Genomic DNA, 60,948 nt, shown 5'->3' on the forward strand with positions numbered 1-60,948 from the left:
AACAAAGAGAATCAAAATGCACAATAACTCTCCAATTATCAAGTAAAAGCACTTGAAAAAACTGCCAACCTGTGCCAAATCAATGGCATATTTTCAAAAATCAAATAGCAAGCCTTCAAACTTTAATCACCAATCGTTTCAAACTATATTATCCATCAAATTTCTCCAAACGATTGGGTTAGTTTGAATTCTTGAAAGATAAGGGTGGAGTTCACACATCTTTAAATTCTTCTTTTCTCTTCAAGAGTATTATCCAATAAATAACATTAAGCTTGATCATATCTAGCTTCCTAAATTACCTACATTTATTGCCTAAATATACTTTATAAAATAATTACTTAAATTATAATACCAACAAAAATATAAATAATTTAATTGTCACAAACTGGTCTATAATATTACCATGAAACATAGTCCACGTATCATTATAATTTTTAAATTAAAAGAGAAAAAAAATGATAGCTTTGACCACAGGTTTGGGGATAACCATCACTAATGTGTTGAATTATGAGGATAATGCGGTTGAAATCAAAATGTAAAGCAAGTCCAGGGAATCTTTGCCTTTTTTGCAGTCAAATGAGCTTTTTCTAATGTCCTTTTTTAGTTTCCCATTTGAGATTTCTTACATCTTCCTCAACAAAGTCTCACTCACGGACTCAAAAACTGTGCTTCCTAATGAGTCTCAACTCATATTGCATTTATTAAGTTAAATATTAGCTATGATATCTATAATAAAATAATATATATAACATTAAATAAATTGAGATCGATAGAGCTTTCAACAGAACATCGACAACTCTTGATACAATGTTGTACCATTCTAAAATGAGATATTTGATGTGGATAAGGATGGTGCATGAGAATTTTCAATTTTTGGAGGGATGTTAGTGGTGTTGGCCTGCGAAATGTAGTTTCTCGAGCAACATGGCAAACAAGATTGCTTTCCATTGGGAACCACCTCCTCCCGGGTGGATAAGTTCAATGTGGCCGGTGTAGCTTTGGAAGACGAATCGGGTTATGGTGGGGTCTTGAGTGATGATAAAGGAGTGGCTTGTGCTTTGTTCTCGGGACCGATTTGTGGCTAGGGGATCGGAAACGTTGAGGTAATAGTCATTAAAACAGTCGTGGAACTGTATACTGGGTTGAGACGGTAGGTGAAAATCCCATTAATTATTGAAATTAGTTTGTGTGTTGCTTTGGAGTGGCTGATGAATAGGAATTATAAATTGTGGTCATTACGAAATCTATTTAGTGATATTGACTGCGGCATTAACTAGCTGGATTGATTTCCATTCGCAGTTATTCACCGGCAAGGTAAATGTATGGCTGATGCTTTGACGAAAGCAGATATATTGAGACCTTCGTTTTTTAAGGCCCTGGTGGTGAATTTTGCTTACTGTCTTTTAATACTGTTTGAGTGGAGGGTATTTGTCTTAGGTCGAGTGTTGTAATCTTGTTGTCCTTGAAAGAGGTTGCTTTTATCCAACGTTTTTCTCGGTTTGCTACTTTTTCAAGAAAAAGAAGAAGAAATAAAACAAGTTGACTAATATAAGTTTTTTCATATCCATTGGAAATACAATAAACCCTCGTAGAAAAGTACTTAAAAAAGTATTAGACTTATTTTATATCAATCTCCATAAGAAAATTTAAACAACAAAGTAACTAATGATAACATTGATGTACCGTAAATACTGAATCATAATTTTTAAAATCCAAACACAAACACAAATACAAACACAAACACCATAAGAAAGATGAGAAAGAATGTAGGAACAATGTTGACTTAGCATTGGAAACCAGTAGGAACATTCCTTGAGCAAACGTTGAGAAGCAAGCTAAGGGAAACTGGGATGTTAAGGTTGATGCCTAAGATGTTAGCTCTGATAGCGGTGCAAAGGCAAGCAGCGGCTTCGAGGTCCACAAGACCATTAAGAAGGGAACAACATGGCATCACCGGGGGTGAACCAACGGTGACATTGACTAAGTTAAGCACATTGGCACATACACCTAATTTGAGGGCATCCCTAGGGCACCTACCTCGTGCTGATGGAGTAGGGGTGGGAGTTGGCCTTGGGTTAGAGCCAGAAGAAGAACAAGATCCACAATTAGCACTGACTAGGGAGAAGAAGAGAATGTTGAGTGCCAAAAGGAGGGCTATGGAAGCTGATCTTTTTGAATCCATTTTGATCTTTTCTCAAAACCTTAATGGCTTGCTTTCTTGGCTTTAGAGTTAAAAGGTAGAAACGTTTGAGGATGAGGAGCTTGTAGTGAAGGAAGGGGGGTTTTATAGTGCTTCCAGCAAGGCTAGTGGGTTATTTTTTAATGTTAGGCTAATTGATCAAATTGTAGATTAAAATCAATTTGAAATCTGGCTGGTGAAGTTTGGTTGTTTATGATCTGTGAGGTGGAAATTAGCACAGTGCCATGTTAGAATGCTCCTATAGGATCAATATGTGAATCTATCATTCACTAAATTACATTATTTGCAACAGTATTTCATTTAAGTAACAATTCAAAAACATCAAATTATGTTAAGTTTGTTCCTTTTATGATAATTAATTATATTTCAATTTCAACTTATTTTTTTATACATAAATCTAATGAATCATGAATAAAATCTGTACATATAATCAAGTGTAAAAGACTCGATGAATAACTATTAAGAGAAAAAAGTATCATAAAAAATGATAAAGAAACAAGATAACTATTACATTTAAATTTCAATGTGATTGCCTTTCCCAATAATATTGTTCTCAAAATTTAAATCCATATTTTATTCTTAAAAATGCAATGTATATATCTTACAACAACGCCCGATACTTATTATTGATGATATCAATTTCGCTAAGTCTTCTAAACAACTGTAGTTAATAATATTATCATTTTGTTTACTTAAAGTTTAAATGAATATCTCCATAATATTCCATGTTCTTCCAAAATATAAGGATAACAGTGACAACTTACAAACCGCTAAGTAGAGACAAAATGGATTACACTCTTTGTCAAACCTTTCATGTTCTTCTTCAGCCATTAGTACCCTCTAAACAGATTTACTGAACTTCATTCACATTAAACTCGTAATTTATTCAAAGTTCCCAATGTTCAACTTAATTGCACTAATAAACTTTCAATAAGGAGCTAATGGATCCAAAACCGACATTAAACAGTGGTTTCTACTTTAGCTCATTTAATGGAACTCAAAAGAGTTTTTGTTTTCCTTAAAAAGCATCTTCGATGGTACTGCAATTTCGTTGTAAAATAAGGTATGGAATCTGAAGCGTATGAGAAAACAAGATTTAATGGAAACACAGATCAGTTTGAGATGCTCCCTTATTAATATTCAATAATATTATGAGATTATTAATAATTACAGCCAACCAACCTTTTTTTTTTCTTTCGGTTCAGAAATGGCGTATTGTAGGTGCAAAGTGTTGGAGATATTGGCATGTTGTCAATGGATGTTTTGTAGCTGGATTCGACTGGGAGTGTCACGGGCGAGCTTTAGAACCTAGCGTGGATTCCACGCAATTACCCCTATTTCTAATTAAAAATGAGCTTAGGTTTTATGCTTTTAAATCCAAACTGATATTTTAAATACTAATTACTTATGATTAACAAATATATTTATTAATTGTCACATCAAAAGTTAATTACGTGTCTCATGTGATATGACTCAAGACACATTATAAGATCAATTTACCAAAACTTATGATACTAGGTCATTTGTCCTTGACTCGTCAATAATAACTCAATATGTGGAACCTAAAGATAGGGGACGACAAATGTATAAGGCCTGGGACATAAGGACGAGGCCAAATAACTTAAAACTCCTCTCTTCCCAATTTATCTCCAGCATCATCTTCTTCTCTCTTTCTACTCCGACCACTCTATTCAATAACTCATCCCTTTGTCCTAAACAAGATCAATCACCTATTTCCGCTACCTACTTATCCTTATATCAACATATTAAATAAAAGAATTAATAAATTAAACTCATAATACTCAAATTTGATTATCTCAATAATTTAATTTCCAAAAAAGATTTAATTTAATAATTTCTATCCACTAAGACATTGTTCCACTGCTTTGTTAAGTAAGAAAATCAACCTCGTTTATGAGAGAATGAAAAGTAACCTCGATCCAATTTTCGCCAGCTTTGACATATTTTGATAAATGGGAGCAAGTGAGAGCAAAAAAAGTCATTCTAGGGAATTAAAATTAAATTATAAATATTGATGATTGAAATTTTATTTTATTATAATTTTAAACCCAATCTTTTAAGTTTATTTCCTTTTGGCAAATTCCATCCAATGAGGAAGATCTTTGAAATTGATTGCTTAAACAAAAGGAATAATTCCAATGAATCTACAATATTTATTAAAGAAATTTAGGCTTATAAAATTATACATACAAAGTAAATTGGTTAGTTCATAAATAAAAATATTGTGATTAAACTAGTAGATTATCACCACATTAGAAAGAACAAAAATAAATGTAACACCTCCAACCCGTATCACTCGTCGGAACTGGGTTATAGAGCATTACTGAAGTTTACAAATTAAATAGACAGAAATTTTATCATTTCATATAACATAACATTCATGTCAGAAACTAATCAAACTCATACATACTGTCCCTTATTCGAGCTCTCGAGGCCCAAAATATGCGTTAGAAATAAGTTGGGACTAATTCAAAAACTCAGGAAATTTTTCGAAATACGTTAAAAATTTTCAAAGCTGCAGGGGTCACACAGCCAAACCACAAGCCCGTGTGCTAGGTCATGTGAACATACTGACTTGCAAACCTTTACAAGCCACAAGGGACACATAGTCGAGTCACCTGACCGTGTGTTACACACGACTGAGACACATGCCCGTGTCTCTGACCGTGTGGATGAAAATAGGCTATTTTATAAGCCATTTTTTTCACCGAATTTGGTGTCAACCTACAATCAATATTGTGTATATAAACAAGTCATATTATAGCATCTAAAATCAATCCCTAAACATGTATTATATTCACATAAAATTAATATGCCCTTAGGCATCTTAAATGACCAATACAATTATGTTTAACCATATATATCATGTAACCAAGTAATCAACTAACTTATGTCTAATCGCATTAATACACAACATGTAAATCATTTATTAAAACTTGCCATTTGATACCAATTGTACCACTTATTCAATAGCATAAAATACATATACACTTACTATAACATAGTACCAAATCACACCAAATTATAAAACATACCTCATATGGATTTTCAACTACTATTTTGTCTGTCATTATTTCACACATCAACATTATAAGGCAAATTAAGCACATACTGAAATACCAAAACACAAACCAAATATATGACTAATCTCAACAAAACACATATAGACCAACATTTAACGAAAATAACCTATACATGCCATTATAACCAAAATCAAAACATTTAAAAGTACCGATAGAGCCGATAGATAGTGTGATATAACTCTAACAAGCTTCCAATCCAATCGAGCTTTCGATGTGAAATAAAGGATAAACAACTACGTAAGCAATGAATGTTTAGTAAGCTCGTATGAACTTTAAACATAATATTCCAATTCAATAATAAATTTTATATATTAAATATAAAGTTATACCAATGCCTCAAGATTTATCAACTACATAACCACCAGCTCATAAATGAGTAAGTCTATCAACATCACATATATATTCATTTCTAATTTAATAGGATTTTATAAACATTAAACACCATCATTAACCTTTTCAGAAGACTAAGAATAACTTCCTTTACTTATTTTTCATTCTATTTATTAAACATTAGCTTAAATAACAACATCAATTAACTAATTAATATATTTATTCATAACATAGGTAAGCTCAACCATAACATACGAAATTTCTCATATATATAAGTTCATTAATCAACTCATCAATCTTTTTTTCACCATATCACATTTCAATTATGAACTTACCGTTTCATTTGTATATACATCAATCATAATCTTAAGCTTGACATAAGCCTAATCACCATCATTAATACACAAGTAGTACATTTATGTATATAACTTATTTTCATGTTTCAAATCACTATCCCATTTTCAATTCTTATACAATATCATCCAATATCAATCATAGTACCAGTTTGGCACGCAGTGCCTCATCGGATAATTCGAAGTAGTAAATTGACACCCAGTGTCTCATCGGTTAAACCAAAGTAAGTTGGCACCCAGTGCCTCATTGAATAAATCTGAAGTAGTAAATTGACACCTAGTGTCTCATCGACTCAAAGTCGAAGAAATCCTTGAACTCTGCCAATCCTATGGCATGCCATCTATATCTGACTCATCCCGATACAGTTAATAGGGTTTAATTTCACTTTCCAAATACAACCAAAATTCAATTATCATATTTGCACACATAGATATATTTATTTCATTTTAATTCAATAATCAATATATTCATATTATATATATCATTTCAATCCATTCAATCAACTTTAATTCAATTCAATGTCAAAATGTCAAATACTCACCTCAACCACTTACCATAAGCATTAAATCAAAATACAACATTTAATAACTAGATTCGGATTATAGAAATACAAATCAGGAATTTCGAGCTATTCTACGTCAACTTTATCTTTCCCCTTTTTAGTCGAAGATTCCGGTACGACGTTAGCTACGGAATTAAAACAATTAAAATTCATCAATACAATACAATTTAATTTCATATCATCAAAACAAGTCATCAAAGCATCAATTTAATCCAAATTATAAACATACCAAATTCAAATCAATTTGCCTAGCTCATGAGCACTTAAACATAGAATTAAATTCACATGCACCTATCTAGATTAGTTCAATATATCATGTCATAATATGACTTCAAAAACAAACACATATTTATATGTATAAAACCAACCAAAATTAAACTTATAACCTCATTTACAATCAAACCACAAAATAATTATTGTCGAAACTATTTTTTTGTCAAAGGGGGTCGACTTTGATTTTGAAAACGAAAACGAACTTGGGTGTCGCCACCAATCCTTTTTGATGAGGTGGGATTGGGTCACCTCGAAAAATGGTTATTTTTAATAAATGGTTTGATTTATTAAAATAACGATTTCGGTCTACGAAATTAAAAAAAGGGGTTTTGGAGTCAGTTAAGTACGAGGAAGGATTAGCACCCTCGTAACGCCCAAAATTGGTACCTAGTTGATTAATTAGTGTCTTAGTGTCGAAAATTAAAAATTTTGAAAAGATTTAAAATACGATCCTTTGTTAAAATACCGCTTAATTGAAATTTTTTTAGAAAAGGGTGTATTTTACGTTAATCGAGAAAAGAACTATATCTCGTAAGTTAGGATACAATGTCTTAAAATCCTTGAAACGAGAACAAACACCAAAGGTTTTATTTATTTTAAAAGATATTCAATTATCTCAATTTTATAAAGAAACCATATCCCATAAGTTGGAACACAATCTCTTTAATTCCCGAGATTATTAAAAAACTTATGTTTAAAAAAAGTTCGTGTATTCAGATTTATCGAGAAAATCGAAACCCCGTAAGTTAGAGAACGACTTTTCGGATTCCCAAAATACGAACCATTGCTTATTTAGATCAACATTTTTAATGTATCGAGCAAAATGTGACACGATTTTGTAATAAAACGTGAAATGAATTAGGGTGCCGATATGCATAGCAGAATAACAATAAATGCATTAATGTGAACGACAATATGAAGAATAAAATAAAATAAACAAGTAAAAAAAACAAATAATAAGGATAACGAACTAAAAATTTAAAGCTAAAGACCTAATATTATAGAAATAAATAAATATTGTATAAAATAATTTAAGAATAATAATAATGGTATTAATAATAATCTAAAAATTAAAAATTATATGAAAGGATATAAATAAATAAAATGACATGATAAAATAAATGTATTTAAAATATTTAGATAAATAAATAAGAAATATAGTAATGCAAAACTAATTAATATAATAATATGGTAATAATAATAAGTAAATAAATAAAGGAAAATAATAATAATGATAATAATTAATTAATTAATTAATTAATTTAATAATAACATAGCAAAAGTAACAAAAATGATTAAATTGAACTTTAAAACAAAAATTCGGGGGAAAATCATAAATAAATAAAAAGGGAAGGATTAAGCTGAACACGCGAATAACAAGGAGGGACTAAATGGGGAATTCTCCCTTCTCCTCCAAAACAGCGTCATTTCATGAGGGACTAAAATGAAATAAAACCAAAATTAAATGGTAAAATTTAAAAAAGAAAAAGAAACGAAATAGGACTTGATTGAAATAACATTAAAAACGGAAGGACCGAAAGCATAAATAAACCACCAGTTCAAAAACGCACGGATCCTAAAGCTAGATCGGGTCAGGCCACGGGTCGTACCAAAACGACGTCGTTTTGGGCGTCTAAGGCTAGTCCCAAAACGGCGTCATTTTGGGCCCCTATATAAGTCAAAAATCCCCCAAAAAAATTCATTTCACCACCCTTAAAAAAAAAGAAGAAAAACCTCTCCATTTTTCTCCAAAAAAGCCTCTCCCCTTTTTCTAGAATCTAGCCATCCTCCGGCGGCGCCGTCGCCACAAAATCCGGCCATCCTTCGGCGGACCGTCGCTGCATCGGCCATCGACCGCTGGCGATGGCGCCGCCGCCCACGACGGTCGGAAGGCCAAAATCGCCTCTTTTTTTATTTTATATATATAGTTTTTTAAAAAAAACAAAGGAAAATAAAGAAAAATAAAAACAGTTTTGAAAATAGGAAAATAAAGAGAATAAAAACCTTTGCACGTTTCTAGTTTTTTTTTCGATCTGCTTTGCCTTTTACTTCTATTTCTTTGCTTGAATCTATTTTTTTATTCAAAAAACCATCCCCTTTTACATTGATTCATCGTAGCTTATATAGCCATTTTTACACATTTTAATCTATTTTTATGCTGTCACTTCTTCTTTTGCAGGTGCAAGTGGGCGGTGGCAGGTGGAGTTGGTGGCTGTGGCAGTGCTGATAGGCAGCGGCAACTAGGGGCAGGCCTAGGTGTAGCGCACCTAGGGTTAGGGGTTCCAGTTTTTGTTTTTTTTTTGGAAAATGGTTTAGGGTGTTTTGGGCAACTGGGCCTCTTTTTCATTTGGGCTTGTAATATTTTATTTGTAAATTTGGCCCAGGCTAATTGGGCCTACTACAACTATTATTTAGACAGCCTAGGTACATGCCAACACAAAGGATAAACATCACCACATTAGAGTACGGGATCATTGTTGGATGCTGAATCGGCGATCAAAAGTTAAGTACCAAACCTGCGCACGAGAAACAAAACCGTATGCTGAGTAAAACTTAGTGGTATTTCTATAATCTAAATATTTAAAGATAAAATAATATAATTAATAGGCACAAATAAACATTAAGCACAATTGAATATTTAAAATTCACATTTATTTATACAATAGCATTAACAATTCAATACTCAAATCATAAATACATCATTTTGAAAAAAAAATTACAAAATTTCGAATCGAATCGAATGAAAAAATTTCGAGTTAATCGAGTTGACGAATCTTATTTTGTCATCTTAACTCAATTTGAAATTTTCTCAAATCGAGTCAAGTGAGATGAAATTTAAATCGAATCGAATATATTTGTTCGAGTTAAAGTAAAAAATGTGAAATTGATACCAACAGAAAAGTTTAACACGAATATCTTATAGCATCATCAATAATTTAATTTTAACAAAAAGTGATAAAGATTCAGCATGATTGAACAATTCAATAATATAAATAGTAAAAAATGTGAAATTTAATTTAATAATATAAATAGTAGACATAAATTTTAAAAAAAAAAGTTTTCGGTGTGTGAGGAAAAGTAAAAATTTAAGAGGAAAAGCAAAAGGAAAAAAAGTTTATGGGGTTTGGAGGAAGTAAAAGTTTTGGGAAAAAAATAAAAGGAAAAAAGTTTTGGGGATTTGGGGGAAAGTAAAATTTTTGGGGAGAAAGTAAAAGGGTTTAGTATTTGGTTTATTCGAGTTATTCGAATTATTCGAATTCAATAATTTAACTTCATTCAAACTCGAAATTTGAAAAAAAAATCAAGTTGATTCGATTAACTCGATTAGAATAATTCAAAATTCAATTTTTTTTTGAGTTGAATAGAATTTTGCTCACCCCTAGCTAGAACTATACTAAAACAGTCACCCTAAAATTAGAAATTTATTTGTTACCCTTTAAAATGTAGAAAATTATAAATTAATAATAGTAAAATTACACTTTTGTTCCCAAAGTGATAAGGTTTTAAATGTTAGGTTAGAACTGTACTAAGTTTGTTTTAGAATTGAAACGATGCATTAATGCATTAAGTTTGCATTCAGTGATCATAAATTAAGGTTATGACCTTTTTGAAACCGCATTTAGTTATGTTTTCGTAGTGTATTTACGTGCAATATCATAATAAATTTTACAACCATTATAATATCATAAATGAATATTAAAAAAATCAAGAATTCATATATATATATATAAATTATATTTTGACCCCTAACTTTTTAAAATTATATTTTGACTCCTAAAATTTTTAAAATTATATTTTAACCCCTAAACTTTCCTAAAATTATATTTTAACCCCTAAACTATCCTAAATTTACATTTTCACCCTAAATTTTCATAAAGTTACACTTTGACCCTAAAATTTTTGCACCCTTTGCAATTTGGTCTTTTTGGCAGCCGCCAGGCACGATTTGCTCACCTGCTCTCCTCAATTTTCTGCCGCCGGCCTGGGGCATGGCCCCCTCCTCCTTAGCTACCTGCCCCTAGAAAAAATTCAGAAATAAAAGGGGTTTTTCCTTCCAAAATCAGCGAATGACCAAACAAGAAAAAAGAGAAAACCAAGCTAGAAAAAAAAAGGCAAGAAAGAAATCGAAAAAAACAGTAGCCTACCGCCGCCACCTGGCCCACCGCCGCGCCACCGTGCCCACCACCGCACCACCACCATCGCCAAAACCTAACAAAGTCATAAAATAACTATTATTTAGACACCCTAGGCACACAAAGGATAAACATCACCACATTTGAGTATGGGATCATTGTTGGATGTTGAATCAGCGATCAAAAGTTAAGTACCAAACCTGCGCACGAGAAACAAAACCGTACACTGAGTAAAACTTAATGGTATTTCTATAATCTAAATAATTAAAGATAAAATAATATAATAGGCACAAATAAATATTAAGCACAATTGAATATTTAAAATTCACATTTATTTATACAATAATAGGCACATTTATTTATACAATATAATACACATTTCACTTAAACAACAATAATGTTGATTCCATATCCAATTGATGAATACACAATTCATGTGTCTCAATCCATATTTATATTGATTGAATTGATATATATATAATATTCATGACCAAATAACATTCACTTTAATCAAAATTATACAGAATATAGCTCATACGAACTTACCAAGCTAAATTGCGGAAATACCAAGATTTAAGGACATTTTGATAATTTTCCACTTCCCTCGATTTTCCACTCGATCTTGATATGAAGCAAAATTGAAGAACCAGCTCAAGGAGCTCTCCCATGTCTGTTTTTGAACCGAAAATTGGGAGAAGAATAAAGAATTGCCTAGAAACTTTCTAAGTTCACTTTTATTTTATTTTAATTTCAATTTTGTCAGCTTTTTTTCATTATTTTTTTCCATGTTATGCGGCATCATCTTTTCATTTAGGCATAACTGCTATTTAAGTCATTCTTTATTTATTAATCAAGCCATTTAGTCACTTTATTATTATAATTAGCAAGTTTTGCACCTTTTTTGGTTTAGTCCTTTTTAATTAATAAACTGTCGAAACGTAAAATTTTTTAACAAAACTTTAATACCACCTTAATGACACTTTGTAACTATTTATAAAATTATTTACGGCTCCGTTTATAGAAACGATGTCCCAATATCTCATTTTCTAAAACCACTTGAACTAGAGTTTTATCACTTGAATCTAATAATTCATTATAAGACATAAATTAATAATTCAAAAAAAATTAAACCATATTTGGCTCGTAAATATTAAATAATAAAATTTATGAGCTTACTCGCCGGATTTGGTGGCCTCGAACCATTGTTTCCGACATCACTGAAAATCGGGCTGTTACAATATAAGGACAAAAAGGTAACACCAAATTCACCGTGTCAATTTTACAGTTCATGTATGAGGTTTGTGGTTATTTCTTTTAACAAAGTTGCATTTAAAATTTTAGTTTATGTTTTTTCTTTAAAATTATATGTACTCAATATTTATTGTTGAGACCAATAATATTTTATCGTTCTCATAGAATTTAAATATGGTACATAATAAATGAATAAATTCAAAAGGTGAAATAAATAAGATAATAAGCATATGTTGTGGACCAAAACGTAAAAGAAAAGAAGACCAATGAAAGAATGTACCAAAAAGAGAGACTAGATCTGATCTATCAAACTACTACGGTTGCTAACAAATTCTAAATAGGCTGACTCTTACTTACTCTAATAACCAAATTTATTTATATATTTATATACTCTCTCTTTTTTCCTCTTAAAGTTTGACAAAATTACTTAATACGCACAAAATGTTGTAATATTGTGCATTCCAAAGGAAGCAATATCCAGAAAATACTAAGATAATGAAATAATCCCTTTCATAGTATCAAATGAATTTTTCATCTCATTAGCTTACTCAAACAATTTTATATATTTATAAAATTAATTCAAAATAAAATCTTATTTTTGTTAAAATAGTAATTCAAATCCATGAGACTAGAACCATGCCGACAAACAGAAGCATAAGATGTTAATGATAAGTGCAAGGGTGGTTCGGTTCTTGCATAATCGCAATAATTGTCAAATTTATGTATAAACTTTGTTCCAATTTATAATTTGATACATGAACTTTAATTTAATGTAATTACACATATGAAATTTGAATTGTGATTCATATGTATGTATGAAATTTTGAATTTGATTCAATTGTGCACATTTAAACAAATGAATACAATAATTTATATTCGTATTGGATTGAGATAGTTGTTTGTGTATATAATATATCAACATACAATTATAACATATCAACATAAAATGATTCTAACTCGATGATGTTGTTAGCGATTTGTAAAAACTGAATCAAATAAAATTTTCATGTAGAAAATAGCACATAATCAAAGTTCATGTATATATTTGATATTCATCTCATTCTATTATTAATATTTTTCAAATTCGTTAAAATTCTATTATGTCATTAATATTTTTCTATTGTTTCAAGTTATTGTTTTGTTAGTTGTTCGAACAAAAGTTAGAAAAAGTATATAAAACAAAGACAATTTTGCAAGGACAAAGCTCGACACAAAATATTTATTAACGTTGTTCAGATTTATCAATTTTATTTTACGAAACCTCTCTCAAAGAATGATTTTACTCAACAATTAACCTGGTACAATATACCTTCCTACAATAGATAATTATAATCCTAATTCAAATTACAATCACTTTTCTAAATAACATTACGTACAATCAAAGAATATATCCAATAAATACCTAAATAAAGAGTGTCGAATTGCACAATTCAGCTCTCGAATTATCAAATTCAAAACACTGTCTACTTGTGTAAATCGACAACATATTTGTAGGCTTTGAAAAGCCTTATCTTGCTTCAGAAAATCAAATAAAATTTCGAAATAGGCTCCTTCAACAACCAATTTGATTAGTTTTAATTCTTCAAAGTGGTGTTATCCACTAGATAAGATAAAATATGGGTTTGGATAGACGGTATGGTATGGTATGGTGTGGTGCGGTGCGTTTAGTTTACTTTTCGCTACAGTTTTACTATAGTATCTAATCTCATCACCACCATTATTTTTACACTAATTACATGTAACGCACCGCCTTCACCCTTAACTTCAAGAGAAAAAAAAAACCTTCATCATATCTAGCTAGCTTTACCTACAAAATTACCTATACTTATTGCTTAAATGCACCTTATATAATGACTTAGACAAGTCATACAAGTAAAAAAAAACAATAAAAATATAAATATTTTATTTGTCTCAAACTATTATTTTAATTGTCATTCAAATAAGGAATAAAATAAATTTATTAAATGGACACAGTTTAACAGTTATATTTCATAGTCTATTCATGGAAATCATACATGTCACAATTGATATGAATTTAAAAATTTTAACTACTTTTTATGTAAAAAAAATTCAGCCGTTGAATACATATTAATGTATTGAGTATTTTAGATCAATATGATAAAGATACCAGTTTAATTTAAAAATTTACATGCATGACAAATATAATTATATTGATATTCAAAGATTAAATTATTAAAATATTAATCATATAAATAATTATAGAAATATGTAAAATTACTTTAAATTTTACACTTTATAAGTAAATCCCACCCACGATTATATAAAGCATTAAATAAATTGATAAGGAAACAAGAAGAAAGGAAATAAAACAAGTTGAATAATACAAGTCTTTTAATGTCCTTTAAAGATACAATAACCTCTCAAAAGAAAACACTTGATAGAAAAGTATTAGATTTATTATTTTGTTTCAATCTCCCTTAAGGAAATTAAAACAACAAAGCTACAGATGAAAACACTGATTTATTGCAAATACGAGAAATTATAACTTTCTAATAAGTTTTTTTACCCACATTCTTTTATTGATATCTTTTTCATCCTATTAAAATCAAACACAAACACCATAAGAAAGATGAGAAAGAAGGTAGAGAACAATGATGACTTAATTAGCGCATTGGAAGCCAGAAGGAACGTTGAATGAGCAAACATTGAGAAGCAAACTAAGGGAAATTGGGATATTAAGGTTGATGCCTAAGACGTTAGCTCTCAAAGCAGTGCAAAGGCATGTAGCAGCTTCGGTTTCGTTAAGGCCACCGAGATGGGAACAACATGGTGTCGCTTGGGGTGAGCCAACGGTGACATTGACTAAGTCAAGTAGATTAGCACATACATCTAATTTGAGGATATCTATAGGGCAACTGCCTTGTGCAGATGGAGAGGAGGCGAGGTTAGAGCCGGAGGAATGGCAGAATGGACAAGCACTGACTAGGGAAAATAAGAGAATGATAAGTGCCAAAAGGAGGGTCATGGAAGCTGATCGTTTTGAAGCCATTTTAAGCTGGCAATTGGTTTCTTTGCTTTAGAGTTAAAAAGTAGAAGTGTTTGAGGATGGAGAACTTGGGGGAAGGAAAGGGGTTTTATAATGTTTCCAACAAGGCTATACTACACCAAAACAGGCTTTTAGCGGCGTTTGGACAAAAAACGCCGCTAAAAATTGAGCATTAGCGGCGCTTTCTTAAAAATGAGCATTAGTGGGTTGTTTTTTAAATGTTAGGTTAATTGATCAAATTATGAAAAAAGAATGAATTTAATTTTTTCTCTTACCCAATATTTAACATTTATTGGTAATAATATTATTTTGTTTAATTTAAATTTAGATAAATATCCCCACTATTCTATTTTCTTGCAAAATATAAGGATAATAATGACAACTTGCGAACGGCTTAGTACAGGAAAAATGGATTGTAGATTCAAAACAACATAATTAATCTCTCATCGTCAAACCTTTCTTGTTCTTCTTCTTTAGCCTTTACCCTCTACAGAGGTTTATTGAACTTCATTCACATTAAACTCGTAATGTATTGAACTACCCAATGCAGTAATAAACTTACTACAATGAGCTAATGGATCCAAAACCACATTAAATAATGGTTTATATTTTCGAACATTTAGGCTTGGCTTGTTTACATGTAAAAAGTTTTACGAAAAATATTTTATACATTTTTCTGTATTTGTTTTATAGAAAACAGCTTGATCAACATAAAATGACTTACAAATCAATGTAAAACAAGCTTATTTTTCCTCTAAAATAACTTATCATTTTTTCATTTCTTAAGGTATCTACCAGAGCGAACTCAATAACTAATAATCCTCCAAATTTTGTAAGGGCCCATTAAGGAGTAGATGTTGGCCACGAGTTTTAAAGTTGCTCCATACTCAGGGCAAGATTCAAACCTTCAACTATTGGTTAAAGTATGAGAGACCCTTGCCATCTCACCTAACTCCCATTGTTATATTTTTCAATATTATTAAATATTATTCTCAACATAGTTGTTTTCAATGTAGAGGTTTTTCCAAAAACAATTGTTTGTGGTGATGATTTTCTTGGTAGAGTTTGTTCTAAATAATGACTCTTCTAAAAAAGCACAATTGTTCTAAATACAATATATTTCAAACAATGGTTGTTCTAAACATAGTTATTCCTTAAACAATATTATTCTAAACAATAGCTTTTTTGAACTTTAGTTGTACTCGACAGGAGTTGTTCTCAAATAGCAACTACATTAGATGACAGCTATTCTGAACAAAAAACCTGTTCTGAACATAGTTGTTCTCAACGTAGCTATTCTCAAACAACGGTTGCTTAGAAGAACAACGATTAAGAAAATTTATTGTTTTCCTGGAAGAGATAATAAATTAAGTAACGCTGTTATTTGTTCCAAGTTTGGTAACTAAGTATCTACACTTTCTTATCAATATTCTAAGATTATTAATAATTACTGCCAACGAGCCTTTTTTATTTGGTTATAAAATGGCATTTTGTAAGTGCAAAATGTTGAAGATAGACGGAGAGTGTCACAGGCAAGCTTTACAACCTACTTTGTGTTCCACGCAAGTAGCGCCATTTCTAATTAAAAATAAGCTTAGCTTTTTATGGTTATCTGATTAGTTATGTTTAAGTCCAATTTGATATTTTGAATATCAGTTAATTATGTAACATTTTGTTATGATAGTTCAGGTCGTCAAGTGCTCAAGCAAATCTCAATTATCGTGTCTCATTTGAGATGACCCAAGACACATCATGAACTATCACATTATATCTAAATTATCGTATTTCATCTCAAATGATCCAAGACACATCATGATGTCATTCTACCAAGTCTATGGCGCTAGGCTACTTTCCCCTGACTTGTTAATAGCAACCTGACATATGGCACTTTGGAACAGGGGACATGTATATAAAGCCTAAGGCCTAAGAACAAGAGCAATCAACCCAAACCTCATCTCTTCCCAACTTATCTCCTGCATCATATCTCATTTTCTCTTTCTACTCCAACCACCTTATCTAGTGGCTCTCTGTCTTATTATAGACAAGGCGAACCGTCCATCTCTATTGCCTACTTATCCTTGTATCAACAAACTAAAATAAAAAAAATAAATTAAACTCATAAGTCGCTCATGTTTATATTATGATACTCAAATTCAATATAATTCAATCTAAAAAATTTAATTTAATAATTTTAACCACTAACACATTGCACCACTTCATGTATTATTAAGTAAGAAAATCAACCTCATTTAAGAGAAAATGAAAAATACCCTCAATCCCATTTTCATCAGCTTTTACATATTGTGATAAATTAGAGTAAGGGTGGAGTCAAAAAAATCATTTTAGGAGAATTAAAATTAAATTATAAATAATATAATATATAGCTCATACTTACACTAATAAATGTCAATTTTCTTACTATTTTTATGAACTCTTTAGAGTTTTTTCATCTAAAGAATTCTATTACTCTTAAGAATTCAACATACAATGGATGATATACAAATGAGAGGGAGGCTCTTTGTTTATAGTTGAGCTCCCCAAAACCGAAGGTCAAGATCAAATTACATCGACGGACGAGATTAGTCTATCCATTGATTTTAGGGATTTACTAGATTACATCATATCAAATCAAATCTACAAGATATGATTCTCTTACTTACTAAAAATAGCCTAAGTTGCCATATTTTCATTATCGGGACAACTAGGCTTCAATTTGACAAGCTTCTCTAACAGTTGAATCGGGCCAATTTTTGTGGGCTAAATATTCCCCATCTAATCGATAAACCTCCATGGGGGCATTTTGTGCCATGGTCACGGGCTTTGCACTTTGGCCCGTGACATTCTCCCCCACTCATTCTCGCAACGCCCTCGTTGTGACTTCTGAATGACACTGACTTGATTCAACTTGAAACTTTCTCGTTGACTTGGCTTCTTCCCAACTTGTCTTGCGATTGGGTTATCCCTTCCTTCGGAACATTTGCCTCGGCTTCCGTCGCCTCTTAACTTGAACCATTGCACTCGTTGGTACATCCCGTTGGCAAGAAGTCTCTGCTCTAACTTGCCCCAATTTTAACTTGTTCCTATTGGAATCCCCTAGATTCTCACATCTTGGCTTCGTACCGCCCACAGTCCCTCAGCCCATTTGCTTAAGAACTTTGAAAGGGCCTCTACGACCTTGCCAAGCCAACAAGTTAGAATTCAAAACACTATCAGAGTGTTTGCCATGTACCTTACTCGCAGCATTAACTTGTTTCGACTGCTTTTGCATTGCTTCTTTCCCCTCGAAGTCTAGTACATAATTCACCTTCCCCAAAGATGACGATTCCACAGTCGACTCCACAGGTCTCATATCGGTCCCATGCTCCACTAACTTTTCCAATGAGGCTTTCGTAGCATTCTGTTCTATCAAGTTAATATTTCTTCCATACGAAACATCTTCGACTAGTTAGATTGATGACAACACCTTGGTCCCAACCTTCATATCCCGATGCACTGGCATAATAATATTTGATAATGGACTAGTGACAATATGAATTTGATCAGCCCATGGAAACAGAACTGTCTGAATCCTGTCAAGGAAGTTTAAACCAAGTACATAATCGTAATCATATAATTGGATTACCTCAAAGTCTTCATTGCCCTTCTATTTACCAATTTTTAGCTCCATATTACGAACTACTCCCATAGTTGGGGCCTCATCAAAATTTACTGTCTTGATCTTCTTATTCGATTTCTTAATCGACAGACCAAGCTTCTTCGCAGCCTTTTTCGATATGAACAAGTTTAATGCTCTCGTATCAATAAGAGCACTCCACTTCTAACCCACAATGTTGATGTCCACAAACATCAACCCTTCTTTACCATTCATTTTCTTAGGAATGAGCACCACCGAATTGACCTTCGATGTCTTTCCCTCAATAGGTTTCGCCTCTTTCTTTGACTCATCTTTCTTTTTTATCGTCGAAATCATCGATTTCTTCGAGACATTTTTGCGCCATGTGTGGTCATTGACAAAGGAAGCATTTTATCTTCTTCCCCTTGTCCCTTGGGTTGTTGGATCCCCGATTGGCATCTCGTGGTTTCCCATTGCCACTGGTGCTACCGGTATTATTGCCACCATCGGTATGTCCCTCTTCATTTTTCTCATAGTTTTCCTCACCATTGCACTTTCCATTGGGCTTAGACGACTCGAACTTGTCTTTCGTTGCACCAAGCTCAACAAAAGACTCTGCTTCGACTATGGATAGAGTAAGTTTGGTAATTCTTTGCCTACGCAACTCATGCTTTGCCCACGATTTTAACCCATCTTCGAACCAATAGAACGTTTCTTTCTCGCTCAAGTCAGAGATTTGAAGCATCAACTCGCTAAATGTCTGAACATACTCCTGAACAATGCCTTGTTGGTAACTTAGCCTGAGCCTCCTTCTTGACATGCTGTGGGTAAAATTGGTTCTTCAACTCTCTTTGAAACTCATCCCAAATCTGAATTGCATTCCCACCACGTTTATCATCTGTGGACCTACGACTCTACCACAAGAGAGCCACATCAATAAAATAAATTGAAACAGTGTTTAAGTTAATGGCATCATCTTCGATGCCTATCGCTTGGAAGTATTGCTCTATTTCTCACAAGAAGTTGTCCACATCCCCTGCGAACCTTGTACCCTTGAACTTCTCCGGTTTGGGAACATACATTCCTTATTACTTCGACCTTGAAGACAACATCCCATTACTCAAAGCAGTTTTGTTAATTGTGAGCTCCCTCTTGAGCTCTTCAATTTCCTTCTTCTTGGCTAACACCATATCCTCGAGATTTTCATCCATCTCTACCAGCTTTTTCGTAGTGGAATTGACTAATTCATTCATCTTTTCGGTATTGGCACCGAGAGAATCCAACACAAAATCTCTGAGTTGCTCTTCCATTGAGTCAATCTCATCTCTACGTCCCTCAACCAAATCAAGCATCTCCTTCATATTCCCTATAAAATCCTCGAGATTAACCACTCGATTTTCCAAAGCTGTCAATAGGTCCCTAGAGCAACTTGTTTTCCTGGCCCTCCTACGGATCTGCATTGGCCCATTCTGATCAACAATTTCTTTTGACATTTCAATGGTGCCTTTGAACCAATAGCTCTGATACCACTTGTCACGGGGCTATATCTTTTGTCTCGAAATTCGTGAGGCTTTAGGCGATCCATTCGCTCCAAACTCACCTAAGTCAGCCTTTACTCCAAAAAGTAAGAATTCATTTAGAATTCCTCTAAGGCACCAATTTGTATAGCAAAAGTGATTGTGCCAAAATAAGCTACAGATGAATAATAAAAAACCAAAGAAACAATGTACACAAAGTGTTTGAGTAAATGCTCAAAGAACTCTATTACTCTTAAGAATTCAACGTACAATGGATGATACACAGATGAGGGGGAAGCTCTCTATTTATAGTTGAGTTCCCCTGAAATTGGCGGTTAAAATCAAATTACATCGACGGATGAGATTAGCCTATCCCTTGATTTTAGGAATTTACAAGATTACATCATATCAAATCAAATCTACAAGATATGATTCCCCTACTTACTAAAAATAACCTAAGTTGCTATATCTTCATTATCAGGCCAACCAGGCTTCAATCTGATAGGCTTCTCCAACAGTTCTTTGAATCGGGCCAGTTCTCGTGGGCTAAATGTTCCTCATCTAATCGATAGACCTCCATGGAGCGTATCTTATGCCATGGTCACGGGCTTTACACTTTGGCTCATGACACTAGAAAGTGGTGGTCCAATAAATTCTATGCTTTAAATATTAGACTGGAAAAATTTATGTGTACTGTGTTTTAAATGTTAGGTTGAAATTGTTAAGCTAGAACTAAACTAATACTATTCTATGCTATAAATTTTAGGTTGGATAATGTTAGGCATCCTATATTTTAAATGTTAGGTTGAATTGTTAGTCTAGAAGTAGAGGTGAGCATTCGATCGAATCAAATCGAATGAAAAAATTTTGAGTTAATCGAGTTGATGAATCTTATTTTGTCATCTTAACTCAATTTGAAATTTTCTCAAATCGAGTCAAGTGAGATGAAATTCAAATCGAATCGAATATATTTGTTCGAGTTAAATTAAAAAATGTGAAATTAATATCAACAGAAAATTTAACACAAATATTTTATAGCATCATCAATAATTTAATTTTATCAAAAAATGATAAAGATTCAGCATGATTAAACAATTCAATAATATAAAAAGTAAAAAATGTGAAATTTAATTTAATAATATGAATAGTAGACATAAATTTTTAAAAAAAGTTGTTGGTGTTTGGGAAAAAGTATAAATTTAAGAGGAAAAGCAAAAGGAAAAAAAGTTTAGGGGGTTTGGATGAAGTAAAAGTTTTGGGAAAAAAATAAAAGGAAAAAAGTTTTGGGGGTTTGGCGAAAAGTAAAATTTTTGGGGAGAAAGTAAAAGGGTTTGAAGGGGGTTGGGAGAAAGGAATTAACAGGGTTTAGTATTTGGTTTATTCGAGTTATTCGAATTCAAAAATTTAACTTCATTCAAACTCGAAATTTGAAAAAAAAAATCAAGTTGATTCGATTAACTCGATTGGAATAATTCAAAATTCAAATTTTTATTTTATTTTTTTGAGTTGAATAGAATTTTGCTCACCCCTAACTAGAACTATACTAAAACAGTCACCCTAAAATTAGAAATTTATTTGTTACCCTTTAAAATGTATAAAATTATAGATTAATAATAGTAAAATTACACTTTGATTAGAACTGTTAGGTTAGAACTGTACTAAGTTTGTTTTAGAATTGAAACGATGCGTTAATGCATTAAGTTTGCATTCAACGATCATAAATTAAGGTTATGACCTTTTTGAAGCGGTACTTAATTGCCTTTTCATAGTGTATATTTATATGTGTAATATTATATATGCTTTTTACATTGTTTATTAAGGTTTATTACCTTTTTGAAATGGTGTTTAGTTATGATTTCGTAGTGTATTTATGTGCAATATCATAATGAATTTTACAACCATTATAATGTTATAAATGAATATTAAAAAAATCAAGAATTCATATATATATATAATTATTCATAATAATTTTATTTGTCCAAAGTTATAGATCTTAAAATTTATTTTAAATTATTAAATGAGTATATTTTAAAAGATAAATACAAAAAACACATGTAACTTAGATAAAAAAAACTAATATATATAATATATATATATAAAGGAACGTAAGCATAGAGTTATTCAAGGGTGGGGCTGCCCTTTAAGCTCGAAAGCCTGCTCGAAATATGGGAGGATTTTTACAATAATACAAAACCTGAAAAATGGACTTTGGCACAAGTTTAAACTTGTTTTTTTATTCAAGTCAAGTTTTGGATAGAATCTTTTAAGCCCGAACCCGACCTAACCCGAATACTATATGATATATAAATATACTATTTATATTTGCAAAATATAAATATATAATTTAAACCTAAACCCAAAATCCTTGGCCTAAATCCAATTCTCATTCAATAAAATCCAAACCCAAGCTAATTCTAAACCCTACTTCGTACCTAATAGAAGTCTATTTTCAATTTCATTTTTGCCGTCAAACATATCCGCTCGTAGGGCTAAGGAAAAAAAATCAATAAACCGGTTTGGACCGATGTATTCGGTTTGGTTCGATTTGGGTTGATATTATCACTCGAATCTTATAACTTGGTTTAGATTCGGATTTTTTTTCACTTGAAACTTATTTTATCCGAATTAAATTGAATGAAAAAAAAATTATATATAAAAGGATAGTCCTAATAGAATAATAAATTGATCATTTCAATGTCTATATAGACTAATTCATTTAACCCTATTATTATTATTATTATTATTATTAAAAATAGATATTATTATACAAAAATTAAAGTTACAAAAATATTTCATAAAAAATTATAACAGTGTACTTTTGTATTAGAGTAAGTGAATTATTTCTTAAATATAATAATTATAAGCATAGGAAAATGGTTTATTAAACTTTATAATATTTGATTAATAAAAGAAAAATATTCACAACTCGTCAATTATATATATTTGATAGTTATAAATTTATGACATATTGTAATGACTCAGTTATAACTAATTAAAAGAAATGACGCAATGGACATTTAGTATATGAATGAATTATATATTAATTCTCCTTTTAACAACTTTAAATAATATATCAACTTAATAATTTAACTTACAATAAATTTTTAAATCATCCATAAATCAAGAATTATATAAGATTTTTGGTACCAATGTGATATTTGTTTTTTGACAAATTGACATTATTGCATATTTTCGATAAATTATCCTCTCTCTTTTTAATTATGATGTTTTTAGTTTTTTTTAGTATGATTAACATCTTCCAAAGATGTCAAGACAGACAATCACACTAACAACAAGTGTTCTTTAAATGATGGTTTCCAATATGAAAGAGAATGCTATGGAAGAAAATGTTTTTTATTTAAATGAAATAATATTTTAATATTTTCTCAAATAACATTCTTTATTTATACCCTTTTAAAAATTTCTAAAAACAACTTATTACATCAATTCAGATTTGTTTATGGGTCGGACTATCCGTTCAAGCTTGAAAACTCGCCAGAAAAATGTGAAGATTTAAACAAAAATACAATGCTTGAAAAATAGGGTTGAGTCAAATTTAAGACCCATTTCTATATGGGCAAATTTTTTTGCCTAAGCTTGGCCTGACCCGAATATATTACCCGAATATATTACGTTATAAAAATAATTATATTAATTATATATGCTAAATAATAATTATATGTATTTATATTTATATTTAATTACTAATCCAATAATAATTAAATTCATTATCCAAAATCTAAAAAAAATTACCCAACCCAAAATATAAAATTTTAAAAATTACATTTATTTATTTAATATAATAAAATATTTATTATATTTATGGTAATGTTTATTAATATAAATATTTTTTAATGTGTTAAAAAACTTTTTATTTTAGTGCCTTTCTATGTATTTAGTGCATTACATTTTTTAAAAAGTTTATTTTTAAATAAAAATTAATGTAAAAAAATTAAATATGGGCAACTGGGTAGGATTGAATAAAAAAGTATGCTCATTTTTTGGATAAGACTAAAGACATGTTTGAAAAATGACATTATGGAATAACATTTGCATACCCATACGATTATCCATTTAATATAATTTTAGTATAAAGTTTTCACCTATTAATTGATGAATAATTTGTATGTTAAGTTTATTGTTTTAATGAATAATCAAACTTATGCAATAAAATGGTATAATAAATTACGTTAAATATATTTAATATACTAAATTATATGATTTATGTTATCGCCGAGATATGATTATGTATTAATATAATATATTTTCACAGGTATTTATAATATAATTTTGAAACAATCTCATTATAAATTCTGATCATGATTGTTCTTTTTAAGATAATGCCTAAACTTCAACACACTCAAACCCACGTCCTCCTGCATAGACAACAATACCCGTGCCAATCGAGTTAAAACTCAATCTACAATTTTTTAAAAAAAAATTTAATTGAACATATAACTATCAGTCTCCAAATTTAAATCAAATTTGAATTTTATAAACCTACTAATTTTTTCTTTTAAAACATGAATTGCTCAAAATAAAAAAATAGATTTAATTTCATAAATACATTTTCACATCAACACTAAACATTATTTTTTATTCACATAAATACAATTAATATAAATGGACTAATTTAGCTATTTTTAAACATAAAAAATAACCATCGTTAATGTATTGAATTGGGTGGAAATGAAAATGTTAAAAGAAAGTGGAAGGAATGATTGCCTTTTGGTGTAGGAATGTCTTTTTTTAGTTCCAAATGCTTACATCTGGTTCAACAAATCCTAAGTCACGGACTCAAAAAATGTGCTTTCTATTTTCTAATGAGTTTCTATTTCGGATTTGAAAATTATAAGAATGATGGAGATATTTTGCGGGATGAAAATAAAATAAAAAATTCCCAACTTTACTTATTTATAATTAGATATAAAAGTCATTGCCATAACTAGCTGTAGACATCATATAAATAATTTGACAAGGAATCAAGAATAACGGATTGAATAATACAAACTTTTTCATGTCCTTTAGAGATATAATAAACACTCAAAGAAAAACACTTGAAGAAAAATTTTATTCTGTATCAATTCTCCCAAGGAAATTAAAGCAACAATGATACAAACTAAAACAATGAAGTTATGACATCATAACTTTATAAAAAAACCAAACACACAAACACCATAAGGAAGTTGAGAAAGAATGGAGGGAAAAGTGATGACTTAATTAGCATTGGAACCCAGTTGGAACATTCCTTGAACAAACGTTGAGGAGCAAGCTAAGAGAAACAGGGATGTTAAGGTTGATGCCTAAGATGTTAGCTCTAATAGCAGTGCAAAGGCAAGCAGCAGCTTCGAGGTCGACAAGGCCATTGAGAAGGGAACAGCATGGCATCACTGGAGGTGAACCAACGGTGACATTGACCAAGTTAAGCACATTGGCACATACACCTAATTTGAGGGCATCTCTAGGGCACCTGCCTCGTGCGGATGGAGTAGGGGTGGGGGTGTTGGGGTTTGGGTTTGGCCTTGGTTTAGGGGTGGGTGAAGAGCAAGAGCCACAAGCACTGACTAGGGAAAAGAAGAGAATGTTGAGTGCTAAAAAGAAGGCCATGGAAGCTGATTTTTTTGAAGCCATTTTGATCTTCTCTTAAAACCCTAGTGGCTTGCTTTCTTTGCTTAGAGTGTGTTTTGAGGATGGGAACTTGGAGCGATGGGATGGGGGTTTTATAGTGTTTAAAAGAAGACTAGTGGATTTTTTTTTTAATGTTAGGTTAATTGATCAAAATTGTAGAATAAATCAATTTGATTCTTTTTCTTTTTTAAGCTGCCTGGTGAAGTTTGGATGTTTGTGATCTGTGAGGTGGAAATTAACACACTACCACGTTACCATTGCTCCTATAGGATCAATAATTTGTGGATCTGCCTTAGCCTAACTTTAAATGAATATCCCCATTGTAATGTTCCATGTTCTTCCAAAATATAAGCATAATAGTGACAACTTACAAACCGCCAAAGTAGAAACAAAATGGATTACACTCTTTGTCAAACCTTTCATGTTCTTCTTGAGGCATTAGTACCCTCTAAACAGATTTACTGAACTTCATTCACATTAAACTCATAATTTATTTTAAGTTCCCAATATACAACTTAATATTGCAGTACTAAACTTACTATAAGGAGCTAGTGGATCCAAAACCGACATTAAAAAATGTTTTCTCCTTTAGCTCATTTAATCAAACTCGTAATTTAGTCAATTTCCCAATATGCATCATTGATGGTACAGGAATTTTGTTCTAAAATAAGGCATGGAATCTGAAGCATAATATGAGAAAGCAAAAGCAAACACACCATTTCGAGATGCTTCCATATTAATAATTACTGCCAACCAACCTTTTTTTTGTTTATTCGGTTCAGAAATGGCGTATTGTAGGTGCAAAGTGTTGGAGATATTGGCATGTTGTCAATGGATGTTTTGTAGCTGGATTTGACTGGGAGTGTCACGGTCGAGCTTAGAACCTACCGTGGGTTCCACGCGATTACCCCTATTTCTAATGAAAAATTAGCTCGGTTTTTATACTTATGTTTGATATGTTAATCACTAATTAATTAAAATGTTTGAACTCGATTTTCAGTCTAAAAAGAGTTAATTTAATAGCTTTTAGCAACTATTGCTTTGTACTATTATTTAAATTAACAGTTTTTAGCAATTATTTCTTTGTATTAAAGAAATCGATTTCATTTGAGAGAAAATGCAATATAGTTTTAATCCGATTGGTAAAAGTCAATCGTATTAACCAACTTTGACATCATGTGATAAACAAGAGTAAGAGTGAAGCAAAAAATCTTTTCTTTTAAAAAAATAAAATAAAATTATAAATTTTAGGAATTAAAATACAATTTTATGGTTATATTAATTTATAATTTTACAATTATTGAATACACGGGTTTATTATACCTTTTTTAAATGAAGCCATGCCTCTCCCTAACGCCGCCCTTCAACGTGAGGGACAATTCCGCATGGTGATAAAACCAATAGATTCAAAAGGTGATACATAATAAATGAATAAATTCAAAAGGTGAAATTTATCAATTTACAAATAAAATATTACAATTAAATCAATAATTATATACATTATATTTTTAAAAAAATCGATGTTTGAATCAATAAAATTAACATTTTCTCAAAACAAAAAACTTTCATTATATATGGTTTTAATCCCTTGAACTTCCATTAACTTCTCTGCAAAAATATAAAAAGAAATAAATAAAATAATAAGCATTTGTTCTAGACCAAAACGTAAAAGAAAACAAGACCAAAATTATTTTTATATTATTTTTATATTTATATATTCTCTTTTTTTCCCTCAAAGTTTGAAATTTTTCCAAAATACAAACAAAATGTTGCAATATTGTGTTTCCCATTTTCAGACCTTTGAAAAAAAAAGCGATATCCAGAAAATCCTAAGCAAATATAACAGGTAAGCCTAAGATAATGAAATAATTCCTTTTATATTACACAAATCATATTATCAAATGAAATTAGCTTTCTCGATTGAAGGAGCTTTAGAATAAATGAATATGAAGAAAATAATTACAATTACACAAAAATATTTGCACACAAGAGAATGTTACAGAAGGGACTGACCTTATTCATCCGCTGCATCAGGTCCAAATATTGGTTGCCTCATGGGATGAACATCTGAAAATTGGTCTGCAATCTCTGAGAACAGATAATGGCGGTAATCTGGAATCAAAGTTTGTCTGAATGTGCTCCATGATTATCCCTTAATGTTTGTTCATTCTACATGATCAGTACATGTATGAATAATCAGGTCTAAATGACAACCAAAGAGTTGCATCAAAAAATGGCAGCTAGAATATAGATGTTCAACCATGTTACTTTGAAATGGATGCAAGTGTTGAATACGAGTCGAGTTATCATCCAGAGGAATCAACAGTTTCTTCATTGAATTCACCAAATATATCTGGGCATCCATCCCAGTTCGCCTGCTCTCTTGCTTCCCAATATCCGCCCACGTAGTGGTAGCTTCCGTTACCATCTTTCCGGAACCATCTAGGTTTCCAGCCACTTTCTTGTAGTTTTCTCGACTGTGCAAGACAAGAATGCAGAGTGAAGTTCACTGGTAAAAGCAGTACTCTAAATCTGATTATGTCACTAGTTTGAGGATTCATTTCTCACTGCAGTAAGAGTTGCCTCTTGCAACAAGGAAGTTTCTAAAACAAGTTATTGATTAGTTCTAACGAATGTCACTATAATTGATTTCTAAGTTACAAGATAGTTACCGATCCAGGATGTATACGTGAAAATTGAGAAGGTGGGAACGTACCATTCTTTGCCTCCTTTCCAACCGTTGTTTCTCTGAATTTGCTCTATCAAATTCCCCGTTCTCTAAATGACGTTGGTCTGGTCGAAGCCTAGAATCTGTAGGTGGGAGCTTCTCCTTAATTCCATGATCAAATACCCAGGATCAGACAAAGCTATAGAAAACAATTATATATGCATAAGAGGAAAAAGAAAATGCTTATGAGAAAGTGATTCAATTCATAATCTCTACCTGCAACCCCGGTGTTATCTCATTTAGTGTGATCGCAAATGATGTTAAGTTGTAGCGAGTCGGATTAGGAGCTGGCTCATTCCTTTTCCATAGCAAGGTGGCATCTGAAGGACAGCAGACCTTTGGCTTGCCACTCCCCTTCACCTCACCATTGACATAATACATGCTGTCATCCCATTTGCCAAATAATGTAGCAACCTTTTTACCTGAATGGTCTTCAGCAAATCCATGGACCTAAGTAAATGTAGGACAGGATAAACAATTATTAGAGAAAATAACTATTTAAAAACGCTTAACGTAGACTAATAGAACCAGGATAAAGCACTATCATATTATCATTTTTTCTGTATTGGTACAAATTAAAGATAACTGAACTGAGCTACTAGAAAGAAACTTATGAAAAACTCAGATTGACAATTAACCTGGTGAGGGTTCCGCTCAATAATAGATTGCTCTTTGAATTTGAGTTTGCATGAATATTGGCTGTTCCCACGAATTTGCATCAATCCATGGTGATCACAATACACTTGACCAAGGATGAGATTATAAATATTAGTAGTTACCTGCAAAGAATGAAGTTCGAACAATTTATAGCACGTAAAAAAAGTGGAAGCTAGAACATGGGAAAACCTGAAATAGCACATCTAGTAAATATGTAGCCCAGTGGTGCATACCTTGCTCCACTGAAATGTTTCACCGTCATCAAATTCCAGGGTCAGAACGCCAACAGGGTCAAGCTGAATTGAACGCCCGGAAAACTTCGAGCGGAGGTTACTGTCACCCCAGAATTTCCACCCTTTGCCTTCACAATGAAATGCAAGAAGGGTTGGATGGTGACTAACCTGTTGCAACTTGGAAGGTAAGTCATTTACTCTATGAAACTTCGAGACAACTGCTTTGGAAGGTGGAACCTAAGTTATGTTTCTTAATTTATAAATTTAAGTTCAATATAAGGCTGCCTGTTTCTTAATATGAAGCAAGCTGAGTTGATAGATCTTGAAGACTGACCTTCTCAGAGAAGAAACGAACTCCTTTTTCAGGATAGTCCGCTTCAAAAGTTTCTCCTAGTAAAGGATTGAAAGGCTTACAATGCCGGCCTTCAGAAGAAGAATACCCAGAAACAGCAAATGCAGCAACATTAAGAATCCGTTGGAGGCTGTTCCCCTGAGGAAGTAACAGAAAATTTCCAAATAGAGCATACAATCAGATAGCACAGATATAAAGCAAGAGCAGCTGTTGATGTTCATCAAAACCATAATAATCATCTCAACAAGTCTAAAAATCCAACAAATCTAAGAGGTAAATGTAACAACATCACCCTCAAAAAGCTAGCAAGGAACACTTGATAGTTGTTACAAAGGCTAATACTGATTTTCCTTTATGTTGTTTATAGTTGTTTGAAAACTTGATAAAATCCTGAAGAAAATAGCATGCATATATCAACAGAAACCCAGAAATTTAAGATAAAATGCATGAATAACGTACTTCTTTTCCATACTTGCATGCTCTGTCCAAAAGATTCGAATATTCTAGGTCCTCGAAACATTTCTGAAGGGATGATATTGGCTCATTGAAGTAAACAGGGAGACAAACTCGTGTGAGATCCTTTCCCACATTGTCTTTGATCAGAGACCAAAGGCTAACCCCTTTCTCTCTTAGAACTGGATCGGGAAGCTTTTTTCGCCTTTCAATTTGAGGATATCCAGAATCACAATCTTCTTTATCGCCATGCATCTTTTCCACAGTAATTTTCAGTTTCTTTCTGATTATCTGCTCGATCAGCTGCCCTTCTTAAGCATTGAAAACTAACAGCGAGTTCGGTGAAATACTGTTTTGTGTCATAGAAGGAGGTTTCATCTTCATCAGATGATTCAGTTGCACTGAATTCTGAGAAGCCCAAAAGCAATATATATCAGGCTATGAGAAAACAGTACAAAAAGTTAGTAACAAAAAGAAACAGATATTACTACAATGATAGTTTATCTCAAACCATTATGGCATTTCATCATTCACTTTGAGAACTTTTAAGTTCAAGAACAACCAAAGATGAAACACTTGCATTCAAAATAACATACTAAGTTCTCATCACCTTAAACTGCCTTAAAGTGTCAAGCAAATTAGATATTTCTTCACAAAGAACTTGAAGACCTAAAGAATAATGAGAGCTTAATCTGGTCACAATCCTTTACAAGGTTGTCACTGATTCCCTCCTCAAGCAAACATTTCTTGAGCCTATCAGTTGATAAAATGACGACATCTGCTACAAGAGCAGATCACATGATCACCATGAACGTGTATGTGTGTGCTTATGCAGTCATTTCATGATAACAGCATATAAATTTGCAGAATAAATGGATGAATGGAACATATACAAAACCCCATTTCCACAGATAAAAAGGTACGTATAAATTTGCTGAAAATTTTCTAGAATCGCCAGAAGAACAAAGAATCGAAAATCCAATTCGTCAACATGCAATTTGTATACATCGTTTCATCATTTCTTTTTCCCTAAAACTAAAAGATTAAATGCAAAAGAAGGAAAAGGAAAAGACCAAATTTCAATCTGTTGAATCGTCGTTGATCGGTTCAAAAAAGACTTCAACTTTTCTATTAAATATCAGATTAAACATGAAAATTGAAATCCCAGAAACAAAAAGAAAATTCAGAGAAGAAACTTACGGTAAAAACTACAAGAAAATGCAAGAAACCTACGGTTCTTGCTCTTCAATTTCCTAATTCCCCCCTCCCCTGTTCTTTTTTTTTTTTCTTATTCTTAGCTATAAAAGATATCAAATGCCTAACAATTCACAATTTAATTGCTTCAGATGCAATTTTTAGGGCACTAAAATTAGTATAAAATGACAAAAATTGCTAACACCAGTTAATACTTTTGAATCAAAATATTAACTATATTAAGCTCTCTCTAAATAAAAAAGAATTACATTAGCATCATAATTATTGGTTCATTTTTTTTCTTTTTGCAATTTTTTAATTTGATTTTCGTTTTTCTCGAAATCCGATTGGTTTATATATATCACCTATCAATCTGACGTCACCGGTCGGAGAGAGGAGGCTTAGCGCCTGCGGCCGGTGAATCTTGGAGTAAGATAACACTATTACGAAGCGAAAACCACCTCGATCTCCATTACTTTTTGCCGTAATTAGTTCACTTGTAGAGAATTTCGGCGACGGTGCCTTCGGATCCTCCCTTCGTCACTCTCGCCGCAGTTCCTGATTCACATACCGGTAAAGTCCCCGCCGGCATGCTCCTAGCTCGAGCCAATGAAATCTCCGGTGACTGATGCATGTCTATGCCCAACAGTATCTCTAACTAATTTACTATATTATAAACTACTTTTTAAACACAAGAATAAATTGTTAACGGTTTTCCGAAACTGGATTATATATATATATATATTTTGAATTATAATAATTGAGGAAAGCCCAAACCACAAATGCAACTAGCTTGAACTGAACTTAAGTTATACAATTTCCATAATCTCGTCGATTTTTTTTAAAATTCATTATCAATTTTAATCGTGTTTGTTATTTTTGAGACTATGTCTATAATTATTTATAACCGGTTCTCAATCCATAAATAAGAGAATAATACATATTCAAATTCACGTCTCTTATATAGATAACAATATTCATTACAATTGAAATAAGACTTAATCTTCAGCTGCCATAATTTTATAAAACAAAAAACACATGAAAAGATTTGGAAAAAAAAAGAAGTTTATCCATAAAAATAAAAATAATTGAATTTTTTTAATGTCCGGGTTCAACTTGCTTTTGTCGTTAAAGAATCTTTGCCTATGCACCCAAAGCGAACACTTCTTAAGACAAGAGCCCACGTGGGTAATAATAACCTCACGACCTCAATCTTTGTAGTTCCATAAGGTCATATTCGTCATTTCCGTATCACCCGACACTGATTCCTGATTTAATATCCTTCCTTTTCTTTCACCCAAAAAAAAAATGAAAGATCCCGCTAAAACCAATTTGAAAAGAAAGTTTTGAGAAGAAAAAGAGAGAGAGCTATTATGGCAAGTGGGTGGATCAAATATTTGCAATGTAAATCGAGAGTATTCGAAGATGTTTATCAGCCAAATCCCAAGCTTTTGATTCTCAGTTCCAGTTGTAGATGAAGTTCTCAAAGCATCAAAGACGTTATAACGCCCAAGAAATCCGACCCGAAACTGGTTCCGAGGGCTGGCGGTAAACCCGAACCCGATTTAAGTTATCCTCCGCCTCGACCTCGCCGGATTGGCTCTAGCTCTACCCCTGCACGTCCCGTTCGGAACCATGACACCGTCTTGCCTGCACTGACCGAGCTAGCCGAGGGTCATCCTTCGAGGAATGTCGTAGAGATTATTTTTCATGCGAGTTGGAGTCCCAGGACTTTCACTGGTCGCATCGATATGATTTTTAAAGTTCAAAGTCGGCCGAGGACGGTGACGCGGTTCGAGGAGTATCGAGAGACTGTCAAGACACGGTCCGGATCGCGTTCGGGTTGTTCGGTTTTTGGTGACGAGGAAAATGCAAGGTGCGTAGCGGACAGGAACGAGGTATTGCGGTTCCGTTGCTTGGGTCCTGCCTCGGGGGACTGTGGGGTGAACGACTCGTGGCTGCTTTCCGACGGGAAAGGGGAGACGATTTGCACGTATGCAGGGAACGGAGGAGCTCACGAAAGCGCGGGAGGTGGGAAGGGGAGGAGGGCGATGTTGGTTGCCGTGTAATTGCCGGTCGAGTGTCGAAGCGGATGGGGTTCGGGTATGAGTCGTCGATGGATGGGCGAACTGGATATGACTCAGTGTGTGGGGACAACGGCGAGTTGCTCGAGTTTGATCCGCGTGCGGTGTTGCCTTGCTTTCTTATTATCTACAAGTTGTAAAAATTATAATTAATTTTTTCTTTTATTTTGGTTTGTAAAAATTATAAGTTTCCCAACCCCTTGCTTCTTCTTTTTTACTGAATAATTTGGCCTTCACTTTTTCATTTTGGTATATATTTCTTTTATCAACACCGTAGGTTTTATTTTGTTATTCGATTTAGTCCAATTGCGCTTACAATGTGGTCATGTACTCATGTGACACTTATATCCCATTACAACATATGTAGCATTCATGTGATTTAATTTTTTTAAATATGTTTAATAATACATAATAAATAATAAGTTTTATTATAAAAAAATTATGAAAAATGATAAGTAAATAATCAGTTATTTATCACTTAATGTAGATGTACAGGCCAATTTTGGGCCTAGCCCAATACCCAAAACCAACACCAGCCCGAAATAGTGAAGCCCGATAAGCCCAAGTCTCCAAATTTTTTTGGAAAGCCAGAAACCCTAGGGTTTCTGGCGCCGTTGCCCATACCCTGCTCCACTATAGCAGCCCCATACCCCCACGCGTCTGACACCAGCTGCCACCGCCCAAGCATCTGCCACCACCGCCCATGCCCACTTGCTCTGCGAAACCTGCAAAACAACGAAGAATAGAGAGCAAAAATAAGGCTATAAAAGCCGAAACAAGCATGTAAACACAGGGGGATTTTTCTTTTCATTTTTCAACTGTAATACTACTTAAGAATACAAGAAAAAAGCAGATTCAAGCGAGAAAGACCAAAAACAGAAAAGGCAGTCAGATCTAAGGTTTTTTTATTGTTCAAAAACTCTCCATTACATATTTTTACATAGCATAAATCTAAAAAAGGAGTTAGCAAAAAAATAAAAAATTTTACCTTTCCGGCCACCGCGTGCGGTGGCCGGCGCCGGCGCCGGCGAGCCTCCGGTGGCCGTCCGGTACCCCCCTTGGCCGGAAATCGCTCCGTGCCCTCCCTCTCCCTCTTTCTTTCTTTTTTTTTCCCTCACCTGGTCTCAAATGAATTTTTTCAAAAAAATTTAGCTTTTATAGGGGACCAAAACGCACCGTTTTGGTCCCCCCCTGTTTAATGATAAAACGACGTCGTTTCGGACGTGGGGCGGGTCGACCCGACCCACACCAGGGTAGGATCCGCGTGTTTTTGAGCGGAAGGGCTATTTGCGCAATTGGCCCTTCCGCATTTTTATATTTCGCAATTAAGTTATTCGTTGTTTATAAATTGACCCTGAAATCCATTACACTTTGCGATTTAGTCCCCCTTCCAACGATGTCGTTTCAAGTGTTTGGACAAATTATTTATTTGATCCCCCATAGTTTAACGCGCGTTCTGATAAGTCCATTCTCCTTTGATTTCTTTCAAAATTCGCCCCAGAGATTTGGTTTTTAATCCAATCTCATCCTTTCTTCATTTTTTACCTTAAATTTCATAATATTTTTGCTGTTTAATTCAATTTTAAATATAAATTGTTATATATATAATATTATTATCATTGTTGTTTTATTATTATTGTATTATATTTAACTATATATATATTTTGTTTCGTTTCTATTATTATATACATATATCATATATTCATTAATATTAATATTTGTTCACATATTTCATTACATATATATAGGTATTTTTGTGTATATGGTATTATTTTCATGTATTCATTTATTTATATCATTTTTTTTAAATAATTATATTAGGCATACACTTGTAAATATCGTGCTATTCGTATATTTCCCATCATCTCATACAAATATTTTTGCATTATTCGTCATACATTTTTTTTCATTTTTATGTATATGTTTTAGATATCACAACATTTATATATTTTCGCATTATGTTACGTATACATTTTTATCTTTACTATTGTGATTATTAGTATATGTTTTTTATATTTATGAATATATCTTTAATACATATAAGTGTATATTTATTATTAATAGATGTTTTCAACACTATTATTATGTATATTATGTGAATATTTTAACATTATATTATATATGTATTTTTATATATTACGCATATATATATACCCCCTTTTTTAAATATTATATATTTTTTACACATATATGTAGATATACGTACTTATACCTATTTAAACATATTTTTTCACACTTCATAATTTTTATATACTTACATATATTTATGCATATTTTACATCATATACATACTTATATATATTCTTTATATTCTTAAAAATGCTTTTTGTATATTTCACATATTTTATAATTCACATACATATATTTTATATTATCACAATTTGTAAATATATATAAACACATTTACATTTTATTTTTATAATACTTACCGATTTATATATATGTATATATTTATCTATGTTTCATATTCTATAATTTATATGCATTTCTTATTTTATGGCTTTAAATTATACATGCATATACATTTTTACATAATTGTATTTATTGTCATCATTGTTATTTGGTGTTTGTTTATTTATTCGTGTACACTTGTGCTTTTTTTAAATGTTAGTTCTATTTATTTGTATGCTTTGTTTATGTAATCGCCTCGTCATTTCATTTTGCCTATTGCATTGTTGTTACTCACTTTACTTTGCTCACCTTGTCGTATTCGTTATTGTTTTGTCAAGCATTGACACTAAACACCAAAAGGAAAATTTTTCTAAATAAGGCAATATTTCGCGTTTGGAAACTCGAGAAAACGTGCCCTAACGTGCTGGGTTTCGATTTCTCGTTTGACTAAATAGCCAAATATCCTCTTAAAGCTTCAAAGTATGGTTTCATTAAACTATAAGGTGATCTTGGTTTCGATGGTTTAGAGTATCGTGTCCTAACGTGCTGGATGTGATATTCCTTCGGAACAAGAGAATCTTATGTTTCAATTCACGATATCAGATTTTCTTTTAAGGATCGTATTTTTTAAAACTCTTCAAATTTTCAATTTTCGACACTAAGACACTAATTAATCAACTAGGTACCAATTTTGGGCGTATCGAGGGTGCTAATCCTTCCTCGTGCGTAACCGGCTCCCGAACTCATTTTTCTGAATTTCGTAGACCAAAATCGTTGTTTTAATAAAATTAAATCATTTATTAAAAACAACCACTTTTTGAGGTGACCCGATCACACCTCGTCAAAAAAGGATTGGTGGCGACTCCCGTTTTTATTCTTTTTTTAAATCCAAGTCGACCCCGTTTTCAAAAAAAATGGTGTCAACAGCTTGGCGACTCCGCTGGGGACTATTTGAGAGTCAAGCCACGTGTTGATTATTTCTTGTCTTTTTGTCGAAAGTTGAAAATTCGATTTAAATTTACGATCCTCTCATCTCTTTTGTTTTGAGTTACATTTGTATCGTGTTCTGTATTTTATTTTATACCTCCGCACATTCCATTGCATGACCGTTGGTCACACCTTTTAAGTGGGAGTGAGAAACTACGCCTTCGTGAGGTTTTCACCTCCGCATGGGATAGTGAATTGCTTCCGGGATACATCCGTACCTATGTCTTCGTGAGATTTTCATCTCCGCATGGCCTTAGGGAAATGTATTCCCCTGAACTGAACTCGGTCCATATGAGCCTATAATGGGTGAGGATCGAGGAATCTGCTGGTTCAGGTACCCTTACTTTAGAACCAAACCACACATAGCGAGCTATAAGAACCCACCGAGATAGAGCTATTCCAGACCCTAGTGCTTACCGAATAGATGCTTTATTTATTATTGTTTACTTTAAATCCTAGATCTAATTTGCTTTGTTTGTGATTGCATGGCATTTTCATTTCAAAAGAGGTGTCGATTCACGTTCAGTATAGATAGAAAGCTTATCATGGAAAAGAGGTTTCTTGATAAAGTAGAAGACAATGCAGCTGTACGATTATGGGCTGAGACGACGTGGAGAGAGAAAGGCGATAGTCTTGCAGAAGGGTACGTATCAGAGTTATGGGACTTCACCCGTATCAGCGTAGTCCAAAATGATCTGCGAGAAATGAAGGAAATATGGGATCAATGGGACGACGGGACCAAGCAGATGTTTTACTGCGATTACGGGGACTTACCTCACCTACTTGGTGTCAAAGTGGACAAGCATTTATTCCGAGCCCTAGCCCAGTTTTGGAATCCTGCTTACAGTTGTTTCACTTTTGGAAAAGTGGACTTGGTGCCCACCGTGGAAGAATATACGACCTTGCTTCGGTGTCCAAAGATTCAAATTGACAAAGCCTATTCTAGAGCTGCTAGTGTCCCAACATTATTAAAAAAATTGATGAGCATTACAGGGATGAGCGAACAGTGGGTCGCTGCCCGGATCCAACAGAAAGGAGACAGTAAATGCGTTCCTTGGAAAAGCTTGCGAGATTTAGTATTAGCACACCCTGATGTGAAGAAAAGAGTGGATGTCTTCGCTCTAGGTATCTATGGTTTGGTAATTTTCCCTAGAGCTTTAGGGCACGTAGATGAGGCCGTCTCTGATTTGTTCGATCGGCTTAGTAGGGGAGTCACGCCCATCCCGGCAATCTTAGCAGAAACCTTCAGATCTCTAAGCGCGTGTCGAAGAGCAGGGGAGGGAAGGTTCATCGGATGCGCACAGCTACTATTGGTGTGGTTCCATAGTCACTTTTGGAAGATGGAGAATGTCTCTTATCGAGTCTTCTCAGAAGGTTATTCCCCGTTGAAGGAACAAGTTGTTACACCAAGACGAGACGACATCACGGAAGAGAAGTGGATGACGATTCTCCAAAATCTTCAGGAGGATGACGTTGAATGGAAAGCTCCTTGGATGGTACCCGACGAGATCCTGTATCGATGTGGTGATTTCAACTGGGTCCCTTTACTCGGAATTTGGGGAGCTGTCGGTTATGCCCCTTTACTCGTATTAAGACAATATAGATCGAGACAGTTCATACCAGCAACACAAGGGTTGGCTCAATGTGAGTTTTCTTATAAGGATGAAAACTACAAGAGAAAAACTCGAGAAATATCTAACGCTTGGAAACAGGTTCACCGAATGAAAATATTTACCATAGGAGCGATGGCAACTTCAGAATATTATGGGTGGTGGAGTAAAAGAGTCAATGACAACATCCCTAAGCCGAGGGAAGATTGCGTTCAATCTATAGAAGAGCATCTACAAGTAGTTCCGTCAGAATTAGAGATCATCAAATGAGACTTTGAGAAAAGAAATTCTGAGTTGGGAAAGAGGATAGAACAGTTAGAAGAAGAAAGAGTGCATTTGGGATTAGACATCGATATCCACAAGCTAGAAGCCGAGAAATTAAGGAAGGGAAAGAACAAAGCTGAAGAGGATTTGGATAGTCTAAAAACAGATTACAAGAAGCTGCGGTTGTCGATGAGAACTGTCGGTCTGGGTAAAACGGCAGAGCAGTGGCGACAAGAGATCAATGAGGAAAAGAATAGGGCCGATCAGTGGGAAAAGAAATTTCAAGATGCTCGAGCTCGAGAAAACGCTTTGGAAAGGAGTTTGTTAGAATGCCGAAATGAGAAGGTAGGATTAAAGGCCAAGGTGGCAGAGCTAGAAAAGTCACTTCACTCGTACCGTAGTCGCAACTCCATGATCGAATTAAGAGCAAGTTTAAATAAGATCGAAGAACTGAAAGAAAAGGTAGAGGAGCTTGAGGATGCATTACACAATTCTGAGCTACGAATGGAGCTTCTTGAAAGGAATAATGATCAATGGCAAGAGCAATTCCATCATTCTCAAAGGCAGATTAGAGATAGAGATTACGTTATGGGCGAAGCTGTGACTCAAGTGCGGGAAGTGGCTGATCATCTGCAAACATTAGCAGTTCAGGCCGATGTATTGAGTTTAAAATATGAGTCAGAATCAAGCCGAGGTCGAGATTTAGCTTGGCTTCTTAGGAAGGTTAAGGCCTTGGGTATAAAAGCGAGGCCGTATATGTAATTTATTTTATGTAAAGAAATTTGCTTTCTAGTTGAGTTTTCTAATGAAATTGAATTCGAATCAATGCCTCTTTTTGCATTCATCTCATACATTTGCATTACATCATATGCAGTAAGTTTCATAAAATGACCCTAATAAAATTAAATTATGACAGTTACCCTGGAAACCAACAAAAATCTAATCAAATATCACTACGGTACTCGTCGCCAAACAAAAGTAATGGATCAAAGGTTGGAAAGATTGGAACAGTTGCAACGAGAGATGCAAGATCAGATGCATGAACGACTGGAAAAAATCCAGCAAGACATGTTAGAATCCCAGAACACTGTGATGAACCAATTAAAGCAGTTATTGGCTGGAGGAAATAACAAAGGAAAAGACCCCGTAGTCGATGCGGGGGAAGATCACGATGACCCTATTTATCCTCTAGGTTTCACCCCGACTAACATTTAAGCACAACCAGAGGTGTACCCACAGAGGGTGCCGGTTACCATTAGACCTCAATATCTGGCTGGTGCCTCGGTACCATTGCATTTTCAAATGGGCTCGGGTTCTAATCCTGGGGATAATCCCACTAATCCTGTGGTCCCGGACCTCGATGATGTGGCAGAAACAGAAAAAACAAGAATGAACCTGCCAAAACAGCTGGAGGACCGATGTAGATGGTTAGAGGAAAAATTTAGAGTCATGGAGAACATCGACTATCATCGCGGGGTTGACGCCAAGGATCTGAGTTTGGTCCCTGATTTAGTACTCCCACCTAAGTTCAAAATGCCAGAATTCGAAAAATATAATGGGACTAGTTGTCCTGAAGCTCATATAACTATGTTCTGTCGAAGAATGACAGGATACGTCAACAATGATCAGCTGTTAATCCACTGCTTCCAGGACAGTTTGATCAGATCTGCAGCCAAATGGTACAACCAACTGAGTCGTGCTAAAGTTAGTTCATGGAGAGACTTGGCGCAAGCTTTTATGAAGCAATACAGTCATGTAACGGATATAACATTCGATCGAATTACGTTACAAAACATGGAGAAAAAGCCTAGCGAGAATTTCAGGCAGTACGCCCAACGATGGAGAGAAGTGGCAACACAAGTCCAGCCACCCCTTTTGGAAAAAGAGGTCACCATGTTGTTTATCAACACTTTGAAAGCCCCGTTCATCAACCACATGTTGGGGAGTGCTACCAAGAGCTTCTCGGATATGGTAATGTCCGGTGAAATGATTGAGAACGCGGTAAGGAGCGGTAAAATCGACACGGGGGAAAGCTTCAAAAGACCAACCCCAAGGAAAAAGGAGGGCGAAGTAAACAACGTAAGCACATATAGCAAGAGCCATTCAAAACCGATTACTGTTGGCCCTCCAAAAATGATAACCACTAGTCACCAAGCCCCCTCGAGGCAGGAACCCAACACAAGGCCCAACACAAGGACTAACACAGAGAGACTTCAGTTCACGCCCATTCCAATAACATACGGGGAACTGTATCAGAAGTTATTTGATGCACACATAGTATCTCCATTTTATCTCGAGCCCATGCAACCTCCATATCCCAAATGGTATGACACGAATGCCCAATGTGAATACCATGCAGGGATACCAGGACACTCAATTGAGAACTGTACTGGGTTTAAAAAGGCGGTGGAAAGGTTCATTAAGATGGGGATTGTGAAGTTTGACGACCCATTAGGACCCAACGTAGCAGCAAATCCGTTACCCAACCATGCTGATAAAGGGGTAAACGCAATAATCGAAGGTGAGAAAAAGAGAATCAAAACCGACATTGCAGAGATAAAAACCCCATTGAGTTGGGTCTGGAGACAAATGATAGAAGGAGGTCTCATCAAACAAGATTCAAAAGAAAGGCCCGAAGGAACGAAGACGTACTGCGAGTTTCATGCTGAAGAAGACCATGACATTCGAAACTGCACTGAATTCAAGGCCTTGGTGCAAAATCTGATGGACAACAAAGAGCTAGAATTTTATGAAGAGATCAAAGGACTTGAAAATGGAGAAGTTTATGCCTCGGAGGAGGGGTCTACGGGAAAGGCCCCAAATCACCCAGTGGTGATTATTTCAAGGCCAACGAGTACAGGATCTGGAATACAACTGGCGCCAAGGGTCATAATCCAAAAACCTGTAGCCTTTCCTTACAAGGATAGCAAAAAGGTTCCTTGGAATTACGACTGCAATGTGATGATCACGGGAGAGGAGAACCCGATAAATGCTTCAGAAGAGGCTAATGACGCAGGTTTCTATACGCGTAGTGGAAAACGTTACGACCTGGGAAATACAAAAAGGGAACTTATAAAAGGAAAAGCCTTGGCGGTTGAACAAAATAAAACGAAGACGACCGGAATTGAACCGTAAATTAACACACCGGTGACTGAAAATGAGGCTAGAGAATTCCTAAAATTCTTGAAGCATAGCGAGTATAGCGTGGTGGAACAATTGCATAAGCAACCCGCTCGCATCTCAGTGCTCGAGTTACTTCTAAGTTCAGAGATACATCGTAATGCGTTGGTAAAAGTGCTAAATGAGACCTATGTCGCTAAAGATATCTCAGTGAACAAATTGGATCGCCTGGTTAACAATATAAATGCCGATAATTTCATATTCTTCAACGATGATGAGATTCCGCCAGGTGGTATGGGATCTACCAAGGCCTTGCACATCACTGCCCGTTGCAAGGGGTGTATACTACCGGCGGTACTCGTGGACAATGGATCGGCCCTGAATGTTTTACCCCTGTCCACATTAAACAGGTTACCTGTGGATAGCTCTCACATGAAATCATGTCAAAATATAGTGAGAGCATTTGATGGCACTGAGAGAAAAGTGATGGGGAGAATCGAGATACCTCTATTGATTGGTCCAAATACATACGAAGTGGACTTTTTGGTAATGGATATTAAACCATCTTACAATTGCCTATTGGGGAGGCCTTGGATCCATTCTGCAGGAGCTGTACCATCGTCACTTCACCAAAAGTTAAAGTTGGTGATAGAGGGTAGATTGGTGACTATAGGTGCAGAAGAAGACATCATTGCATCAGTCACCGATGATACGCCATACATAGAGGCTGATAGTGAAGCGATAGAATGTTCATTCCGATCATTGGAATTCGTAAATGCCACATTTGTCATCGAGATGAGCAAAATCCCAGAGCCTAAGATATCCAAAGCTACGTCAATGAGCTTACAGCTAACGATGGGAAAGGGAGCATTGCCTGGAAGAGGATTGGGAAAATACCTCCAGGGAAGGGTTGGAGTACCGATCCTAGTTAACAAACAGGACCGTTATGGTTTGGGATATAAGCCTAATGCAAGGGAAAGGAGGAAAGAGATGGAGAAAAAGCAAGAAAAGAGAAGAGCACATTTGGGCGGGATAGAAGTCAAATGGGGACCGATGACCTTTCCCCATATATCTAAGACTTTTGTTTCAAGGGGAATTGTCTACCCTGAAGAGAAGGATGAGGTTACAGAAGGAAGGATTGAGAGGTTGGACATCAATGCCATATCCGCAGAAGAAAGGGTGGAAAGGAATTTATCGGGCATTCGTCCTTGCGAACCTGGAAGTGTTTTGAACAACTGGACTGCAGAAGAGATCCCTGTAACATTTAGAACTAATTCAGAGTAATATTCAGAACACTTGTTGCCCTAAGCCTGGGGGTGATAAGAATCTTTTGTAAAAGGCACATGTCCAAAATCTAATTTCAGTGAAAACTTATCATTCAGTTTCATCTTGAGCAAATATTCTTTCATTCTTTTCATTCCCTTTATAATCATAGTATGCATACAAGTATTCTTAGATTCTTTTATTTGGGCCTCCATTTGTTCCAATAACAGGTCTTCAGATATCAACGAGATGAGCGACTCTGTTACTAATTCAGAGTCTCTATTTGGGCAAGACATGAGTATAGATAATCCTCAAGATTTTGAAGGTGACCAAGACAGCGTTTTATCTCCGGATTTGTTAAGAATGATGGAAGAAGAAGAAAAACAAATTCTACCCTATAAGGAGTCAGTAGAAGTTGTGATCTTAGAAGAGGGCAGAGAGGTAAAAGTTGGCGCTTGCATTGCCAAGGAAACAAGGCGAGACCTTGTTGAGTTGCTTCAAGAGTTTAAAGATGTCTTCGCATGGTCCTACCAAGATATGCCAGGTTTAAGTACTGATATCGTGGTGCACCGATTGCCTATAAAGGAAGAATGCAAACCAGTCCAACAAAAGCTTCGAAGGATGAGGCCTGATGTCTTGCTAAAAATAAAGGAAGAAGTCAAGAAGCAATTCGACGCTGGTTTCTTACAGGTGGTCAAGTACTCAGAATGGGTAGCCAATATAGTCCCTGTTCCTAAGAAAGATGGGAAGGTGCGAATGTGTATGGACTATAGAGACTTGAACAAAGCCTGTGAATTCGGATTCAGTGAAGAGGTACTTTGCCTAAAAAAAAAAAAAGGAGAGGCCAAGGCGAAAACCCGCAAAGGGCACCTTGAGACCAAAAGGGCTTTGAATTGAAAACCCAGGAATGGGCAATTCAAATTTTCGATCAAAGATGAGGCATAGAGTAGTTTTGTCTTCTCCGAATTAACGAGAAGGAGAGATGCTACATCTTGGGGCATCAACAAAGTCTTTTAGGACTTCTAAACACAGAGTTTGTGCAGAGAAGCTCATGCTGCGATATCTGGGGCATCTTTTTTTATCTTATTTACATCTTAGCAAAATTTGCTATTTGTTCATTTAAAGCTCTGCTCTCAATAAAGTTCCATCTTATTCATTGTGATAATCTTTTTCATCTTATTCATCTCGTATCTCAGCAAAATTTGCTATCTTGATTTGTTTGTTTAGAGATTTTCTCTCAACAAAATCTCATTTTGTCCATTTTGATAATCTTTTTTCAAGCATTTTTCATTGAAATAACGATTAATGGACTGACAATACACATACAGAAGGAGTTCTGCATATTACTCTGAAAGTTTCTAAATAATACGAGGACCTGAAACAGGACTATTGTTTAGAACTGACCAAACTTAAGGGTTAGAAGCATTGGAGGAAGAATAGTCCAAATTGCATCTATTTCTTTAGGTTTTCTGTCAAAGGTACTGGCTGAACAAGAAGACATCAGTGATAGAACCTTGATGAACAATGAGGAATGACAACCTAAGCATTAAAAATGGATCATTCTCATGACATTCTACAAATATAATACATACACATCTAGTTAAGGAGCGTTTGATTCATTCTGATCATGTCATCCTAAACACTAGGCATAAATAGGTCCATGAAATGGATTTTGCAGGTCATGTTCCCCAGAGAACAGATTAAAAAAACAAATCCTATACCCCTGAAGTTACAGTGGGATAGATTGAAGTCATTAAAGTAGATCTTGTCTTCATATATTGGCGTGAAGTAGATCGAAGATATCAGATCCTATCTTCCTATATTGGCAGGAAGTGGATCGAAGATGCAGATCTTGTCTTCCCATATTGGTGGTGAAGTAGATCGAAGAAAGCAGATCTTGTCTTCATGTATTGGCGTGAAGTAGATCGAAGATATCAGATTCTATCTTCCTATATTGGTAGGAAGTGGATCGAAGATGCAGATCTTGTCTTCCCATATTGGTGGTGAAGTAGATCGAAGAAAGCAGATCTTGTCTTCATGTATTGGCGTGAAGTAGATCGAAAGTAGCAGATCCTATCTTCCTATATTGGTAGGAAGTGGATCGAAGATGCAGATCTTGTCTTCCCATATTGGTGGTGAAGTAGATCGAAGAAAGCAGATCTTGTCTTCATGTATTGGCGTGAAGTAGATCGAAAGTAGCAGATCCTATCTTCCTATATTGGTAGGAAGTGGATCGAAGATGCAGATCTTGTCTTCCCATATTGGTGGCGAAGTAGATCGCAGAAAGCAGATCTTGTCTTCATGTATTGGCGTGAAGTAGATCGAAGGTAGCAGATCTTATCTTCCTATATTGGTAGGAAGTAGATCGACGACGCAGATCTTGTCTTCCCATACTGGTGGCGAAGTAGATCGCAGAAAACAGATCTTGTCTTCATGTATTGGCGTGAAGTAGATCGAAGATAGCAGGTCCTATCTTCCTATATTGGTAGGAAGTGGATCGAAGATGTAGATCTTGTCTTCCCATATTGGTGGCGAAGTAGATCGCAGAAAGCAGATCTTGTCTTCATGTATTGGCGTGAAGTAGATCGAAGGTAGCAGATCTTATCTTCCTATATTGGTAGGAAGTAGATCGACGACGCAGATCTTGTCTTCCCATACTGGTGGCGAAGTAGATCGCAGAAAACAGATCTTGTCTTCATGTATTGGCGTGAAGTAGATCGAAGATAGCAGGTCCTATCTTCCTATATTGGTAGGAAGTGGATCGAAGATGCAAATCTTGTCTTCCCATATTGGTGGCGAAGTAGATCGAAGAAAGCAGATCTTGTCTTCCCATATTGGTGGCGAAGTAGATCGAAGATGCCGATCTTGTCTTCCCATACTGGTGGTGAAGAAGATCGAAGAAAGCAGATCGACGATGGCGGATTTTACCTCCCTGACTACAGTGGAGTACATCGAAGCCGATAACTCTATCTCTCTGCATTCAACAGTGGAATAGAGTGAAGAGCACAAATCTTATCTCCCTAAGCAATAGTGGAGCAGATCGCATCAAGTCTTATCTCCCTAAGCAGTAGTGGAGCAGACTAAAAACACAAATCTCATCCCCATAGAGTCGTAACAGAGTAGATTGAAGCTTAGATCTTATCTTTATGAAGTTACATTGGAGTAGATCGAAGCTACAAGGCATATGTCAGAAAATGTAGTAGATTGAATCTAAAGCTACAAGATGCAGTGGATTGGAAGAAGATTATCTGAACCAGAAGAACACCAATGAAGTCAAGACCCAGCAAGACCAGGCAAAATTGGCCTTTCATTATGTCTTTGCTCCATTCCCGTTACACGACAATGGGCAAAGAGGGGCAGCTGTACAGGCCAATTTTGGGCCTAGCCCAATACCCAAAACCAACACCAGCCCGAAATAGTGAAGCCCGATAAGCCCAAGTCTCCAAATTTTTTGGAAAGCCAGAAACCCTAGGGTTTCTGGCGCCGTTGCCCATACCCTGCTCCACTATAGCGGCCCTATACCCCCACGCGTCTGACACCAGCTGCCACCGCCCAAGCATCTGCCACCACCGCCCATGCCCACTTGCTCTGCGAAACCTGCAAAACAACGAAGAATAGAGAGCAAAAATAAGGCTATAAAAGCCGAAACAAGCATGTAAACACAGGGGGATTTTTCTTTTCATTTTTCAACTGTAATACTACTTAAGAATACAAGAAAAAAGCAGATTCAAGCGAGAAAGACCAAAAACAGAAAAGGCAGTCAGATCTAAGGTTTTTTTATTGTTCAAAAACTCTCCATTACATATTTTTACATAGCATAAATCTAAAAAAGGAGTTAGCAAAAAAAAATAAAAAATTTTACCTTTCCAGCCACCGCGTGCGGTGGCCGGCGCCGGCGCCGGCGAGCCTCCGGTGGCCGTCCGGTACCCCCCCTTGGCCGGAAATCGCTCCGTGCCCTCCCTCTCCCTCTTTCTTTCTTTTTTTTTCCCTCACCTGGTCTCAAATGAATTTTTTCAAAAAAATTTAGCTTTTATAGGGGACCAAAACGCACCGTTTTGGTCCCCCCCGTTTAATGATAAAACGACGTCGTTTCGGACGTGGGGCGGGTCGACCCGACCCACACCAGGGTAGGATCCGCGTGTTTTTGAGCGGAAGGGCTATTTGCGCAATTGGCCCTTCCGCATTTTTATATTTCGCAATTAAGTTATTCGTTGTTTATAAATTGACCCTGAAATCCATTACACTTTGCGATTTAGTCCCCCTTCCAACGGTGTCGTTTCAAGTGTTTGGACAAATTATTTATTTGATCCCCCATAGTTTAACGCGCGTTCTGATAAGTCCATTCTCCTTTGATTTCTTTCAAAATTCGCCCCAGAGATTTGGTTTTTAATCCAATCTCATCCTTTCTTCATTTTTTTACCTTAAATTTCATAATATTTTTGCTGTTTAATTCAATTTTAAATATAAATTGTTATATATATAATATTATTATCATTGTTGTTTTATTATTATTGTATTATATTTAACTATATATATATATTTTGTTTCGTTTCTATTATTATATACATATATCATATATTCATTAATATTAATATTTGTTCACATATTTCATTACATATATATAGGTATTTTTGTGTATATGGTATTATTTTCATGTATTCATTTATTTATATCATTTTTTTAAATAATTATATTAGGCATACACTTGTAAATATCGTGCTATTCGTATATTTCCCATCATCTCATACAAATATTTTTGCATTATTCGTCATACATTTTTTTTCATTTTTATGTATATGTTTTAGATATCACAACATTTATATATTTTCGCATTATGTTACGTATACATTTTTTATCTTTACTATTGTGATTATTAGTATATGTTTTTTATATTTATGAATATATCTTTAATACATATAAGTGTATATTTATTATTAATAGATGTTTTCAACACTATTATTATGTATATTATGTGAATATTTTAACATTATATTATATATGTATTTTTATATATTACGCATATATATATATACCCCCTTTTTTTAAATATTATATTTTTTTTACACATATATGTAGATATACGTACTTATACCTATTTAAACATATTTTTTCACACTTCATAATTTTTATATACTTACATATATTTATGCATATTTTACATCATATACATACTTATATATATTCTTTATATTCTTAAAAATGCTTTTTGTATATTTCACATATTTTATAATTCACATACATATATTTTATATTATCACAATTTGTAAATATATATAAACACATTTACATTTTTATTTTTATAATACTTACCGATTTTATATATATGTATATATTTATCTATGTTTCATATTCTATAATTTATATGCATTTCTTATTTTATGGCTTTAAATTATACATGCATATACATTTTTACATAATTGTATTTATTGTCATCATTGTTATTTGGTGTTTGTTTATTTATTCGTGTACACTTGTGCTTTTTTTAAATGTTAGTTCTATTTATTTGTATGCTTTGTTTATGTAATTGCCTCGTCATTTCATTTTGCCTATTGCATTGTTGTTACTCACTTTACTTTGCTCACCTTGTCGTATTCGTTATTGTTTTGTCAAGCATTGACACTAAACACCAAAAGGAAAATTTTTCTAAATAAGGCAATATTTCGCGTTTGGAAACTCGAGAAAACGTGCCCTAACGTGCTGGATTTCGATTTCTCGTTTGACTAAATAGCCAAATATCCTCTTAAAGCTTCAAAGTATGGTTTCATTAAACTATAAGGTGATCTTGGTTTCGATGGTTTAGAGTATCGTGTCCTAACGTGCTGGATGTGATATTCCTTCGGAACAAGAGAATCTTATGTTTCAATTCACGATATCAGATTTTCTTTTAAGGATCGTATTTTTTAAAACTCTTCAAATTTTCAATTTTCGACACTAAGACACTAATTAATCAACTAGGTACCAATTTTGGGCGTATCGAGGGTGCTAATCCTTCCTCGTGCGTAACCGGCTCCCGAACTCATTTTTCTGAATTTCGTAGACCAAAATCGTTGTTTTAATAAAATTAAATCATTTATTAAAAACAACCACTTTTTGAGGTGACCCGATCACACCTCGTCAAAAAAGGATTGGTGGCGACTCCCGTTTTCATTCTTTTTTTAAATCCAAGTCGACCCCGTTTTCAAAAAAAATGGTGTCAACAATAGAATTTTTTTAATTTTTTAATTTTTTTTAACATAATATCATCTTTTAAAAGCTTTACCTTTAAATTTTGACTTTGTTTTAAAAAGTAAGAATAAAAATATAATATAAATTTTTCATAATTTAGTATTTGCACTTATATAACAATTTAATTATATTGCTGACTTAATTTTGAGTAATATGTCAAACAAATTTGATAATTTAAATTTAGAATTCAATTTTTTAGCAGTTAATTTTTCAGTTTCTCGAACATCACTTAAATATCTATATCTATATCTATATATATGAATCTTAAAAATAAAAGCCATAAAAATGAAGTAAAAAGGCATTTTTTAATGTTATTAGATTAAACCAAGTAACACAATTTATCCTTATATAATGTGCTTGATTGAGTTGATACGATAAGCCACCTCAAAATCATTTCAATATCAACTCAGTTATAGAAAATATTTTTTAATTAGATTTTAATAAAGAAATGAATATTGATATAATAATGGTTTTTTTGCCTTTTTATTATTTTTATATGAACTATTTAAATAAAATAACTAAATATGAGATGTCTAGAAATTAAACTTGAGCCTAAAAAAAACTCATTTATAAATATTTTACTACTCCACTTATGATTTAGTTGTTAAATAAGTTGTTTATAAGTATAGTTTTAATAGTAATTTCTTCTTTATTAAATATCATAATAGAAAGAAAAAAAAGAGATAATTTTAATGGTTAAAACATGCATTAAGCTATTTTTTCACGCATTAATTAACTCAATCTGCCGATTAGACTTTTAATAATAACAATATCAATAAATAATATTAATTGATTTTAAATGATGTTTAATATAATTATTTTTTTTGGATCTTTTTCACCGTATTAGCCATGATCTCTTTCTAATTATTTAATAATATTTCAATAAACTTTTTCATGTCATTGACATGTAATTTTGGTAAATTTTTTACTTTGAATCCCGAATCTAGAACCCTGACCCTAAATCTTGAACTCGGGTCTCAAACTCCAATCTCACTTGGATTTAAGGTTTAAGATTCAGGTTCGGAGTTTAAGGCAAAAATTTACTTAAATTATGTGTTAATGACATGAAAAGATTTATTAAAATATTATTAAATAATTAGAAAAGAACTTTAAATGAAATGATGGGAAGAATTTATAAAATAATTTATTGTGTGAATAATGATGTTTATTAGAGAAATCTCTCATAAAACAATAGAAATTACAAGTAAAAAGAAAAAGAAATAAAATCAAAATCAAATAAGCCCTTGGCCTTAATTTTTGTTCAAAAACTAGGACACGCTAGTAGCTCAACAAACTTCCAATTTTTATTGTTGGATTCGGTAGGCGTAGATTAGATATTTATTGTTTTTGAATTATAAGAGAAGGGGAATAATGTGACATTTGAAGTGATGATTATTTCAACTTTAGATATATATATATAATTTTATCATTGGTTGGGATTAAGTAAAATAAGTTTTAATATTTTAATATTTTTTATGACCTAAAAGTTACTATTGGAGCAATATTGTATAAAAAATTATAATAATTGGTCATATTCTATTATTAATTTTTGAAGTGAATTTAATTAATTTATTCTAATTTCGTCAATTTCAATTTTATATTTTTTGGATTAATGAATTTTATTTTTTAACTTAGAAATTTCAATCATGAATTCAACTATAATTAAATATGTTAAGTTAAATTTCACTACTAATCTCTTAAGTAATAGATTTAGTCATTGTTCACCAATTTATTTATTTTAAGTTTTTATACTTTCCAAAATTTCAATTCTAATTCAAATAAAAGTGATTAACTCAAATAAAAGTGATCAATGTGTGTGTGTGTGTTTTTTTTTTAAAAATATTATGTGAAACTACAATATGTTTACCACCAATAACGTTTGCATCAGACTGTATTGGATGGTCGGATTAGGAACTAGCTAGGGTATTTGTTTGGATAATGGCATTGATTTGGTTGGATTAAAAATCGGTATAGACTAGTTGAACTAACAATTGAATCGATTGAATTGTTTTTTATTTTTAATAATTTTCAATCGCACCAACCAGACCGATAAATTGATGGCTTGATTGGTTCTAAAAACATTATTTACCACAGAATCTAACTTAAAGGATTTAATTGATTAAAATTAAAATTTTAAAAATATAAACTAAAAATGAGTAAATTAAATATCTATCTATAATATATACATATATATAAACATTTGACCAAGCACTAAATTCACATTTAAAAATAACTATAACATTTAATTTAGAATTATTAAAAAAGTTAAAATAAAATAGAAATTATGATAATTATTACAGATTTAAAAATAATTAAAGAAGGACTTACTAATTTTAAAATAATGTAATTATTTGAATAGAACTCTAAGAAAAAACATATAATAAAATATTGTGACAATTATAATTATAATTTACAATTATTAATTAAAAATTTTGACGTAAATAAAAGTTAGACTAATTTTATGGATCTAAAATAGAGTTATTGCTCGAATGAAATTTAAATATAATAATTAATTATTATTTTGTATAATTTTACTTTAAATTAATTAAATAAAGTTAAACTATTTTATAAAAGGAATATATTAAAAATACTTTAATTATTATTTAAAAATATTATATTATAATATTTAAAATAATATATATTTTAATTATAATCAATAATTCAAATAAAAAATATTATTTTAATTCGATAAAAAATATATTATAAAATATAATTAAATATTAAAAGCTAAAAACTAGATAGAAAACTTACTTGTAAAAGAAGCATACTCGATCTGCCTAATTCCTGCCCAACACTTGAATTGAATCGCTTCACTTGCAGCTTAGAAACAAAAATAATGGGTAATGATGAACTACTTTGCATGACTAACATATACCCTTTTCTATGGTGAGACAAAAATCAAAGACTGGCATTGGATTTTTCCTCATTATTGGTCTGCCCACTTCCTTTTTTTCCCTCTTTTTCTATCTTCGGACTTTCCAAAGATCTTCTCCTACAACGACCTCAAATGAAAGCTTTTGTTGCCCTCAAGTTTAGCTGAGAAATGATCCATTAACCTTTTTCTCTTCTTTTCCCCCTTTTTTTTTATTTGTAAAGTCTGTGTTTTGTGTGGGTTTTTGTTTAAATGGCCAAGGCATCGGGTTTTTTCACACCGAGCCTGAGGACAAAGATTCGACCTTCAATAGGCGTTTCTCGATCTGGGTTTTGCTTATCCGAAGGAATCTTTAAGAGGGTAGTGTGCTCGAGTGGTATTGAAAGTGCGGGGACGCATGTTTCCTCTTCTCAATCTCGAATACCCAAGTAAATTTTCTTATACTTATTTCATTTGATTCTTGTTTGATTCTTGCCTTGGATGATTATTTCTATGGCAATTGAGTTGTAAAGTCTTTTTGAAGAAGACTATAATTTTACTGGGATTTTGTGGTTTGCATGTTACAGTTGAGATGTTGAAGGCTAAATTCTTGTTGCACACTAGCTAGAATCACATTCGATGAACAAAGACTAGGATCTCATTTGAGGAAATGGGTTCATGCATTTGAGGAATTTACTTGGTTAAATTTCAAAGATTAGGATCTCATTCGGTGATTAGCTGAAATTGTTGGTCCACCTAGTGTATGCAATGGTAGCTCTGCATATATGTCTTTATTTTGGTATGAACGAGATGTTTTAGATTTGCATGTTCTTGTTTCTAGCTTAATTAACAGTTAATGAAGCTTTGCATCAAACTTAAGAATGATACTTTGAAATAATCAGCAGCTTCCAAGAGCTTGATGCTGAAGTAGTGTCTGTTGTTATCTATGTATACATAGAGGAAAATTTGCCTTGGATTATGAGATGAGAATAGAGGAAATCACGAGATGTTTGTGGTTTGCGGCATTTGGATAAAGAAATATTCCTCTGTTACAAGTTAATATCCACACGCTTTACTTACATCGATTAGCTTGAGATTAATATGGTTAGAGTTCTGATACATAAGTTTCCTAGTTGCTATATAGATTGGTGCATTCATCTTTTGGTTTATTTTGTCTCTGGGAGGATACCTTAATGATTGATAGTTCCCCATTTTAAGCATTGTGTTTCTCTTATAACGGCGATCAAGAAGCCTTTCAGGAGTCTGGGGATTAAGATAAAGCAAAATGTTGTATGTAAACCCCTTTTGACACTGAAGTTTCTGGAATTCTCATGTCAAACATCTATGCCTGTTATTGGCGTTTACTGTTATTGAGATGGAGCTTTACTTTTATTTGTTTATTTACTTTTCTCCTATTGAAAGATAATGACTTTCCTGACTTGCATTCTACTTTCCTATTTATACCTCCCAAAAAAGTACAGGCTTGTCAATAAAGGCTGCAAGCTAGTTGGTTGCGGATCAGCGGTGCCATCTCTTTCAGTCTCCAATGATGATCTTGCAAAAATAGTTGATACTTCTGATGAATGGATATCTGTCCGCACTGGAATACGAAACCGTCGGGTTATTTCAGGTAACAGTTCTATTGTAGACTCTTTTGCTGGCATTTCCTGCTTGCCATTGATGTGAAATAAACTCCTAGCTTAAAACTTGATTATTTTAATTATTTACAAACGATGGATGCTTACTTCTCTTTTGATTTGCCATCCCTAATGTCACTGTGGAGGAGATTCCTATTAACTGTTGTTCTTACAGGAAAGGAAAATTTAAGAAACCTAGCGGTTGAAGCGGCAAAGAAAGCTCTTAAAATGGCAAATGTTGAACCTGATGATCTTGACCTAATCTTGTTGTGCACATCTACTCCCGAAGATATTTTCGGTGATGCTCCAAAGGTATATGGAAATGGGGTGATATTTATCACAGAATCTATTAGGGAGGCTTTAATGACTATAAAATTTTTATACTTTATGCCCTGAGTTGCATGTAGGTTTCTAACTCTAGGATTGCATGGTTCCATGTCATTTTACAGAGAAGACTGCTTCTAAATATACTGAGATAAACAGGGAATTTAGAATTGAGATGTCCTTGTTATATTGATTTTATCAAGCATTGTAGGCATAAACTTGATAATTGCAAAAATCCCTTCTAAAAAAAGTTTGGTTTAAGACAACTGTTTGGCTATATGGATTTAGTCTATAATTCAAGCAGAGGTTGCTTTTCCGTGAACTTCACTCGTCGTCGGTTTTGTTTGTAGGTCTTGATACTACTAGATGCTTATTTAAACGGTAATTTGTTTATGTTGTGGCAATCTTGTAAGGTCCAAAGAGAGCTTGGCTGCACAAAATCTCAACTAGCTCATGATATTACTGCTGCATGTAGCGGTTTTGTGCTGGGTCTCTTCTCAGCTTCTTGCTACATTAAGGGTAATGAATTTGTTTGCTTTGCAGCAAGGAGGTCTTAAACCATGCCATTAATGTGTTACAGAACTAAAGTTTTACCTTTGTCAATTACAGGAGGTGGTTTCCGTAATGTTTTAGTAATCGGAGCTGATGTTATGTCTCGATTTGTTGATTGGACCGATAGAGGAACATGCATTCTTTTTGGAGATGCTGCTGGTGCTGTTGTACTTCAGGTAATACTTTCATACCTTCTATCATAAGTTCACTCTTTTCCGTATTACACATTCTAGTTTCTGATGCACAGATTATCAGCTTAGTCTCTCTACTTGCGTGTGGTGTTTCTGTCTTCCAGAGAACTTAATAATTGGCTTAATTAGCTTCTTTATGAATATGAAGTTACTTTTACAGTCATTTGTACCATTATCATATTTGTCATATGAAAATTTTCTTCCAGAACAATAGTTACCACGTACATACTTCTCTTCTGTAGGCCTGTGATGCTGAGGAAGACGGTTTATTAAGCTTTGATTTGCATAGTGATGGTGAGGGTGCAAGGTATGTGCTTCTCTTGCGGGGTTCAAAAAGAAAAAAAATTGTATTGTTTTGTATGAGGAATTTGACTGAGTTGTCATTCCTGTCGCAGACATCTCGGTGCCCCCATAAACGACAATGAAAATGGTTCAGTGTTAGAGTTTCCTCCAAATAGGCCCTCTTATGCTTGCATACAGATGAATGGCAAAGAAGTTTTTCGCTTTGCTGTCAGATGTGTGCCGCAATCAATTGAGTCTGCCTTGGAAAAAGCTGGTCTCACTGCATCTAATATTGACTGGTTATTGCTCCATCAGGTTGGTATATATCATTTAGGTGTACAGAGAGGGTACAGATTTTATTTTCATCCTAATACACCATTCCTTTGCTAATAATTCAGGCAAACCAGAGGATTATTGATGCAGTCGCAACACGTTTAGAATTCCCACCAGAAAAGGTCATATCGAATCTGGCAAATTACGGCAACACAAGCGCAGCATCCATTCCTTTGGCATTGGATGAAGCTGTTCGAAGTGGAAAGGTGAAGCCAGGCCATACAATCACGGCTGCAGGTTTCGGTGCAGGTCTAACTTGGGGCTCTGCTGTTATTAGATGGGGCTGAAAAAACCTGCCAAATTAACCAAGTAGAACGAAAGACAGATTCCTTGCAAAGAGCAGCACTTGAAGCCCCACCTACCTTAACGGAAAAGCTCACAAATAATCTGTATTTGCGCCTGCATAATCTCAACCAGCTCCATTTTGTTCATTCGAAATTGGCTACATATTCTAGTTGTTAGCACTGCAAAATAAGTATTTTTTTCTTCAAGCACTTTTTAACATTTACATTTTCAATTCCTCTTTTATAATGTTGTAATGATCACTGTTATAGTAAATCCTCTTCAACCCCTTGAGTCAAAACATAGGCATAAGTGTATCGCAGCAACATTTGTTGAGTTCTTTAATCAGAAAACAGTATAAAAACGTCTTCAAAACAATACTTCAATCTGGTTATGTTCTGTAATGATAAATGAGAAACAAATAGTAAAAGGCAAAAAAAGACCACCTGAGTACAATCATTAACAGTTTCTAGTGAGAATCTGACAAATTTAACAACAAAAAGAAAGGAATAGGAAGATGATGATGATGATGTGATGATAAATTCACTGGTTTAAGTTATAGAAAGAATGCATGTTAATGAAAAGTGCGACTAACAAATCCACACCCACCTTTTAACAAGTTTTTGCTAATGTCACAAAACTAACAACTAATAAAATGCACCAGCCCAAGACCATTTTTCCCCCCTTCCCTTTTCCTTCACCATACTTGTTCAGATGAAGGAAAGGAGAGGGAATATATGCAGTAAGATTGTCGGAGATAGTTGCTTCTGACTATTTTTTCATGATATATCCCATAATTATACCGATCAAGCCGATGAGGATGACAACCATGAACGACACGCCACTGCCACTTTTGCTGCTTTGACGCTTCAAGAGCTCCTAACATTTTTAAAATCATTTTAGGTAAGAAGTTTCCATGATAATAAAAGTGAGGTACATGTTTCAGTGGTAGAAGAAATATTTCCAAGTTTTCAGCTGCATCATAAACAACTATAAACAAGATGGCATCCATTAAAGATTCATGGGAGGGAAGTCGGTATCGGGTCATGCTAAGGTCGGAGAACAAGGAAAAGAGATTGACATTGACTCGATTTTGAAATAAAGGATCAATGAATTTATGGACTTTAGTCATTCAGAACAAAAAAGGGCTGGGAATCATATAACATTTCAGCAAAGCCAAAGAGCACTTCTGTTGATCTACAAATTAATCATAAAAATAACTACAATCCATGAGGTAAAGTCGCGGTTTATTCCACTCACCAGTTCTTGGCGAAGCTTGTTATTTTGTTGAATTGCACTATTTTTTTCTGCAGTCAGCTTTGTTATAAGAGCTCTTGCCTGCAATTATAGAAAGTATTATTATACTTCAGATGCGTCAACATCAAATGCAATATACGTAAATGATAAAAGAGCTTCATGCCCTGGTGCTGAAAAAGCTGGCTATGCATGCACATGAACAAGGGAAAAAATTGACAGGGGGCGGGACCGGGCCTTACCCAACTTTAGTCCCTCGCAATAATTAAATATAATCATGTTAGCATTTTTGTTAATTCAAAAAATTGCATTTTTTATCCCTCTCAAATGTCAAAATTTAAATTTAAGCTTTTTCATACAAAACTATTATCTTTGGCCCCCAAAATTTTTTAAATTCTATCTGTCCCCATCACACAATTATTGGTTTTGCCCTGGATAAATTGGTGGTCGATCTCTTCCAAAATATCTTCTCCCTTTGTCCAACTTATGGAATGGAATAGAAGTTTCACCATAGAAACAACAAATCCATACGATGGGCTTGTGGGCAACCTTCAGCATGTTTTAAAATTATTATTTTTTCTTTAAGAAGAATGATAGCAATATAGAGTTAGCGCATCATTTATTAAAGTGCTGGGATTCCTTTTTTTCCTTTTCCCTTTTCGCCATTAACTAAAGTGGTGATTAATCCTCAATAAATAACAGGTGGTCAAATAAGAAAGTAGCTCACTCAGACTCCCAAGACTTTAGTTCCACTATAAGCAGCAAAACGAACTTACTGCAACAGAAGTAAAAAAATTTTGTACATGAACAACAGTGTATGCTATATTCCCTAAACGAAGTTCAAATTTCCAACATAAAACAAATGTAACACTCCCCAAAATAATTTCTAGATGATCAATTTATCAAAAAAGTGTATCATAGACATTAAATTCGGCCCCTAAAAAGCTATGACAACCATCTAAACACAAGTTTGAATCAGCACATCCTTCAATATCAACATAATCCTAGTTCCTCTTAACCAATAATTACATTCAATCTAAAAATACTAGCTTCCCAGCTTTGCATTCAGATACAATCCATTAGTTATATCTAAGATAATGGGAACTCTTACAGATTATCACCAACACCTGCAATCTTTGCAACATTTATATGGTCGATGTTGTAGATGTAGGACTCTTAATAAAACTTCTTTTATTATTTTTAGAAGTTAGGTAGGACTCTCATGATAAAAGAACTGCTTTAGGACTCTTAGAATAGCAGTTGTGTTTGGTAAAACCTTATTTAGTTCATATACTCTATTTAATTATTGTAATATCTATTAAAAAGGGACCTATGCAATAATAAAAGGTAAGCAGAATTTTTATCAGAAACCTAAGAGATCTGAGTCTCTCTCCAACGAGTCTTAAGGTTTCATAAAAAAGATATGACTAATTCATTTGGCTCCAGTACACCCAAAAGTCCCAAATTGCTGAATGCTATCTTGATGGATGAGGTACCTAACTTGAGAAAACTTGGGCCCTTACAGACTAAAGAACCACAGATTTAGACACACAAGCTCAGTAAGATAACTAGTAGCTTATATATTTAACTCTCAAATATTAGAATAACTTTTTTTTGTAAAGGAATAAAAGCTGACTCTCTTACCCTGGCCATCAATTGAGCAAGCGAATACAAATACCTAACCTAAAAGCATGGACCTTATTATCTAGACTACCAAACATGACCATTATCGACACAAGACAAGACAAATCAAAATAAAGCGTGCATATGCAGCAGCACAAAGTGACATAGAAAATACAGAATTCAACTTTACCTCAAAAGATTTATCTTGAGCTTCAAGCCCCTCAGAGAATTGTTTTGCGGCCTGCATTCAGAACAAAATGCACACTATTAGCATTTGAAAATAAAGTACACTGAAAAAGAGAACAACAAAAACATATCCAGCAAGCTCTCACCGCAGCAAACTCAGCAGCATTTGCATGCCCATTGTCAGAAGCAGAAGCTCTTGGTGGAGACCCTTCTTCTGAACCTTCACGTACAGGTGAAGGTGGTTGAGGTGGAGAAACATAAACCACTCTCAATTTGCACTCCTCAACCACATGCCCAGCTTCCTTGTTGAACTTTAAAAGGAAGACTCCCATAAGTCATAAATTGTAAAAAAACAAAGCAGTAAGTATTAAGCAAAACAGTGTAATACAAACAATTACATACCATCTCTGCAGTTATATCCTTTGCGAATGCACCATCATTTACCTTTACACTTTGAAGGAGGAATTTGTCCCTGCATTGCATATCAGGAGGAGCCTCTTTTTGTGCTTGCATGGTAACTAAAATTAAAACCAACAGTTCTTTTAGAAGTAATCCCGAACCCAACAACGATAAAAACAAGAAAGCCGCAAACTTTCAAGCAAATATAACTCATTTAATGTACCAATAACATCGCATGTGGATCGAGGCAAAACGACCCCCGTATTGGGACGAACGCAGTACTTCTTTGGATTTGTCGTTTTCACCTGAAAACAGAATCAATTAACTAAAAAGGAAATCTAAGATTCCAAAATCTGAGATTTAAAATTATAATTTCAAAATTTCAGGTTCAAATACTTTAATCATGATATCACTCAGCAACCATCGAATTAAGAAATTAGAAAATGAAGATGAATACCTTGAAAGCTACATAATTATCAGTTTTATTCGACAATTGAAGAGCACACGAGATCTGCTTCCTCAGCTCAACTATTCACCAAAGCCACAACACGCACAAAAAAAATCAAAATTAAACCCTAGGAAAAACAAACAGAAATCTTAGATCCAAGAGAAATAAAAGGGGTAAAAGAAAGTTACAAGGAAACTTCAGCTCTAAAGGGTCGATGCTGAGAAGGTCGGCCGTACTCATTTCGAATCAGCAACTTCAATTCAATTTAAAAAGAATAGAAGAAGAAGAAGAAGAAGAATCGCTTTCGAAGGGATCTGAGAAAGAAAAGAGGAATCACAAAATTTATCTGTTTGGCGTCTTTTCGGAAAACAAGATTTGGGCGGAGAGATCGAGAGCAAAACAACAAAATCTTTAATTATGGCGTTTGCCGATTTTTTCTCTGTACTTAATTTATTAGCAGTACCTTCTTTATATATTATTTTAATTTATTAATTAAAAAGAAGATTGAGAGTGATGGAGGGTGAAATAGTGAACGTGCGTCGAACACGAAAGGTAAAGAAAGAAATATAGGGGGAAGTAAAGTAAAGTATTGCCCCCTTATTATCTTAACTTAAAAGTTCTCTTTTTATTTGGGTAAACTGCAGCCAAAGTCATTAAATTATTAATAAGTTCACACCTTAGTTATTCAACTTTAAAAAGTTACAAAATGGTCACTGAATTATTTGAAAGTTTTCATTTAAATCAATGAGCTATTTAAAAGTTTTTATTTAAGTCACTAGACTGTTAAGTTTTTTTAAGAAAAAGCTTCAGCTAACGAGCTCCTAGCGACGATTTGATAATCGGTATTATGGATTAGTGTCAATCGACGAATAGAAGAACATTCCTTAAATTCAAGTCGATTTGATAGTCATTGTCAGAGATCAGAGAAAAAAGTTGATTGAATTTTAATTTGTAGATTTATAACATTCAAAGTTGTTTCATAAAAAAAAAACCTAAATTGTAAAAGAGAATGTGAAGGAAATCTTTCAATTGGTGTAGTGTGTAGGCAGTGCA

General features: G+C 33.7%; 5 protein-coding genes and 1 pseudogene across 8 annotated transcripts; 2 read left to right on the forward strand and 4 right to left on the reverse strand.

Annotated features, from left to right (window-relative positions):
- Positions 1 to 1,600: 1,600 nt before the first annotated feature.
- On the reverse strand, positions 1,601 to 2,274 carry LOC107912222 (14 kDa proline-rich protein DC2.15). The gene has a single exon (XM_016840306.2). It carries the CDS (start codon positions 2,180 to 2,182, stop codon positions 1,784 to 1,786), a length of 399 nt encoding a protein of 132 aa, XP_016695795.1. The 5' UTR covers positions 2,183 to 2,274; the 3' UTR covers positions 1,601 to 1,783.
- Positions 2,275 to 25,401: 23,127 nt separating this feature from the next.
- Positions 25,402 to 26,094, reverse strand: LOC107912221 (14 kDa proline-rich protein DC2.15). The gene has a single exon (XM_016840305.2). It carries the CDS (start codon positions 25,973 to 25,975, stop codon positions 25,565 to 25,567), a length of 411 nt encoding a protein of 136 aa, XP_016695794.1. The 5' UTR covers positions 25,976 to 26,094; the 3' UTR covers positions 25,402 to 25,564.
- A 1,263-nt stretch (positions 26,095 to 27,357) lies between these two features.
- Positions 27,358 to 31,795, reverse strand: LOC107912220 (oxysterol-binding protein-related protein 2A). 3 transcript variants are annotated; one of them, XR_001688102.2, is made up of 10 exons: positions 31,596 to 31,795; positions 30,402 to 30,803; positions 29,925 to 30,080; positions 29,591 to 29,758; positions 29,339 to 29,479; positions 28,917 to 29,150; positions 28,689 to 28,802; positions 28,241 to 28,449; positions 27,986 to 28,141; positions 27,358 to 27,580 (listed from the first exon to the last, which is right to left on the reverse strand). XR_001688102.2 is itself a non-coding variant. In XM_016840304.2 (9 exons), the coding sequence occupies exons 2-8, from the start codon at positions 30,648 to 30,650 to the stop codon at positions 28,279 to 28,281; spliced, it is 1,233 nt and encodes a 410-aa protein (XP_016695793.1). In that variant the 5' UTR covers positions 30,651 to 30,803; positions 31,596 to 31,787; the 3' UTR covers positions 27,742 to 28,141; positions 28,233 to 28,278. The 3 variants fall into 3 exon arrangements, 1 of the variants encoding a protein (XP_016695793.1); XR_001688101.2 differs by having other exon boundaries at positions 27,367 to 27,580; positions 28,233 to 28,449; positions 30,402 to 30,833; positions 31,596 to 31,718; XM_016840304.2 differs by lacking the exon at positions 27,358 to 27,580 and having other exon boundaries at positions 27,742 to 28,141; positions 28,233 to 28,449; positions 31,596 to 31,787.
- Positions 31,796 to 32,775: 980 nt separating this feature from the next.
- LOC107911270 (uncharacterized) lies at positions 32,776 to 33,909 on the forward strand (annotated as a pseudogene).
- An 18,364-nt stretch (positions 33,910 to 52,273) lies between these two features.
- On the forward strand, positions 52,274 to 56,363 carry LOC107912217 (3-oxoacyl-[acyl-carrier-protein] synthase III, chloroplastic). Of its 2 annotated transcripts, none has more exons than XM_016840301.2 (8): positions 52,274 to 52,833; positions 53,866 to 54,014; positions 54,197 to 54,333; positions 54,759 to 54,864; positions 54,955 to 55,073; positions 55,331 to 55,395; positions 55,484 to 55,685; positions 55,769 to 56,363. In XM_016840301.2, the coding sequence occupies exons 1-8, from the start codon at positions 52,658 to 52,660 to the stop codon at positions 55,988 to 55,990; spliced, it is 1,176 nt and encodes a 391-aa protein (XP_016695790.2). In that variant the 5' UTR covers positions 52,274 to 52,657; the 3' UTR covers positions 55,991 to 56,363. The 2 variants fall into 2 exon arrangements, with proteins under 2 accessions (XP_016695790.2, XP_016695789.2); XM_016840300.2 differs by having other exon boundaries at positions 52,288 to 52,833; positions 54,696 to 54,864.
- Positions 56,364 to 56,410: 47 nt separating this feature from the next.
- On the reverse strand, positions 56,411 to 60,516 carry LOC107912218 (vesicle-associated protein 1-2). The gene is made up of 8 exons (XM_016840302.2): positions 60,084 to 60,516; positions 59,905 to 59,975; positions 59,671 to 59,752; positions 59,451 to 59,566; positions 59,195 to 59,359; positions 59,053 to 59,103; positions 57,246 to 57,323; positions 56,411 to 56,864 (listed from the first exon to the last, which is right to left on the reverse strand). Exons 1-8 carry the CDS (start codon positions 60,133 to 60,135, stop codon positions 56,757 to 56,759), a joined length of 723 nt encoding a protein of 240 aa, XP_016695791.1. The 5' UTR covers positions 60,136 to 60,516; the 3' UTR covers positions 56,411 to 56,756.
- Between the last annotated feature and the right edge of the window lie 432 nt (positions 60,517 to 60,948).

Source organism: Gossypium hirsutum, chromosome D11, assembly GCF_007990345.1.
Source record: "Gossypium hirsutum isolate 1008001.06 chromosome D11, Gossypium_hirsutum_v2.1, whole genome shotgun sequence".
NCBI classification, from domain to species: domain Eukaryota; kingdom Viridiplantae; phylum Streptophyta; class Magnoliopsida; order Malvales; family Malvaceae; genus Gossypium; species Gossypium hirsutum.

Bases quoted from the DNA above. Each gene is read 5' to 3' on its own strand.
- LOC107912222 (XM_016840306.2), bottom strand. From the start codon at position 2,182: ATGGATTCAAAAAGATCAGCTTCCATAGCCCTCCTTTTGGCACTCAAC.
- LOC107912221 (XM_016840305.2), bottom strand. From the start codon at position 25,975: ATGGCTTCAAAAAAATCAGCTTCCATGGCCTTCTTTTTAGCACTCAAC.
- LOC107912220 (XM_016840304.2), bottom strand. From the start codon at position 30,650: ATGCATGGCGATAAAGAAGATTGTGATTCTGGATATCCTCAAATTGAA. The intron at 30,081-30,401 runs GTACGTTATTCA...TTACTTCCTCAG, and splicing joins CATGCAAGTATGGAAAAGAA to GGGAACAGCCTCCAACGGAT. The intron at 28,450-28,688 runs GTACGTTCCCAC...TGTCTTGCACAG, and splicing joins TGGAAAGGAGGCAAAGAATG to TCGAGAAAACTACAAGAAAG.
- LOC107912217 (XM_016840300.2), top strand. From the start codon at position 52,658: ATGGCCAAGGCATCGGGTTTTTTCACACCGAGCCTGAGGACAAAGATT. The intron at 52,834-53,865 runs GTAAATTTTCTT...AAAAAAGTACAG, and splicing joins TCTCAATCTCGAATACCCAA to GCTTGTCAATAAAGGCTGCA. The intron at 54,334-54,695 runs GTATATGGAAAT...TTTTGTTTGTAG, and splicing joins TTTTCGGTGATGCTCCAAAG to GTCTTGATACTACTAGATGC.
- LOC107912218 (XM_016840302.2), bottom strand. From the start codon at position 60,135: ATGAGTACGGCCGACCTTCTCAGCATCGACCCTTTAGAGCTGAAGTTT. The intron at 57,324-59,052 runs GTAAAGTTGAAT...CTATAATTGCAG, and splicing joins CTCAAGATAAATCTTTTGAG to GCAAGAGCTCTTATAACAAA. The intron at 56,865-57,245 runs GTGAGTGGAATA...TAAAAATGTTAG, and splicing joins ACAAGCTTCGCCAAGAACTG to GAGCTCTTGAAGCGTCAAAG.